Below are 72,089 nucleotides of genomic sequence, written 5' to 3' on the forward strand. Positions count from 1 at the left end.
TGCAAACGACCAGCCAGCTGGGTTTCTCAGACTTTTTTTTTTTTCATGGAAAGGCATTTTATTTTAAACATAGCAGTGCATACATGTCAATCCCCAACTCCCAATCTATCCCTCTCCCCTACCCTTCCCCACTGGTAACTAAAAGTTCATTCTCTAAGTCTCAGACTTGTTTAATTTGGGAAGATCGCAACCCTCCTTTATGGGACTTGAGACCCATTTCAGACTTCTGACCTCGAGAAATGTAAGAGAATAAGTTTGTATTTTAAGTAATTAAGTTTGTGGTAATTTATTATACTGACAATAGGAAACTAATACAGCTAGTAAATAGTAAATAGCAACTTTCTAATAGCTGCTTGAATATCATTTTAGAATGAGCTCAGCATGGGTATGAAGAAAATGGACCCTGTTCTTCGTGGCCTTTTATAGAGGAAGGAGAGGAAGCTACTTTACCAAATGGTTCTTTCAAAAATAGGCTTAGGGGACCGGGGGCAGGGTTTATGCAGGAGGATAGAGAGTAGGTCTCTTGCAATTCCAAAAACATTGAGTTTAGGAAAAGAAGTAGGTTCCACAGAGTTTGCTCCTTTTTTAGAGACAAGAGGGTTAAGAGGCAGACGTGCTGTCTCAACCAGCTGAATTAACCATCTAGAATAAACAAAGCTCTACTCTTGAGCTCTTTAACCACTTTCTATAGAGCATATGTGGCTTACCAGTCCTGTCTTCATCTCCTGCTCTTTTTAATGGAAAAATCACTTCCTGACACCCGGTTGTTAGTAGGGTCTCATGCTTGGAGAAGACTGGGGATTACCATCTATTAAAACTTTTTGGTTGACCTACTGCAGTTTTGTCAGCCTATGAGCATACAAGCTTTGCAAACTGAGATGATCTCACCCACACTACAAATGCCTTTAAAAAAAACACTCAGATCAAGTATCGCTTCTTTTTCAGACTACTCTGTATAGTAGACAATGATAGCTATTGGTTGTGAACTTCCCAACAAGATTTCTTCTCTCATCCTCTTATCAGAGCCTGCCTCCCAAGCACAGGTGTAGGCAGGTGAACCAAGCTTGACTAATCGGTGTCCCTCCCTGCGACTGATATATAGACACTGGAATTGCTGGAAGTGACAATACCAATCTGGGGTTATCTTCCCACCATGTTAGTTGAGACTGTCCTGAGAATAACTCTGTACAGAGACTGGTATAAATGAGAAAAACAGAGCAGAACAACACTGTGACCTATGGCATTGAGTCCCAAGTGTTAATCTCTACATCCCTATCCTATAGATTTCTCTTCAACCTTGTGAGCTCCATGTTCTTTTCAGCTGCATAAGCCAATTCATTCCCTTTTTGCTTCAGTTAGTTTGAATTGTGTTTCTGATTCTTTTGACAACTAAATGAGCACTTCTCATCACATTAGAAAATATGTCAGTGTATAAAGGTTAAATCCTATTTCAGTGAATTCCAGAGAACCTATTTTGTCATTGGAGAACATACTTTGCATAATCCTAATTCTTTTAAAATTTATTAAGACTTGTGTGATGGCCCAGGATGTGGTGCATCTTGCTTAATTCTCCACGTACATTTGAAAAGAATGTGGATTCTGCTGGTGTTGTAGGATGGCTTATTCTATAAATGTCAGTTGGGTCAAACTGGTTAATAGTGTTGTTCAAGTCTTCTAAACTCTTACAGATTTTCTGCCTATTTGCCATATCAATTATTGAGAGAGAGGTATTGGAATCCCGACTATAATTGTGGATTTTCCTATTTCTTCTTACAGTTCTATCGGTTTTCACTTCATCTATGTTTTGCTCTGTTATGAAGGGCATATACATTTAGGATTCTTATGTCTTCCTCTATGAAATTATCCCTTTGCTGTTAAGAAATCTTTCCTTCTATCTTTCATAATATTCCGTGTTCTAAAGTCTACTATGTTGGATATTAATATAGGCCATTGATGCAACTTTCTTTAATTACTATTTGTATGGTCTATCTGTTCCATGCTTTTACTTTTAACCTATATGCATCTTCATATTTAAAATGGGTTTCTTATATGTAGCATATAGTTAGGTCTTGCATTGTGATCCAGTCTGACAATCTCTGCCTTTTAATTGGAATATACTGACCACTTAAATTTAATGTAATATTTTATTTTATTGGATTTAAATATATCACCTTGCTATTTATTTGCTATTTGTCCCATATGTTCTTGGTTACTTTTTTCCTTTTCCTGCCTTCTTTTGGATTAACTGAGTATTAGTCAGGATTGCATCTCCGTTATTACTATTGTCCTTTGTTTTATTTTTTAGTGTTGGCTTCAAGGTGTATAATATACATCTTTAACTTATCACCGTCTATATTCAAGTACCATTATATCACTTCCTGTATAATGTAAGAGCCTCACAATAGTATACTTTCATTTCTATCCTCCTTTCCTTTACACCACTGTTGTCATACATTTGACTTCTATATATCATCAACCCCAAAATATATTTTATTTATTAATTTTGCTTTAAGCACTTATCTTTAAAGGCACTTTAAAATAATAAAAGATTGTCTTTTATAATTACCCACATATTTTCATTTCTCACACTTTTTATTCCTTCATTTTTATATATAGATCCAAATTTCCATGTCATATTAATTTCTTTCCCCCTAGAGAACTTTCTTTAAACTTCTTGTAGCACAGTACTGCTGGCAAAAAGTCTCTTAGCTTCTACTTGTCTGAAAAGTCTTTATTTGTCTTCATTTTGAAAGATATTCATAGTATAGAATTCTAGGTTGATAGCATTTTGTTTTGTTTGTAAAGGTGTTGCTCCACTGTTGTCTAAGTTGCTTTATTTCTGACAGGAAGTCTGCTGCCATACTTATTTTGTTATTCTGAACATACTGTGTCTTTTTTTTTTCTCCTTGCTGCTCTTAGAGTTTTCTCTTTATCACTGGTTTTAAGCAATCTGCTTATAATATGCCCTAGTGTCAATTCCTTCATCTTTCTTCTGCTTGAGTTCATTGACCTTCTTGAATCTGTAAGTTTATACTTTTCATCAAGTTTTGAAAAAATTTAGTCAACATTTTTTCAAATATTCTCCTATTCCTTCTTTCATACCTTTCCTCTGGAACTCTGATTACACATATGTCAAGTTTGTCAATATTTTCCCACAGATCCCTGATGGTATGTTCACTTTTTTCAGGCTTTTAAAAATATTTCTTTCATTTTAGGAGTTTCAATTGCTATGTTTCCAAGTTTACCACAATGTCCAATCTGCTGTTAATCCTATTCACTATAATTTTCATTTCAATTATAGAGTTTTTCATTTTTGGAAGTTCTGTTTAGTTCTTTTTTAGTCTTTCCTTTCTATTCTCATCATGTTCATCTTTTTCATAATATTCTTGACCATATTTACAAGATTCATAAAGCTGTTTTAAGGTCCTTGTCTGCTAATTCCAGCATCTCTGCTGTTTCTGGGTTTGTTTCTATTGATTATTTTCTTCTCATTAGGGGTGTCATATTTTCCTGGATACTTTGCATGCCTGTTAATATTTTTATTGGATACTAAACATTGTGAAATTTACATTATTGGTTGCTAGATTGTGTTGTATTCATTTAGTGTGGGACTTCGTTATGCATGCAGTTAAGTAACTTCATATCAGTTTGATTCTTTCATGGCTTGCTTTTGATAAGCCTGAGAAGCCTTTAGTCTAGGACTAATTTAGCCTCACTACTAGGGAGAGCCCTTTCTGAACTCTGTACCCAATGCCCATTTATTACAGTCTTTTCCCTCTGACAGGTGGGAATGTGACCTATTCCCAGTCCTATGTAAGCTTGGAAGTTTTCAGCTTCTTTTTGGTGGTTCTTTACCAAACTTTTTCTGCCCCCCCAAAAAATCAAGAGACCTCTCTGCACATCTCTGGAGCATTTATATTCTCCTTCTCTCTCTGTCCCTCCCTCCCTCCCTCCCTCTCCTCCAGCGTATGTCCACAAATGTAGCTGCCTTATCCTCCCTGCACTTCATCTCTGGCTTTCTTAACAAGACTGCTGTGTTGTGTTTGGGTTTCCCCAACCTGTGCTATGGCCTGGAAACTGCCTCCAGGTAAAAACTGCAGCAATCATAGGACTCACTCATTTGCTTTCCTCCTCTAGGGGTCATTATCCTGCACTCCCTATTTTTCAGTGTCTGAAAACAGTTGTTTCATATAATTTATCTGCTTTTGCAGTTGTAACAGCAGGTGAGCAAATTCTGTACCAGTTAATCCTTAACAAGAATAAGCAGGTTTTTTTCCCCCTCTATTTTGGTTGTGCTGTTTATTTAGTTTTGCCATTATTGTGATGGTTTTTCTTTTGTATGATATATCACATCACATTCAGATGTACAGCAAAACTGGTCTATAATTGCTCTGATCTCAAGTGCTGAAGAACAGTGGAAGAGAGGGGGGATCAGAGACTAAATTTTAGCCCAGTTTGGATGAATCATTCCATTGCATCAGTTTAAACCGTCTCTTGAATTAGCTCAATTTTTGTTTGGATGAGAAAATAGTATCCAATCTTTCAGAGTTCTGCATCCCCTTAGGGTAACCAATATGTAGTAGTTTGCCTCCAAAGTGTTTCAGTTCTAGCACTAAAAGTCTTGCATCCTGGAAAACCTCTCAGTTCCAGAGAAATTAAAACAATTGGTCACTACATCCCTCCCACTTCTCTCCAAGATGGTATCTGAGTGTTGAGGCAGTGATGTGTTTTTCCTATCCCTGTGGTTGCAGGGGAAAGATTGAGTGTGAGTCAAGTGAGCAGTGGATTTTTACTAGCCACTAGCCAGAACTAGTGAACAGAGATTCAACTGGTTCCACTCCTGGTTATTCTATTGGAGCTGTAGCAACATGTCTAGGGAGCAATGGCTATCTACTCTTATTTTTTTTAATTTTAAATAATTTTTAATTGGAGTATAGTTGATTTACAATGTTGTATTAGTTTCTGCTATAAGCAAAGTGAATCAGTTATACATATGCATATACGTAAACATATATCCACTCTTTTTTAGATACTTCTCCCATATAGGTCATTACAGAGTATTGAGTAGAGTTCCATGTGCTATACAGTAGGTTCTTATTAGTTATCTGTTTTATATATCATAGTGTATATATGTCAATCCCAATCTCCCAATTTATCTCTTTCCCCCTTTCCCCATTGGTAACCGTAAGTTTGTTTTCTACATCTGTGACTCTATTTCTGTTTTGCAAATAAGTTCATCTGTACCATTTTTTTAGGTCCCACATATAAGTGATATCATATATTTGTCTTTCTCTCTCTGACTTACTTCACTCAGTGTGACAACCTCTAGGTCCATGCATGTCGCTGCAAATGGCATTATTTTGTTCTTTTTTATGGCTGAGTAATATTCCATTGTATATATGTACCACATCTTCTTTATCCATTCATCTGTTATCTACTCTTGATGACTAGGATATACTTCAGTCTCAGTGGCCCAAGGAACCCATGTTCCCATGAACTCATGGGCTAGGACTCCCATTCTTCCCCCAGCCCAAACCACCTGCCCCACAGCCTCAAGTATAGGGCCACTGCGTGAAAGCCCACACTGGCAAGCTCTCCAGGTAGCACTCCTAGCTACCTTTGGCCTTTCTCCATAAGGCACGCTGGAAATACTTTATTTTATCCCCAACCTGGGAGTTCCTGTGGAGCTTTTTCTGCCTCACCACACGATCGGAGTTTAGCTTGATGTGGTCACCCTCAGCTTGTTGTGAGGACAGGCAGTGAATGATCACCTTACACAGTCTCAAAAGGAAAGTGGCTCAGTCAAGCTTATCTGTGATCAGCATTTTTCTTAACCTAATATATCTTTCCAACTTGAAACTTGATCCTGGGAAGGGCCGATCTTGACTCATGTCTGACCATTGGTTTCTTTTCTTCCTGGCTCCTTATTTTCTCACCATTCTGGGGGAAGCTGAGAAAGGTGGAATTTTTGACTTTTACTTCTTCTTTATCATGTGCTTCTACTACAGGCCTCAAGTATAAACTAAAACTGACCCACCAGGTATAACTCTTACAGCATAAAAGGTGGAGACTTTAAAAAATCATAATACTTTCCCTACCAATATAGCCTAGCTTTCCAGATGTACATATCACAATTTTAATATTAACTCTCTCTTCTTACACTTTAGCTATAACATTTAAATTCTTCCCTTACCCTCTCCATGCCCAGCCAAAGGCAAATTCAAAAGAAAATTCCTTTTGTATTTTACAATTACATATGATTTTCAAAACTTTACTTTTAACCTTCTTTAGTTTTAAATGTATTTCTTGAGGACAGTATTCTTTTGGATTTTCTTTTTTGAAGTTTTTGTCTTTCTGTGAGTTTTGTCCTTTACATATGGGCATAACTGATATCCTTATCTTACTTCTGTTATTAAGTTTTCTATTTTTTAGGGCTCCTTGCTGTAATTACCTTAAAAACTTTTGTATTATTATGAATTTTTTTGTTGGCTGTGATTTGTAAAGTAGACATCATACTCTTAAACCTGATAGTACAGTGTTTCCTAAGGTTTCATGGGTTGTAAGGGTTTTTATTTATAACTAAAGAATTCTCTCATTAAGTAAGTTTGGGAATTCAGGATGATATAAATTTAAAAATGCTTCTTATTTTAGTTCTTCTTATAATTTTTAGTTTATTAATGAATTTTAGGCTCCAAAGTAGAATACAGGATATACCAAATTTATTTGATCACAGAATCCCTTTTTCAGTGAACCTTTAGTAAAACAATTATTCTATAAAAATTAATTGAGAAATGCTATGCTAGTGATTTCCTAGTATTTAAAAAATTTGCACCTCTATTTATGTGAATATTAATAAATTAGAAGTATCTCTCATCGTTGTCTGTGTGAGATATTCTGTTTCTCCTCAGGTCCATTTTCCATCCTTCTCCAATCTGCTTGAAGGCTCAGAGGCTGTCCTCTATGGACTTCTACTGGGTTCCCCCATCCTCAGGCTCTCAGCTGGGTCAACCAGTGGGAGGCTCTGGCAGAAGATGGGAGGCTGTGAGGAAATAGCCCGTTATTACTCTTCTGGTTCCCTTCCTGTCAGGCTGTGGGTTGACAGTGCTCTTCTCTTGAAGGCAGCAGCTCCTGATGGAAAGCCAATTCTACAGTTACTGCTCCAGCTCCAGCTCTCTCTAGGTTCCAGAAACCATTCCTTTCCCTTATCTCTTCAGGCTTAGGGGTTGGTAACAGGTACCTGCTGTTACCACTGCCAAGGTGTTTCACCATCTATTGCTGGTTCCACATAACCCTGTATAAGGTTTATGATAAATCATTTCTTCATTAATCTCTCCTTGATTTCACCATTTGAGTGAGTTACCTATTTCCTGGTAGTTTCCTGACTCATATAATGTCTGTTTATAGTGTTGAAATTAATTCACACTTTCTCACCCCCTCCCCCTTCCAACCACAATTTTTGTTAGTTAATAGGGAATTTTAGATGGAATTTCAGAGTTTTCAGTTGTTATTATTATCATTTATTTTAAGCTGAGATTTTTGTCTGCAGGAAATATTAGTGACATTTGCATTTCGTTTCTTCAGTCATACTTATTAATATTATTTAGAATAACTTTTGTTTAAACTGTTTGAAGGCTCATTTTTAGTGATTTTATACTGGGTCTCCTCCATTCTTGAATACCTTACTTTGCTTAATCACTCAGTTACCTAGAGTGATTGTCAAAAAGAATATATGAGTTGTATATTTTAAAAGTCATTGCATAGCTTAAAATATCATTGTTTCCTTCTCAAAACAATGCTTTGCCTTGGTATAAAATTCATGAATCACCATCCCTTCAAATCCTCTATATGATTTTTCCAATATCTACTATATTTTAAATAGTGGAGAAGTAATCTGGTGCCAACCCAATTTTTCTTTGAGGCCCAATATGACCAGCCCTCTTCTCATCACTGCCAGCCAAAATTTCAGGGAAGAGTTCCCTGTATTTCAGAAAACTCCCCTTCCTTCCTCCACCTCTCTCTCCTCTCTCTCTCTTTCACACACACACACACACACACACACACACACACACACACACACTTTAAGACCATGAAAATATTCTGCTCTTCAAATTTTCCTATGAGATATATCATTTGGTAATGTTTCTTGCCTGATTCCATCTTTACCATGATGCTTGCAAAATAGTTTTCCAACTTTTACTACTTGGTCTCTGGCACTCAGCTGTAAGCAAGAGTTTTCTTTTCTCCCTGAATTATTTATCCATTTGTTATCAGTACAGATGCATGATTTCCTGTTTTTTCAATGGTTTACATTTCATTATTTTTTTTAATAATGAAATTAAATTACACTTAATTTTTTTCATGTTCAGATTTTCCCAGACCTGTCCAGTGGGAGCCTTTTCAATCTGAGACACCCTCTCTTGACATTCAATTGCTCATTTACAACAAAATTAAGATGCAGAGAATAAGATTCCTAAGCTCAAATCACCAGCCTGTTCTAGAAGCTACTATCATTTTCTCTTTGTATATTTCCCCATGGCCAGAATAGGCATTAGACAGCAATCTACTGAGTTCATTCTATATTTCTTCAAGTCTTTTCTGATGACATATTCTTTTGTATACTGATTGCTACAAGCTTCTGTACATACTCATGTGTATCTAAATTAGAGAAATCTGTACATATGATTCTTTTTTTTTTTTTTTTGGTTAGATCACCATAAAGCAAGATCTGACATTTTGAACATAAGTTCAAACGTGCTTATGCAAAAATCCATCTAAAAATACGAGCCTTATGGCTGCACAGTCTAATGATGTGTGTATATGTGTGTGCACACATGCGAGCATGTCCACTGCTGTTGGAAACCATCCAAGGAAGAGGCTGTCCCTTATTAAAACCATAGTGAAAGTAGCATTGGGTGCAGTTGGTTATCAAAACCAGACTAAGCTTGATGCTTGCAAGTCGTTGCTACTGGGATCAGTGAAGTCCATCAGGACACAGATGAGGGAGGAAGCTGCAATGAGTTAGAACTGAAGTCAAGTCCAGGGTAGAGACTAGATGTCAGGTACAAAGCAGAAGGCTCTGGCCTCTAGGCCAGGGAGAATCAGAGGTGGAAGCAGCCTAGTACCCTGGATAGCTCCTTGTGCAAGACAGCTTTGCTGGGCAAATTGAGGCTTTTCCTCAGAATGACATTTTGATTTCCTGCTCTGTCTGGGATTCTCAGGTACTTCAAAGCTCTTATATCCCCTTTGTGTTCCCATCCTTCCTTTATCCAACCTTGTGACCATTTCCATTCTTGTGATGATTGATTTTGTGTGTCAACTTGACTGGGCCGTGGAGCCCCCAGATAATTGGTCAAGCATTATTCTGGGTGTTTCTGTGAGGATGTTTCTGGATGAAATTTACTTTTGAATCAGTAGACTGAGTAAAGCAGATTGCCCTCCCTGGTTGGGAAAGAGCCTCATCCAGTCAGTAGGGGGCCTGAATAGAACAAAAAGGCTGAATAAGAGGGAACTCCTCTTAACCAGCTGCCTTCAGCTAGCACATCAGAGTTTTTTTGTTTTTTTGGGGGGGGGGGTTTGTTTTTTTACGCACATCAGAGTTTTTTTCTGCCTTCAGACATGAGCTGAAACATCATCTCTTCTTGGGTCTTGAGCCTACCAGCTTTGGGGTTGGAACTTACACCATCAGCTCTCCTGGGTCTCCAGCTTGGGACTTCTCTGTCTCTGTGATTGCATGAGGCAATTCCTTATAATAAATCTATATATTGATAGATAGATATTCTTTTGGTTCCATTTTTCTGGAGAACTCAAATACAATCCTCGTAAGAGCTTCTGCGATTTTTACATTGAGAGGGAGGGTCTCTCATGGAATAGTCATATCTTTAGAGAGATCTACAAAGCCTAGAAGTAAGGACCCTGGGACATAGCATCAAACAAAGAAAATTAATGGCATTTTCCTCTTTACCTCTATGTGAGTATTGCAGCTGAGTGTCATCTCTCAGGATGTCTTCCTGAATGTGCACGCAGCACATGAATGCCTCCAAGGGCTATGAGCTACAGCCCATAAACTCCTATTTTAACCCTCTCCTGCCACTCAGCCTGTGACACGCAGCAATCAGCCTGAGCCGGCACCCAGAGTTCCACGGCTCTCCCTTCCCAGCGAGGCTGCCACATGTCACCAAGAGCTGCAGTTCGCTCTCACACATTTTGCATAATCAGTTTCTATTCTGTCGTGTTCTCTCACACATGGTGCTCAGAGACTTCTGGAAAATAGGGAACATTTTTCAGTTCAGTTGAGTAGCATGATTTTACGTTGTGCTCAGACTTTTTGGTAAATGAAGGCAGTTACTCACATATCTGTCAGATGAAGAGAAAGACACATAGTTGAGTAGAACCTGTTTTTAGATCCACAGACCACTCCTTTTCCTCTCTCCTCCTGAGAAGAGCAGTGATCTACATCATGGTTCTGAGAGTTGTTTGCATTCAGATTTATAACTTAATCTGCTACACGTGTTTCTGCAATAGCTTTTAAATGTTTCCCTCCTTTTAGTACATTCTATTATACATTCTACAGGCCACTCCCAGATCAGACTTCTGAAAGCACAATTTATGCTCAGCTTAGAGACCCCGTTTTACCATTGACTGGCTGCCCAATCTGTTAATGTCGCCCCTTCTCTGAGCCTCACCTTCCTGAAAAGTAACAATAGGATAATAATGTTGTTTCTTCCTTGAAGGGTTGTTAGGAGGATCCACTGAAAGACTGTACATGAAGGGCTTTCTAAAAAGTCCTAGCAGGTGTTCATTATTTCTCAAAATCTTTCTATGACTTTTCATTACCTAAAGTTCAAACTCTACCCTGGCATTTAAACAACTCCAAGACCAAAATCCACCCAAACACCGCTTTGTTGTTTTGACTTTCTCTTACTCCCAGATATGAACCTTCTTTTCCAGCTGGACATGTGTACCCACATTCTCAGTGGGTGTGGCTGGTGTGAAAAAATAAAATCCAGAGAAATTCAGGACATTGAGGAAACGTGGCAGGAACACCAGATGAGTTGGCAAAACTTAGATTTAAATAAACATTTTAGACGTAGATTTTTTTTCTCACTCGACTCCTGATGGTAGAGTGTACCAACTCAGCATCCTTATCTTGGAAAAAATGATCAAGGCTTGGTTTCTGGCTGTCACTATTTTCTAAGTGTGTGACCTTAGGATGCTCACTTTAACTACCTAAGATTTCCTTTCTTTCTCTGTTAAAACTTTGAATGTTACCAGATTGTTGGGAGGAGTTGATGAGGCAATGTATGTTAAAAATAAAGAAAGAAAGTTAAAGGAAAATGTTAAAGGATTATACAAATGCTGGTTTGCCATTAATGGGTCATTGTGAGGACAGGTGAATTCACAGCTCTTGACAGACACCTGCAGAGCAGTTCTTTTGATCAACAAATCCTTGTGTAATCCCCTAGGGTAGATGATTCTGTTATTCCCTCAATAGGTCTGTCCTAAAATTTCATAAGCAGTGCCATTCTAAGGGCAGAGGAAAAGCAGTTAAACAATCTAAAAACACTAATTTTCCCTAAATTTGGAGAGCAGGTATTATCTGTGCAGGTAATTGCCTTGCCTCAGAGCACTCTTGGGTACTTCAAACCTCTTTCCATCTACAGCCAGCTTTCGATTATCTAGGGACTGTTCACTCCATTTGGGGCTTTGTTTTTCTTCCTCTTCCTGCCCACAGCCTCCTTCCTTATCATCCCCTACCCATTAGCACACCTCCCCAAGGGAGGACCAGGAAAGAAGACATTGATTAACTCAAGGAAGTCAGTAAGAGTCCTTTTTAACAATTTAAACTGGTGAAAGAGCAGGTCAACTAAAATGTGGTTCGTGAGCACTCTGTGAATTTCATTCATCTCTGACCATCCTTTCCCCTTCAAGGTAACCACAAGTAACTAGAGGTGGACTGAATTGGAGCCCTTCTCATATAAATTCAGCTTCTTTGGCAAACAGCCACAAAGTGTAAGGGTCCCCCCTTCTCCCTTTTACAAATAATGAAATGCTGCTCAGCTACTTAGAACTGCTCTTTGGAGCTTAAGGACATCAGGCCAGCAAACAGGAGCCACCCAGAGTGGCTGTTTTGGAGCAATAGTCTTCATAACAGAAGCAAGCAGATCCCAAGGGAAAGAGCGAGTATCCTTCAGCCAAATCCAGATAGGGGCCCTGTATTCTTCACCTGAGCTGCATTCAGTAAGCACACTTCCAAGACGCATGGGCTCCCCTGAAAACGAGTCGCTTAAACATCTGTGGGGAGACAAAGGGAAACATGGGGAAGGAACACAGAAATGAATATTTCAGCAGAAATGTGAGAAGAAGTACACTGCAACTTGCAAACAGCCTTCTGTAGCGCATGCCATAAATTAACACAATATAAATTTATACATATTTACACCACATAGTCTCTAACTATATAAATCCTCAATACTCAGACTTGTGGGGTAGGTGTAAGAGAACAGTCCATATGTTTATTCATGTTCTGTGGAGCTCTAGGGAACTCAGTGATTTTACACACACACACACACACACACACACACACACACACTATATAACTAAAGGTGATGCTAAATGTTTAACTCAAATTAATGCCTAACAACAAAACTCTATTTTAGAAAATGTTCCCATTTTTAAAGATATTCACAGCCAAAGAGAATTTTAATTCCATTTAACTGAGCAGTTACCTAGTTGCCTTATGTATGCCAGAACATCAGTAAATAGTTACTGATGTGTACATAAAGATTGTATGGAGGAAGCTTTTTACTGATGGAAAAGGCACTTTAAATGACTTTCTTCTAGGCTCTCCCATTGTATGAAAGAAAGCAGGATTAAAATACAAGACTTCATAATTTCTGCTTGGAAGCTCCTTAGTTGGTAAGAGACACTGTCATATCCAAGTAGCGGGGGAAGTCACTGAAATCAAGAGTCAGAATAGCTGGGTTCTGCTCTTGGCTCTGACATTTGCTGGCATATTCTCCTTGGACAAGTCACTTAACCTCTTGGAGACCATATCCTTGGGAAGATAGTAACAACTGCCCTGAATGCCTCAAAAAATAGCAAGAATCAATGACACAGAGCCGATGTGAAAGTCCTTGGCAACGGCAATGTTTCTGCATGCACTGTCAAGTCATTGTTATGGGTTCTTTCATAATTTGCTGCTAAGCAAACAAAATGCAAACAGTTTCTTTTACAGTTTTCTTGGAAGAAGTCTACAGCTGAGTTGCTGTTGACACTCTTTGTCTCAGAAGAATGCCATCCACAACGGTCCGAGGAGCACATCCCAGCACCAATTGCCAACTTGCCTTTGCCACATGCATGTGTGTGGGCAGGGACTGTCAATGTGTCTTGGACATTGCCCAGTACCCAGTGGGTATTCATTAAATATGGAGTAACAGTAAGTATTTTAGGGGAAAATGGCTGTCTGACACAAACAACACAGCAATTCCGTCACATGTTACTACTTAAAGGTACAGCAGATGTAAAGTGAGCAGAGCCTTTCTGTCCTGGCAGGCACCAAAGAATCACAAGAAAATAGAATTACGCTCATCTTAGCCAAAGTAACAACTGCTACACAATGAAGGGTATAGAAGCTTCATCTCTGCTTTGCTTTACACTGACAGTGAATAGAATCCTCTTCAGATAATACCTTGTCTCTATTTCTGAATAACTTGTTTCTCCCACTTTGTGTTTGAGATTATATTAGTAATACATCATTAGGGGGTTGGAGAGGAGAAACTCTTTCTTCTACTACCTCCTCCACATCCTTACAGGCATGGGAAAGGGCTACACATCACAGAGATGCCCTTAGATGCCATGTAACAGCCAAGACGTCAACTGAGGATCACATAGAATAATTGAGTGATGCTGTGTTCCTAGGGACACCCCTGTCCACTACCACCACCACCATGCATTGTGGAGCAGTGAGGGGTCCAGCAGAATCACCCAGCCCCAAGCTCAGTGAAATCAGTAAGGCCTTCTGAGGAATAGAGTTTGGCATGTGTAAGAAACAACAGCACCAACAGGACACACAGGAACACCATTTGAGAGCAAAGCCCCACTCAGCCTCATCCCTAGGAGTGGAGGAAGGACCATGTGTGAAGGAACGAAGATATTTTAAAAGTTCTCTTTCTCACACTTTTTCTTTTACTCCACCCACAGCCTGCTGGGGGTTAAGATGTGAAGTTGGGAGTGCCCAATCAAGAGTAACATTTTTAATTTTGAGATCATAGATTGCTTTCCTAATCTGATGAAATCTATGGATTCCTTTTCTAAAAAAATGCATGTGACACAAAATTACAAATACAATTTTGGAAGGCTGACCGCCACTTCTAACCCAATTTCAGAGCTCAGCTCTGAAGAATCAAGGGAGGGACAGCAAGGAGTGATGCTTTATTAGGTCTATTTTTTCTATAGGGCTAAAACGGGGAAGGAGTGTGTATTAGTTTTCTATTGCTGCTGTAACAAATCATCACAAACTTGGTGCCTTAAACAACACAAATTAATTGTCTTATAGTTCTGGAGATCAGAAGCCTAGAATTGTTCAGCCAGGCTGTGTTCTTTCTGGAGGCTCTAAGGGAGAATCTTTTTCCTTGACTATTCCAGCTTTTAGAGGCTGCTCAAACTCCTTGTGTCACACCCTGCTCAATCCTACGTCTGCTTTCATCATTATATCTCCTTCTCTGATTCTGACCCCCTCTACTCCCTCTTATGAGGACCTTGGGATTGCAGTGGACCCACCTGGATGATCCATGATCATCTCCTCATCTCAAGATCCTTAACTGAATCACATCTGCAAAATCCCTTTGCCATGGAAGGTAACATGTTCACAGGTTCTGGGATTTAGGAAGTAGACATCCTCGGGGGCCATTATTCAAACTACCACCTGGTGCTTGAAGGGTTTTACTTAGCAGAGGACCATTTGCTAGAATAGACAGGGGTTCAGGGCAGAAGAGCTAGCCAGAAATTGAAAGTGGGCATTTACTTATCACATCCTCCAAGCCTCTATCCTCATGGAAGTTACTGGATGGGAACCAAATCTGGGCAATGGGAAGAAATTATTGTACTGCAGTGCTTGAAAAAGCATGATTCCCTTTTAAACGATGCTTCCAGAAAGACATTTGGTCTCACTCTATCTTGAATGGGACTGTTCCAACTAGATGATTGATAACTTTGAATGGCACCAACACAAAAAGAAAAGGGAGCATTGAGGAGATGATCAAGCTAATTGAGGTTATATGCTTAGTCAAAATAATTTACATCACCCTCCCCTCAGTTTTCTGTATCTTTGAAAGTCATTTTTCCTTAAATTTCCAAAATACCTAGATAATCTCCTCAACTATCCCCTTCATTTTCTCTAGAGAGATAGGATAATATACAAGCTAGGGTCTGAACGTATAGAAAAGGAAAGGAACGTGGGCCATAATATGTTAGGACTTTATGATTACCTGGAGGAACTTTTGCAGATTTCATATAACACTAAGAGTGCTATTCTTAGCAAAATTCGCACTTGGTATGCTCAGTTTCAATATGAATTCAATATTTGAGGAAAAGGAAATTAAATCAGCATTTGGGTGCTTGTTTTCTTTTCTGATCTATACCAGACTGGTGTGTCTGGATCCTGTGATCAAGATAGAATGTCATTATCCTGGTTTTTGTCTGTGACCTGTCAGAATGGACGATTAGGTTTGAACTGAAAGGCAGCACATATGCTCCTGAAATGCTTAATTGTAGCAACAGAGAAACATTGAATAAGCTTCATGTTGAAAATGTTGTCAGTTCTCTTCCTAAGCCCTTCAGTGTTAAAACTGGGCAAAAATAGATGGTAGAGCAAAGGCTGTTGTTTCCCTGATGTTCTCAGAAGCCAGTTCCCAGTTCTTGGCTTAGCCTTACTGCTGAGTTTGAACTGAGGCTGGTGAGCAGATAAATGCCATACAGTCCCCCACAGTGGAAGTCAGATGTAGCCTTTGCATCTTTCTAGAGCATTGCACTAGAGTACTGTTGATGTGGTTCTTTTGCTTTAAATGGAAAACCCTCCAGGGAAGTTTTGTGTACTGTAAGCATGATCTCTGTTGGATCAGATAATAGGATCTATGTGAATGTAATACAAAAGAGAGAGAGAGAAGGGGGGCGGTGCATGATAATGCGGATTAGAAATTATGCAGCTGAGACTTTCATTTACTGGGGCGCATAATATAAAAATGCCACTCTCTCAACTGCCATTTTATTGTGGTTTCTCAAAGTTTTGGGGAAGATTATTTTAAAAACAAAACCAGTGTAACTCTCAAGAAGTCAGGCTGATAAACAAAACTTGGTATGTGTCTCCTACAAATACTCATCTACACTATGTTTTTAAACTGAACATGTTTTGAAGGTAGCACTTGAAATAAACAATAGTGGATATGATTATCACTGATTTCACCTGGATAATCAAGGAGTAATTGATTTGAAAAGGGGTCTTTTATTAAAAGAGGTATAGAAAATGTTCAGATAGCCTAGCTTAATGATTCAAAGGAGACCACGCATATAGTGAGGCTGCTACTTGTAGTACTATGATAACTAGAAGAGACAGTGTCATGAAAGTCCATACATGCCAAGAACGTTCATCTTGACATATGTAAATATGTCAAAAATGTTAGTTCTTGGCATGTTCCCTCCTGTATTAGTCAGGGTTCTCCACAGAAACAGAACCATTAAGAGGCAGGTAGATAGATGACAGATGACAGATAGATAGAGAATAGATTTATTATAAGGAATTGGCTTATGCAATTATGGAGTCTGACAAGTCCCAAGAGCTGCAGTCAGCAAGCAGGAGACACAGAAGAGCCAGTATTGTAGTTCCAGTCTGAGTCTGAGGGCCTGAGAACCAGGAAACCTGATGGCGTAGTTCTAGTCTGAAGATGGGTAGTCTTAAGACCCAGGAAGAGCGAAAGTTTCAGTTCAAGTCTGAAGGCAGAACAAAAACAATGTTCCAGCTCGCAGGCAGTCAGGCTGGAGGATGGAATTCCTTCTTACTCGAGGAGGCTTAGCATTTTTGTTCTATTCAGGCCTTCAACTGACTGGATGAGGCCCACCCACATTAGGTAGAGCAATCTGCTTTACTCGGTCTACTGATTCAAATGTTAATCTCATCCAGAAATATGCCATCCATACAATGGATTCAGCAATCAAAAAGAGTGAAATACAGACACATGCAACAAAACGGAGGTACCTTGAAAACATTATGCTGAGTGAAAGAAGCTGCTCACATTGTTGCATTTATATGCAATGTCCAGAGTAAGCAAATCTATAGCGACAGAACGTGGCTTAGTGGCTCCTTAGGGCTGAAGGGAGGGGGTGGAATGGGAGGGTAGGGGGAATGATAGCTAAAGCGTAGGGGATTTCTTTTTGAGGTGAACAATATGGTCTGAAATTGATAGTGGTGATGGTCGCACATATCCACAAATATACTAAAACCCAGTGAATTGTACTTGGATACTTGCTATGCTAGAAATAAGCACAGGATGCTCTGGGAGCTGATGAGAAAGTTAGGAAAAGCTTTGTGGAGGAGGTGATACTTGAGCTAGATTCTAAAATATTGGTAGAAATTGGCCTGTTGAAGAGAGAGAGAGAGAATAGGGAATGCAAAAGGAGAAAAGGAGGAGGGTATTAACACAAGAGAGAGGATAACGTGAGCAAAGATTTTGGGGAAAGTCGTAGTAATGGAAGTTTGGATTTTTGAGCATGATAGTAGTGGGAATGGAGAGTTTGGGAAAGACTGGAAAAAGAATGTGATACGATATATATGGAAAGTACTGGGACACCACAGACACTGTTGCATGTTTGATCCTTATGTAACATCTAAGTGTGTTTTAACCAAAAATATATGCTAGCACAGAAATGCCTGTAGAAGAAATATTGAACTGACCAGGTCACGAAATATAGCACAGAGCACGAATTGGCTGCATTAAATGTTAAGAGGTGTAGCTCTTATATCCCATGAACACCTTAAATTCATGAATGAGCCATCCTCTTCCACCATTCCCCTCCAGAAATCCTTTTCCTGCTTCTCCTCATGTCTTTCTTATCTAACCTGGAAGCACTAAGTCAGAAAGACAGGCGTTAATTTAGGGGAAAAAAAGAGTTAAGAGGTATAACATAATAGGCTGGTATACACAAAAAATTGCATGTTTACTGAAACATGTAAAACTTTCCCCGTAAGTCTATAGGAGAACCTGGCCAGATACAAAACACTCTTTTTCAAACAAGAACAATGGTGAAGGGCATAGAGAAAGGAGTGCAATAACTGTGGATGAATTTTTAGGTGTTACAAGACATAATTATGCCACTGCTATGTCTGTGCAGTAATTCTTGCTGACTTGCTTTATGTTTTTAAAGTCTTTTAAATGTGCTTCCAAAAAACAGTATCTTAAAATAAGTTTTGAAACACATAAGGGCTGAGAATACTGCTTTCAGTTATGGGGTTTATTAGGATAATTAAGCTAACTGCAGCACCAGACAAATCCCTATATCTCAGAGACTGAATACAATAAAGGTTTGTTGTTTGCTTATATAAAATGTGATATAATTTCCTTTTGAAGATACATCATCTGGAGTGTGCATTGCCCAACAAAAGAGAGGGATAGAAGAGACATTGAGCTGTTAGCAGCCTTACCCCAGAAGTTTCACCTAGAAGTTTCACCTAGAAGTTTCACTTCCGTTCCCAGTCCGTTGGTCAGAACCAGTCATATGGTCCCAGTCTAACTCATAGGAGGCTGGGAATACAGGGGTACACATGGAATATTTAGTGAGCACTGAATGTCCCTGTTACATGTGTGTAATGAAGAACAAGGCTAAAGGCTGGGAGACCTCAGCCCTGAATTGGCAGTAAGCAATTATGTTGGGGGAGCAGGGCACATACGAGATGGGTGAATTGGGGGTGATAAATGGAAGACAGGAAGCAAGAATATCCAAGACGCCTGGCTGACAATTTTAGGTCTAAATATCCATCTTAGGAATTATCCAAGCCATTTAATTTCCTCCTTCTCCTTCTGGCCATCCCCTCCAGTTTACTGGAGAGTAGGCTGAGTAAGATAAAGAGATAAAAGTAGAAAAGGATAGAGACATTTTCTCTTTGTCAGAGGCCCAGTAGAGGAGATAATAACTCCTGATGAAATGAAGGTGGAACTCACTCACCCATACTCTTTCTGTTTTTCACTCTTGCAAATAACTGAATAAGTAAATTCAGGGGTATCTACTTAGGCTTATAGTATAGAAGAATTGGATGACCACAGCGACCACAGTGACATTTATATCTGACACAAGATGACTTTATTGAGGGAACCAGACCATCCCATCCTCCTACAGGACTCCCCCAGATCATCTCACCACCACATTTCCTTCTTCCCCTTCAGAAAGCACAGTATGTCAAAACCAGCAATGATAACCGCATTGGAAAGCCAGGCTGGGAAAGAGAAAAAGGGAAAGTGCAATCACTGCCAGTTCTGCCCCTTTCAGAGCACAGGTTGCCTCAGATAATTCAGCAGGCCCAAAAGTGGTCCTCAGGCCATCATCTCTGCCTAGCCAGTGGCTCAGGCCATCATCTCTGCCTAGCCAGCGGCTAATGCTTAGTGAATAGCCAACAGCTTGTTTCCCGTGGCTTCCATAAGACCCAAGCGAATCAATGGGTTTATCTTCCTGATCACAAACCAGCAGATGCAGCAGGTAGTGGTAATGTGCTTTTCCTTGAGTTTAACTGAAAGTTTATAGTTTCCTTTGAAAGCTTTAAAGCACTCCAGCAACGTGAATGGAGTCATTAGCTAGACTTCAGAACATTTCTCTTCCTACCCAATGGATTGTAGGAGAGACTGTCAGGAGTGACAGGTGGATATGTGGCCCAATGGACCCTTTTCGCAATGGGGACACATACTTCCTAAATCCTGATTTGAAGAAAATAGCTCCCTATTTCTGGTGCTGCAGTTACCTATTTCCCCCATAAGGCTGTGTGTGTGTCTCAAGAAGAAAGATGTCTTATGCAATTTTGCATTTCCAGTATATGTCACTGTCAGAAGCACAGCTAGGGGTGGGTGACAGAACAGATTACACCTTTGATCCCGGGCTTTCAGATACACAGTTAATTTTATTAAATGATTGAATGGGGCTCCCCTGGTGGCTCAGTGGTTGAGAATCTGCCTGCCAATGCAGGGGACACGGGTTCGAGCCCTGGTCTGGGAAGATCCCACATGCCGCGGAGCAACTAGGCCCGTGAGCCACAACTACTGAGCCTGCGCGTCTGGAGCCTGTGCTCCGCAACAAGAGAGGCTGCGATAGTGAGAGGCCCGCGCACCGCGATGAAGAGTGGCCCCCGCTCGCCGCAACTAGAGAAAGCCCTCGCACAGAAACGAAGACCCAACACAGCCATAAATAAATAAATTAATAAATTTTTTAAAAAATTATTAAATGAATGAATGATGTCAGAAGTCTAAGACATAGTCCCTGTGAATAAAGAATGAGAAGGAACCAGCCAAGCCAAGAGCAGGAGTACTTCTGGCAGGGGGAACAGTAAGAGTAAAGGCTCTGAACCAAGAAAGAGGGTAGGATGTTAGAAGAACAAAAAACCAGAAGCCACTGTGGCTAGAGCCTGGTGAATAGGGGAGAGTGGAATTAGGTGAATTGAAGGAGTAGGTGGAGCCAGATCGTTCTCAGCCATCGTCTCTTCCTGGAAGCCACCATCTTAAATATTCACCGTGATCACTACCAGCTCAGTTCAGTGACCTTTTTTGGAGCTTCCACAGTAACCAGAATTTGCATCTCTCACTACTCTTCTGCCACCTTATGACTATCGTTTTGTGTGTTGGTTACCCTCTAGACAATGACCTTTCTGAAAAAAAGAATCCATTCATCTTTTTCTCTCTAGCATGCATGCCAACACGTATAGATGGTCAGTAAATTTTTCTGGTACAAATGGATGAAAAAAATGGTGACGTTGCAGGTCTCCCTGTGACAATGGCTGGAACCAGCATGATGATAGTGGTGTTAGGGAGCAAAGAAGGATTGTGAGAGAGAACTCATCTCCAAAAACACTTTGAGTTTTACCAGTGTGATTTGACCTCCTTTCAAGATGTCCTTTCCTCCTCCCACCCACCCCTCCTTCAGATTCTTTCTAAGGATGACCCACTTCTCACTAAGATTTCTTCCAGATAACAGGTTGTTGGGACCCTTCATTAAAGAAAAAGGTTTCCCCTTCAATGAAAATGACTGGAAACAGTGAAAAGGCACAGTTTGAAGCTGAAGGCCCCCTGCCAATACGGTGACCTAGTTAGGAACCAAAACAAAGAACAGATAAATCAGGGGAATAAAAGTCTCCCCATCACCCCTTTCCATTTCTACTCACTGCGGTGACTTCTATGAAGTTTTAAACTTGAGGAGCTAATTTAATTTTCTAGAATTGGAAAATCCCAACCCCTACCTCAAAAGTTCTTCCCAGAGAAGTGGAGATAGAATTTTATACACTCTAATGATGTGAGAAGGTCAGTTTTATTCTCACCTCTCAGAGGCACGCTTCCCTCCATTATTTCTCGTTCTTCTCTTTCTTCCTGTCCCCACCCCCCAGTATATCTTAGAAAATCCATTTTTGTCTTACTGCTCTCAAAAATCACGACAGCTCAGCAACAGCTCTCCACTTACGAATATTGGGGTGAGTTGGGTGTCGGAAGGTACAACTGAGTGTTGGTAAGGTGGGGAAAAAAAATTACATTCTTTAGGGACATGGCTTTTAAATAGTTCTACTGAATTATCCCCTAATGGCAAAAGAGAGTCAAAGAGTACATCTTAGGGTCTGGGGTCAGAGCATGAAGGAGGCATAGGCAAGCCTGAACATTTTTTAAGTATCTTGTTTTATCTTAAAAATTGCTGCAAAATTTATCGCACACACAAACACCCTTCCATGTTTGTACTAAAATTAAAATAGTCCATCTACCAAATCTTTGAGTAAAATTGATAAGACAAACACCATGACGTTTATCCTGTGCCTTCAGGTACTAATACCTCCCAAGACCATCATTACCCATGAGAGAATGAATACCTCTATTTTAGAGCCTTGTTCCCAGGACATCTGTTCTTGCAAATTCCAGACAAGCATGTGTAGGGGTTGAAGCTACCTGTCATAAGTTCCAATGAGACAGTGGAAGAGCAGATTCCCAACTGGGTTTTAACCCAGTCTCAATTGAGCATATTTAGAAGGCTGTTAGGAAAGATGCTGGAGACAGGAGAGGAGAGAATTGATCATTATGCCACTTTTTATGACCATTGATGGTTATGCGAAAATTTACAGAGATGTTATGGTTATTTCCTTATGATCTGTTGGTAGGTAAGACATGAGGGCAGAACATTTGAAAGGTTGCAGAGGTTGTTCATGGCAGCTTTTATTAGCTCGCTAGGCTTCAGTCTCCTGTGGGCCTCATTCATTTCCTCTATCCTACCGCTTTGTTTATTTTCTCCTTCTTGCCCCCCAGGACTCCAGAATGGGACGTGACTAGTTATTCTTACCTCAACTGAAATTTCTGGGTGTGACAGACCATGAGATAATTGTAGCTTTGGATATTCTTTTTTCCAACTAAAATGTGATTTTGCTTTCCTGTTGCTCTAGCAAATTATCATTTTCATTGCCAAAACGTATTATTCAACAAATATTTGTTACTGTCTTGTCAATGCTTTAAGGAAACAAAAACCTTGTGGCACAGTAGGAATGCACACTGTAGAAAGTGTTTTATAATTTTCATATTTTTTTGCTTTGATTTTCCTTCTATTTCTGGTGCCTAAGACAATGCCTGGAGTATAAGTGCTTTCACTAGTATTGTTGAGTTTGAGTGAATTGTTTAAAAAAAAAAAAAAACTGTAGAGCAGAGTCAATCTACAGAGGATGTAACTCAAATCCCTCGTACTACAGAAGAGAACCAGAGAAGCCAGGTGGATTGTCCATGGATATGCAGGTAGCGAGGCAGAACCAGAGCTAGAAGCAAAGTCTGGTCCATTGCTGTATACCACACAGCCTCAGAATTGAAGCAGGCCCGATGTTACTAAATTGACTCTCTCTTAATGACTTGGTTCTGCTTTTAGAATTATCTAGGATCAGATGTGATTTGTAGACTAGCTTGTTAATGTTGAAGTGGCCCCCACTTAAGCTACTGTGTCAGATAAGATGCTTTTTGGCTGCAAGTGACAGAAAATCTAAGTCAACTGACTTAGTAAAGAATTTCATTGGCTCACTTAATTGGAAGTCTAAAAGTAAGTTAGAATTACTTTGTATGTAACTTGTTATAGCTCCTAATCTGTCTCCTTGTGACCCCCATGGCTCCGCCCTCCTCGCTGTCCTCAAACCGGCAGTGAAAAGGCTTTAATAGTACCAGGACTCCTGTCAGCACTCTACAGGGTTGGAAGAAGTGGAGAGTATCTCTTCCTGTGCACCTCTGTTAGGGCATCATCCAATCCACTGAGGGTCCAAGGAGAACAAAAATGTGGAGGGAGGGCGAATTTGCTCTCTCTGCCTGGGCGAGGATATCCACTTCCCCCTGCCTTCAGGCATGGGCTCTCCCGGCTCTCAGGCCTTTGGACTAAGACTGAATTATACCAGCTCTCCTGGTTCTGCAGCATACAGATGGCCAGCTGTGAGCCAATGTCTTTAATAAGACATTGACTCCTCTCCCTCTCTCTCCCTTTCTCTCTCTGTCTCTCTCTCTCTCTGTCTCTCTGTTTCTCTGCCTGTCTCTCTCTCTTTCTCTCTCTCTCTCTCCCCTCTCCAAGCATACAGACACACACAGCTAATTGGTTCTCTTTCCCTGGAGAGCTCTAATATACCACATTTAAGACAAATGGACATCCATCAGTGAAGAGAGGATTCATTATATCTGAGGAAGCCTAGTTTATGAAAGTAGACCTTGGCCTCGTCTCTTTTTTTTTTTTTAATTTATTTTTGGCTGTGTTGGGTCTTCGTTGCTGCATGCGGACTCTCTCCAGTTGTGGCGATCGGGGGCTACTCTTCGTTGCGGTGTGCGGGCCCCTCATTGCAGGGGCTTCTCTTGTTGCAGAGCACAGGCTGTAGGCGCATGGGCTTCAGTAGTTGTGGCTCACGGGCTCTAGAGCGCAGGCTCAGCAGTTGGGGCACACGGGCTTAGTTGTTCCGCGGCATGTGGGATCCTCCTGGACCAGGGCTCGAACCCGTGTCCCCTGCATTGGCAGGAGGACTCCCAACCACTGGGCCACCAGGGAAGCCCTTGGCCTCGTCTCCTGCCCCTGAATTCCTCCTCGTCCCATAGCACCACCACCAGGACCTCTCACTTCAGACTCTGCCCTGTCTTCACTTCTCAGTCATTGCTTGGGTGGAGACTTCAGTTTTCTGATGAACAGCTGAGTCTTTGGCATCACACCCCCTTTGCCTCGATTTGCCTCTTCTCTCCTGATCCTTGCTCCTGACTTCCTGGTTAGTGAACGCTCCAGCTCTCTACTTGCCCCAGGACTGTGACTCTTTGCTTCTTCCGTTCCCAGCTGTCACCATGGCTGCGACCCCCTCTCGGAAGCTGTGAACCTGTTCCTTCTGATGACCTTCTTCCACTCAGCTTCTTGTCCTGCTTGTCTGAGTCTCCTGCTTTGAATTTTCCACACTGAGCTGGCCAATTAGTGGGATGCTTTGCCATCTCTTTTTGGACTTCCCACTCCCAATTACTTGCCCTGATGGTGAGCCTCAACTTCTAGCCCCACACCCGGCCCCTGCTTGGAGACCCAGTGCTCGTTCCTACTAACTCCTACCAGCTCCAGCACGAAGTTTGTAAGGGTCATGTCCCATTCCTAATATGGTCAACCTATGTATTAGTCAATTATTTCTTAAGACATAGAAATTGTCTTCCTAGTCAGGACAAGGTTTTTGTAGCATCATAGAGCTCAAAAAGACTTTATAAGACGGCTTAGTTCAAACTGCTAAACTCCGATAGTACTTAGTTTTACAAATTTGTAGTCTGGTTTTATATATATCTTCTCTCTCTTATAGCCTAGTGACTGTAAGTTCCAAGAGAATTGGGCTCCATCTATATGCATCTTCTATGCAGAAGGGGGCCTTGAAGGTCCTACTAAATGCTAGTGAACTAAATGAACCAGACGAACAGAGAGAAGTCCAAGGTCACATAGCTGGTGGCAACCAGAACTCAGGTTTTCCAATTCCTTGGGTTTTCTGAATTACAAAAGCAAAAGTATATAATATCGGCTTTAAAATAGTTCTATGTATTTTATCATATTTTCCCTCAAAGCATATAAAAGGATTTTTCAGATAATTTCTCCTTTACCATTCTCATTCCAGTGTGAAGAGAAATTGTTATAGAAAAACACAACACTTCGTAAAGGACTCACTGAGGTGAAAAAACACTGAAGTCCCCTCATCACACAGCTAGTTTCCTACACTCCTCTCATTTGCTTTTCAGACCCATAGTTACATTTCCCTGTTCCCACTCCAAAGCAAAGAAAATGCTGCTAGCTTTGTCAACAGCAAATAAAACACGGGTAACTGCTTTGCAGTCAGTTCATGTATTCATCTCTCAGCGTCTATTATGAATCTATTATGAATCAAGCTATACTTGGCATATCTGTGAAAGAGCGTGTGAAGCTTTCTTGCAGAACAAAAAACAATAACACTCATATTCATGGATTGTGATATTCTGGGAGAGCCATATGTGACTAGTGTGTCTTCAAAATATTTTATTCTGTTGATACATAAAAGGTTTGAAAATGTTGTTTTCTCGGCCTCTGATGTTCAGGGAGGCTAAAGAGCTGGCAGCCTGGGGTTTTTTCTTATTCAGATGCAAAGGTTATATCGAAAACACCCTTCTGACCTAACAAGTTAATCGTGTCTTCAAGAGTGAAAACGGGTGCCCTGCTTTTTTAGTGTGTTACTAAATTATACACCAAACAGAGCTTTGCCAGTGCCCGGTTAGTGAATGTTTTTTGTTTGTTTTTATTGAAGTATAGTTGATTTACAATGTTATATTAGTTTTAGGTGTACGACATAGTGATTCAATATTTTTATAGACTATACTCAATTAAAAGTTATTACAAAATATTGGCTCTATTCCCTGTGCTGTACATTACATCCTTGTGTCTTCTTTATTTTATACCCAGTAGTTTGTACCTCTTAATCCCCTTTCCCTATGTTGCCCCACCCCATCCCTCTCCCCATTAGTGTTTACAAATTAGTAACTAATTTGTTCTCCAGATCTATGGGTCCACTTCTGTTTTATTACATTCACTCCTTTTTTTTTTTTTTTTTTTTTAGATTCCACATATAAGTGAAAACATATAGTATTTGTCTTTCTCTGTCTGACTTACTTCACTAAGCTTAAAACTCAGCAGGTCCATCCATGTTGTTGCAGATGGCAACATTTCATCCTTTCGTATGGCCAAGTAATATTCCTTTGTATATATACCACATCTTCGTCCATTAGTTAGTGAATATTTTGAAAGGCACCGTGGAATTGAATAGGGTTCTCCTGCCTCTGAACTAGGTCTAGCATATCAACATGAGGACATCTTGTGTCATAGGAAGAAAGAAAATATATAGTTATATTTTATTTATTAATACCTCATCTAGTTACAGAAGGGATTTAAAGCAGCTTCCATAGAGACTTATAGTATAAGAAGAAGACAAATAAAACAGAAGAAATGAGTGAGAAAAGTGAAGCCAGAGGAGAATGAGGGCAGTGTATAAAGTTTATATAAAATTTAAGATGCAAAGACTTAAGTCAATGCTAGAGTAGTTCACCTAAGAAATATGCATAACTATGTGTTACTTTTGGAGAACTAAACATACACAAATCCAGACTTTTAAGCCAGAGAACTTAGACTAATTTTTACATTTCAGAAGTATTTTTTATTTTGCAAAACAATTCAGCACTATATTCCTTTAAATAATGAGGCATTTGCATTTAAAATACATTCATGTTGTTGCAGACAAAACTTCAATGTATCTATATATGGCGTTTTAAATCTTTTCTGCTAAGACAGGCATAAATAAATCATACCTTATTGTATAGGATGTGAGTGCACAACAACCTTTATAGGGTACAGTATTGACAACTACCTTGGAAATATTTAATCAAAAGTATGAATGAAGAGGCATGAAACCAGTTGGACAACAGCAAAGACATAGGTCTTTCCAGTTAAGCCAGGATTCCACTTCAAAGGTCTATGCTGCCTTGCTAGGGAGGGAATCATACATCTATAAGTTCTCATCCTAGCTCCTTCCTCTTCATCCTCTAAAAAATGCTTACTGTGATATTTGCCAGATTGTAACCTCCTTGAGAACAGGCTTATTTCATCTGTTGGCACTCAGGTCAGCACCTCAAATACAGTAGGCACCCAAAATATTTCCCGAATTTTGCAAGGAGAATAGAGGGAAAAATATTCCCTATTGATTTCTGAATCCATAGTTCTTACAGGTCAAAATAAGATTCAGATTCCTTCATGCATTTTAACCCAGCAGTAAATTCATTTCAGGGTCCCACTATGATGCTGCAGGACTGAGAACCTGGGCAGCTCAGCAGTGACTTATAAGAGCGGGGTTACCTTGACAGCAGGGAAATGGGCCAAGAGGAAGAGGCAGTTGCTGGGTCTGAAAGAAGAGACACAATTGGTCCTGAAATCAAAAAGATATGAGAGTCAGGGCTTCCTTCCCTGGTGGTGCAGTGGTTAAGAATCCATCTACAAGTGCAGAGGACATGGGTTCGAGCCCTGGTCCGGGAAGATCCCACATGCTGCGGAGCAGCTAAGCCCGTGAGCTACAACTACTGAGCCTGTGCTTTACAGCCTGCAAGCCACAACTACTGAGCCCATGTGCCAAAACTACTGAAGCCCGCACACCTAGAGCCTGTGCTCCACAACAAGAGAAGCCACCGCAATGAGAAGCCCGCACACCGCAACGAACAGTAGCCCCCGCTCGCCACAACTAGAGAAAGCCCACGCGCAGCAATGAAGACCCAATGCAGCCAAAAATAAATAAATAAATTTATTTTTTAAAAAAAGATATGAGGGTCAGATACCCACGATAAACCATAGTCACCACAATGGATGGTCTCAAGGCAAACAGGAGGAGCTGCCCTTTGACCTTTCCATATTTATATCTCAAGAAGCAATACTCTGTGGATTTTTTTCCCCTTCAAGATTGCCTTTGACATTCATTCCAGTTATAAATGTCACAGTTGTTGCCAAAGAGTGATTAAGCAACCCCATACTCATACTCAGAAGTTCCCAGGATAGCACTGGATACTAAAACCTCCTAAGGGCAGTCTTGCTATATATTCTCTTTCTGCTATTTTCCACCATCTTATTTGCCAGTCATTTCTTTGGCTGTGTGTGTGTGTGTGTGTGTGTGTGTGTGTGTGTGTGTGTGTGTGTGTGTGTGTGTGTGTGTGTAGGGAAAGATAACGCATTTCAACTAAAAGAAAGCTTCCTTTTTGAGTTTTTACAATGTCAAAATGAATTCTGAATTTGAGAGTTATATCTTTAAGAATGCTCTGGGCTATTCTTCAAAGGTAGTTCTTCTAATTTATTGAAAATAATGTGGTCAAGTTAAAAGAAAAGTACTAAAGTTTTGCTTTTAAAATAACCGGTGTGGTATTGATCCACTGCTTAGTTTTCCCATAAAATTGTGGAACAGCTAAATTCAAAAAAATTCTGTGCCTTTAAATTTTTTTCTGCTTAGAGTTTGTTTTTTTGTAAATTATTTTTGCATTTATTGTTGGATAATGATGTACTACAGAAATATATAAAACACAAGCTGTCTCTTATTTTGTTTGGTGCTGAAATGCTCAATTAAAAACAGGTTATGTTGCATGCCCTTGGCATCCTGAGCTGATATTGTATTGTTCAGAATAGTACATGTCACCCTAAATAATTTCACATGCATCTGTTTTATTAGTAGGTGCTAATTAAACATGCATCTTGTGCCGTGACTTCACATGAGAACATTTTGCAGTTTCCTGTATTATTTATGTAACACGTTGGGATCTATAGGTCACATATCCTACTATAAACTTTTCCTCTTAAAATTGTTAATGGAAAGTGAAGTCCTTCTCTAATAGGGTTTTTTCCAGACATACTCGGAAAAATATTCCCGTGAAAATTTTAAAACAAACAAAAAATGTATTACTAGTATACACTGGGTTACTATTTCCCAGATTTAGAAGCTACCACAAATGCTCATTTTTAGAGAGTAGTGCCCTCTTTTAATTGGAGGTCCACACACTGCCCCGGGAAATCCATCTAGTCCTATTCTTTTTTTTAAACTTATTTTATTGAAGTATAGTTGATTTTCAATGTTGTGTTAATTTCTGCCATACAGCAAAGTGATTCAGTTATACATATATATACATTGTTTTTCATATTCTTTTCCATTATGTTTTATCACAGGGTATTGAATGTAGTTCCCTGTGCTATACAGTAGGACCTTGTTGTTTATCCATCCTATATGTAACAGTTTGCATCTGTTAAGCCCAAACTCCCATCCATCCTTCCCCCACCTCTCCTCCCCCGTGGCAACCACAAGTCTGTTCTCTATGTCTGTAGATAAATTCATTTGTGTCATATTTTAGATTCCACATATAAGTGATATCATATGGTCTTTGTCCTCTTTCTGACTTACTTCACTTAGTATGATAATCTCTAGGTCCATCGATGTTGCTGCAAATGGCATTCCTTCATTCTTTTTTTACAGCTGAGTAGTATTCCATTGTATATATGTGCCACATCTTCTTTTTCCATTCATCTGTCAATACATCTAGTTCTATTCTTGAGGCCAAAATATCCATGCAGATTATAGTCAATATGAAGATAGCTGATGGTGAGTTTCTCTGGGAGCTGAGAGCTGTGGCCTTGTCCCAGGGCTCTGCATGGCCCAATAGATCACACGCACTCACCCAGTCTGGTCGGCACAGGACTGCTTTCTCTGTTCCTATGCCTCTTCTCCAAATACATCTCAAAAACTCAAATCTATAACCTATAAGTGTTTCAGAAATGGCCACCTCCCTTTCTTTCTCCACTTTTCATGCAGTGTTATACCACCGTTGTGGTCCATCATTCAAGTAAATCATCCTAGAGCTATTTGTATGTAGGTAGTTTCGTAACTTTAGGCAAAGCCCTCGACCACTCTATATCTTGCTTTCTTTTCTGAAAAGAAAATAGGTGAATATTTCTTAGAACACTATGTCCATGAAATGAAAAATAGTCTCAGTGAAATAAGCTTGTGACCCTCTCGATTCATAATGCATATTAGTATACGAAAGTGTCTAAGAAGTTCTACAGCGAAGAAACTGGTTTAGCTTTGCTTAACTTGATGTCCCTCAAATTATATGATCTCAGAACCTTCCTCCTGGTGACATGCTGCTATCATTCAGAACCAGCAGGAAATCATTTTGAGATGCTACGCTAGACAATCTTTAAAAGACTGTTCTAATTGTAATGGGCACTCTATAACTCCTTTCTGCCATTCTACTCTTCCTCTCACAAAGGATTTAATGCTTAGATCTCAGCACAGTTAATCTAACTAAATGACTATATATAGTCAATAGTAAAAAAAAAAAAATTTTTTTTTTAATTGCTTGAGCTTGGATCTGGGAATTGGATCTGCCCACCAGTCATATAGTTCATGGCATTTAACACACACAGCAGAGTACAGTACGCTAAATCCTTTCAAGAGTGACTAATACTCTACTGTGATAGGACAGACGCTTGGGGTTTTAGCCAAATCTTGTAAATTTAGCAAAGAATATCAGAGCAACTCCTTCTGTTACCCTAAATGTCAGGGACTCTTACATTTTCATGAAGAACATGCAGGTCTTGGTTTTTAAAGGTCTTACATGAGCATTTTCATTGAATATAATAAAATTTGTCTACATTGAGAAGATGAATGCTCTAGTTAGACGTATGTGAAAAATTGACCTGGAAGTTGCAGCAGGCATTTGATATTCCCGGGGTGTTGATTAGATCAAATCTCAGCACTCTGAGAGCTTAGCATGTTTCAGGACCAATAAAACCACTTTTCCCCACAACCAACTTTTAAATATAATATATCACATATTTTCTTGCTCTACTATCTGGAATTGAGCTAAGTAAACTATGAGCTAGTGGAGACCCCAAAAGCACATTAAATATGAAGATTAGCCCTTATGTTTTGCCCCATATACTTCACTTCACCAGCATAATCTTACCTCCTCTCCTAAGTAATCACTCCCTATTTCTGAGTCTAGCCTATACAATTGTTGCCATAGTAGTTTTATTCCACCACAAAGTCCATAGGACTGTCCGTGGAAGGCAAATTTAGCCTTGAGGTGTCCTATTTGTCCAGTATCTTATGTTTACATGATTGCTGACACCCTGATTCACCTAGTTCCTGTTTATTTGCTGAGTTTTATTCTCTTGCCTTTGTTTTGATTTCTATGTTGTGCTCCTGACAGCTCAGCTGTTTTCAGAGAAATGACCTCTATGTTAACCTTTCCATTATTGTTTCTACCTTGCCTTGGTTCACCTAGACTTTGCTTTCCAACCTGAATCCAGCTACAATCACAGCACAATATTATATTAACAGGTCCATTTAGGTGTGCTGGAGCATAGAGGAATAACAAAGAATGTTGAGTACACACAAACTAAGGATGTAGAAGTTGGGCTGAGTCGTTTTGCAGTTAAATGGCTACATTTGAGTAACACTTGTATCAAACACTCAGGAATAGTTTCATGGACTTGATTTCTGTATGAACTCCAGCCACCATGGATGGCTCAACTCAAATCTCATCTTGGAGAAGCTATCCCTGATTGCCTGAGCCCAAAGAGTCTCTTTTTCTGAATTTATATAGCTCTGATTGTCTGTACCAAGTGCCAGAAATTTACCATTGTCTGGCATTGAATTCCTTGATTATCTTGTTGGCTCTGTTTTTACACAGGGATAGTCTTCCTAACTAGATGAGGACTGTGTCTAACAAATTTTTATATCCCCCACAGTATGTCAGAACATAAAGTAACAAGGAGATAGTCTCATAGATTCCATCAATTAGACAATGTGATATGGGGCAATGAGTTATCTATTGGAGTGAACTGGAAATTGAGACAGAACATGACTATTGAGTGGGATTGATGGAAAGGGAAGAAGAAGGTGTTTGGAGGCAGGGTGAGGAAGATAAACAAGGGAAGTTCAACTTGCCGTTCTGAGAGCTTGGTTTAAACTAAACACTACCATTTCCTTTGTCCCACAAGGTTTTCAGAATCACCTTCCTCGTTACATGATTACCTACACTAGGCAAATGAGACAAGAGTCTTCCAAGAATTCCTAATGCCCCGATAAAACAGCCACAACAAAGATCCCAGGAATTAAGATTGAGAGCCCCTCCTTATAAGCCTCTTCACCCCTCTGTCAGCTCATAATAATGCTCAACTAAAGTGAGAAGAAAGCTCTGCCAGAAAATTCCTTCCTCCCTCCGCCAACTCAACGCGAGCCTCAACAGCCTCTGGGAAACTGAGATTCATATTCCAAAGAGCATGGCACCCGGCTTAGAATGGTTGTAACTCTTCTCATGATCACAAACAGTAATTGTGCTTCTCCTTTGAAATCATTTATGCCTAGGAGGGATCAGTTTGCCCTCTTTGCATATTCATAGCTTTTTGTTAATTTATTATATGTAGCTATCTTTACCAGTTTAAAAAATCATTTTCAGAAGGGTAAGCAGTGGCTTCTTAATGGTGATATTTGATTAACCCCAATAAATGATTCAGCAGATGGTTCGCTTTTAAAGATGTAATTGTAAATGTGGGAGTGAGTTTTCTTTCCACGATAAATGCAGTGGTGCCCAGGTGACTTCGTAAGCCAAACTACTCCGGAACACTTAGGCTCAGCCTTCACTTTCGGAATCTGACTGTAGACTAATAAAGAACACATCATCTTACTTTTAGACTGATAGCTGTAAGTTGTCTAATTGCAAATGAGTAGCTGCAAATGTCCAGTTCCTCAGAGGCTGAGACAATTTCCTTTCATCTGTAATTATAAACAAGGGCAAATGAATGTCCATCCAGTACAATTTTAAAACAGAGTCCAGAAAAAGAATTGGTAGCATGATGAACTCTATCTTGAAAACATATCAGAAAGGTAGGCCTACAAGTGGATCCATGGGGAGATCCATAAGGTTTTATAGTTACCTACAGCTACAGAAATTATAGAAATCCGGACGAGAGGATGCCAGGGAAATAAGAAACATTTATTTCTGTTAACCATTGATCTGCTGTGTTCTTACATCCACCTTTGCATGATACAGTCCACTGGAATCAGAAGACCAGTGTTGTATGCCTGGCTCTGCCTTAGGCTTGCTGTATGGAAATTTTACATCATCTATGAGTTCTAGGTCCTCTTCTGAAAAATGAGTGTGTTCACTGTCCTCCCAAGAGGGTAGTCATGAAGATAACATGTGATAATCTTGGAACTGGCTCGGTGTCCTTAAGAGTTCTCTGCCCGCCTTTGACAAGTCAAGTCCAGTGGAGACTTCCCCAGAGCCTCGCTCCCTCTATCCACAGAGGTTGTGGTAGATTTTTGTCCATCTCTCCATTCCACTAGCTGTGTGTCACCCAACCCCAGCTACAGACTTTTCTTCTTAGGCGTCATTGCCACTCTTTTCAACACAATCTTTTCCAAAGTACTTTGGAACTTCCCAAGATGGCCTTCATCCAAAATGCAGTGTTCAGCCCCCCCTCTTTTTGTAATAAATTTATTTATTTTTTATATTTGGCTGTGTTGGGTCTTCGTTGCTGCGCCCGGGCTTTCTGTAGTTGCGGCGAGCAGGCTCAGTAGTTGTGGCTCGTGGGCTCTAGAGCGCAGGCTCAGTAGTTGCGGCGCACGGGCTTAGTTGCTCCGCGGCATGGGGGATCTTCCCGGACCAGGGCTCGAACCCGTGTCCCCTGCATTGGCAGGCGGATTCTTAACCACTGCACCACCAGGGAAGCCCAGTCAGCCCCTTTTTGATCCATACCCAGGAGCCCTAAACAAGACCAGTTCAACATGGCTCAACCCCTTCTCCTAAAACTCTGCCTGGGCCAAAGCCTCAGGCTTCAGCTTGCCTGGAAGGGATTTAAGACAAGAAGATACGTGGAGGTGCTCTAAACTGTATAATAATTCTATTGTATTCTATTGTAAAGTAGCCACTGCAAAGGTCGTTTTAGTGAATTATCCATCGGGTCTTTAAATTTCCTTCAGGGCTTGTGCAGTAGTAGTGTATTTACTGAACATTCTGAGGCAATCCATTCCATCTCTGGATAGCTTTGACGGCTGAACTGGAATCTGGGTCCATGTCACTCTTCTCAGTGTGGTCCAAGTGCTACTCATCAATGCCACATAGAAGTCTAATCACCCTTCCACATCATAATTATATATATATACACACACACATATGTATATATTTAATTTTCTTTTTGGCCAAAAAATCTGATTTTATCTATCTGGTTTTTTTTTCTGTTGTTTCTTATAGATATATTGCCAAATCCTTCATTGCCCTGTTTTCTTCTCTCTAAACATCTCCCGTGTTATTTGTAATAACTCGTAATAATGACTATAATATTCGCTAATGTTTTGCCAACCCCTTGACAAGATTATTGTGAGTGATTTTGTGACTTTCTTGATGAAGGTCCAAATAAAGACTAAGAATGCAGGTCCAGGTCTAGCTGATTTCCTTATCTGCAAGCCTGATACACTGCCTGTGAAAGAAATGAATTTTGTTTGACAGGATTTGTTCTTAGTGAATCAGTGCTAGTTCCTCTTGGTCACTGCTTCTTCTCATAAATAATCCATTCTAGCATCTTAACCAGAAGTCACTTTCATTCTCTTTCTGGAAATCAGAATGACATCTCAGTTTTTGAACCTTCCTTTTTCTCTATATTTCCTCACCGGTGAATGACAATGATTCAGCAATCTCTTTAACAACATTTCTCATTTTATCTTTTCATAAGAGATGAAGGGAGGAAAACCATTTCGGTCGAAGAATAAAGGCATCTAACTCTGTGTGTCTGGTGTGGACAGCCCTTTCTGTATAAACCTGCTATTTCTGAGGTCCCAGAATTCTCTCTCTCTCTTTTTTTTAATTGAATGAAATATCTTTAAATTCTGTTGTGCTTTACAATTTTCAAAAGTTTCACACACATGATTTCATGTAATCCCATAGTAACCCTTTTTTTCATTCCCTACCCATGCATTGTCCCTCCCCCTTCCCCTCTCCCCACTGGTAACAACTAGTTTTTTCTTATCTGTGAATCTGCTTCTTTTTTGTTTTATTCACTAGTTTGTTGTATTTTTTAGATTCCACATATAAGTAATATCATACAGTGTTTGTCTTTCTCTGTCTGACTTATTTCACTTAGCATAATGCCCTTCAAATCTGTCCAAGTTGCTGCAAATGGCAAAATTTCATTCTTTTTTATGGCTGAGTAATATTCCATTGTATATATGTTCCACATCTTCTTTATCTATGCATCTGTTGATGGACACTTAAGTCATTTTCATTCCTTGGCAATTGTAAATAATGCTGTTATAAACACTGGGGTGCATGTGTCTTTTTAAATTAGTGCTTTTGTTTTTTTCGGATGTATACTCAGGACTGGAATTGCTGGGTCATATGTTAGTTCTAATTTTCGTTTTTTGAGAAACCTCTGTACTGTCCTCCATAGTGGCTGCACCAATTTCCATTCCCACCAACAGTGTAGGAGGGTTCCCTTTTCTCTGCATCCTCCTGTGTTTTAAAACTTCCTAATGTGCATCACCCCTAGAAAAAAGAGAGAACTATATTTGTCTCCATATTTCTCCACTTTGGTTGGGCATAATCCACGGTATCTCTTCTCTGGGGGAGAAGATGAGTATCTGCTGGTCTGGATTAAGACACATTAACAGGGGAAGCATGTGGCCATTTACACAGGGCTTGTTCCCTCACTGCACCAGGGTTAACAAATTAATGAAAAGGAAACATGTTACATCAATGCTGAACCTTATTAAGCATGAGATCATCACTCCCAGAGATCTTTATTTTACAAGAATCTAAATGAAAGAAGTTCAACTCTCATTTCCATACATACACACCAAAAACCAACCTTCTAATAGCTGATCGTACTTTTGAGGACACACCACAGCAGTTTTTAACTGTAAGATTGTAAGGATAGATTCTGTTCTAAAAGAGTTTTATTGAGATGGTATTGGAAGAAACTGGTATTTATTTAAATACCGCATTGCATTTTCCTTTGTTCTTTCAACAGGTTAGTAATTACAGAAGTAGTAATTAGCCTTGACAGAGAGTACACAAAACGATACATGGAGAGTGTGTTCAGTAGAGCGGCTCTATGAAGCAAGCTTATTATCTTCAGTCGGAGCTAATTATCCTTATTATACCTCATGACTCTTTTTTTCCTGAATTATGAGTGGAGAAGTGCTGAATAGAAATTTTTTTCCAAAGTGCCCTAAACTGTGGAGGGAAATGAAAATCACAAACAATGAAAAGCTTGTTAGACCATGAGTTCAGTCCTCTATAAAGGCATTCTGAAGGAGCTTGCCTTTCCCTGCACTATAGCAATGTAACAGACTTACCCGAAAATGATCTGGGTTGGTTTTGTTTTGCCACATGGATGATCGGAGAGAAAGAGCTAGCTAGACTCAGCCTCAGTCTCAAGTAAACCAGAAGGAGGAAAGATGGAAAGTCTTGAGTCCTTGCACGAGTAAAGTATGGGGAGGGGGATGTGTTTAGACACAGGGGCACAAGACATTGGAGGGAACCTATTCATGCAATTAAGTCCCCATGGGGCAGAGCTCTTGGGGTGAGGAAAGGTATTTGGGATCCTGCCTGGCCCAAACGCCCCCTATGAACTGATCTGAAAAGAGAGACTTCGGTTTTAAAGCCAGTTATTGTGCAATCCTTTATCGCTCTCTTTTTCCCCCCTGTCTATTGTCCCCCCCCCCATTATAGCGATGCATATGAGCAAAATTCCACAAATGGTGCATGCTTTTATGAGCTCAGTCCTGAAATTTGGTTTGAAATTTCCCCAGTGTCCTCTGAGCTTCTGTCTTTGCAACAGATGCACTTAAATGTTAGCAATTTATTTGCAGCCTGAGCTACAACCAGAGCTAAAGAGGGGAGAGAGAGGACTGTCATGTCATGATCACAACTGCTGCAGGAGCGGGTGGGGGGAGAGCTTGGTTTCTGCAGGCACAGCTAGTAAGCTACATAAAAATCAATTTTGTCTACCTCTCCAGTTCAAGTCTGTTCTATGAACAAGACGTTTAATCCAATTATTCTCGAGGAAGTTCTTTGCTTTCTTTAGACTATCTTGCTTAGTATTCCCACGTGACAGCATCTCATTTCGGTTGTTACCACTTAGCAGGCCTCTGGATTTCTGAGGAACAGGATTGTAGAAATTCGTGAGAGTTCGGGAAGAGGCAGATTCTTTTTAAGGACACCTGAGCTCTGGAAGGTGATACCATCTGAGAATACATCACTGGTTCCAGAGTAATGTGTGTCAACCCTTTTGTTTAGTATGTCAACAGTTATATGCTCATTTAGCTGCACTAAAATATTCTTGAACTGAAAGTTATGGGCTTTCTGTGTGGGTTTAGAAATGTCAGCCCAGATAAGCAGGCAATTAACAAAAGCACAATGTTATCTTCCTCTGAAGCAAACATCACACATGAGATTAGGAGATGATGGGTGATTTCTCAAATAGGGGCATGCACTAATAAAATTAACTAAGGCTGGTAACACACTAGAGAAGCAACTTCAGTTGTCTAAATGGGATAAAACAGACTGTCATACAGAGTGAAGTAAGTCAGAAAGAGAAAAACAAATACCGTATATTAACGCATGTATGTGGAATCTAGAAAAATGGTACAGATGAACCGGTTTGCAAGGCAGAAATAGAGACACAGATTTGGAGAACAAACGTATGGACACCAAGGGGGGAAAGTGGGGGGAGGGTGGGGGTGGTGGGATGAATTGGGAGATTGGGATTGACATATACACACTAATATGTATAAAATAGATTACTAAGAAGAACCTGCTGTATAAAAAATAAATAAATAAAATAAAATTTAAAAATTCAGCAACAAAAAAATCCCATGTAGGCTTGTGGTATTATTACATAGGTCAGCTCTGCCACGGGCTGAATTGTCCAGATGCCATCCTCAGTTCAATGGTACTGGGGAATTATTTTTCCATCCTTGATACAAAGCTAATTTTGAACCTTCTTAACGGTTTTAGATGACTTTTTCCACAAGACTCTTCAATAAAATGAAGATATCCCAATGTCACTAAGTTTTCTATTCTCATTATTCCTAATTAATTTGTCCGAATTTGAAGTTCCTTTAACAGCCAGCACTGCAATTCTTTTTTTTAAAAATTTTTTTTATTTATTATTTATTTATTATGTTTATTTTTGGCTGTGTTGGGTCTTCGTTTTTGTGTGAGGGCTTTCTCCAGTTGCGGCGAGTGGGGGCCACTCTTCATCACGGTGCGCGGGCCTGTCACTATCGCGGCCTCTCTTGTTGCGGAGCAGAGGCTCCAGACGCTCAGGCTCAGTAGTTGTGGCTCACGGGCCCAGTTGCTCCGCGGCATGTGGGATCTTCCCAGACCAGGGCTCGAACCCGTGTCCCCTGCATTGGCAGGCAGATTCTCAACCACTGCGCCACCAGGGAAGCCCCAGCACTGCAATTCTGACCCTGCTGTTTGCTTCCTGTATGACCTTATTATTTCTCAAATAATAATAACAATTATTACTGTTTTATATGCACTAGGGTCATTTAAAACATGACAGCATGTATTACACAATAATGCCAATAGTATACTCCCGTGTTATACAAAGGTAGTAATGCATCCAGCTGCAGTCATCATTTGCAAAATATTAAGTAGAGAGTCTCAATATGAAATCAGCTCCAAATGGAGAATGATGTTTCGTAAATTCAGATCTGATCATATCACGGATCTGCTTAAACCCATCAACGGCCCCCATTGCTGTTACGATCAAGCCCAAATCTCACAAGACTTTGCAAAGCCCTATGTGACTGATCGTGTCTTGCCTGCTTTTTCGTGGGGTCTCACCACTGACATCTAAACCTAGCCTCACCTCTGTCTGCAGTATTCTTCCTCCCACTCCCCCAATCCCATCGCTGCCGCCTACACATGCTTCAGGGTCCCACTTCCATAGTACTCCTCCCAGAAGTCTTCCCAGTTTCTGCGTGCCTGAGTCGGGTGCCCCTCTGGTCTGATCCTACCGCATCTTGGAGGAATTTTTTTTCTATCAAAGAGTTCTTTCTCTTTTCTTCTCTCTCCCTGGCTTGGGAGCTCTATGAAGGATTGCCAGTGTTGAATTCACCACTGTTGCATAGGGCATTGTGTCCCCATGATTCATTACGTAACACATTTTATTGAGTCTCTAAATACGCAGTGCTCAGTCTTCCATCCCCCGTAATGTGAGCTGCGTAGCTCAGATAGATTAGTCATTGAAAATTAGATTTAGCCTAATACACATGCATACCGTACTCCTCAGACTGGCTTATTCTATTACTGAATGTCATTAGGAAATTCTAGGTGGAGGTCAAGGTTTGGGACATCTGCCAATAAATTTATACAAGTCAGGTTTTTTTGTTTTTGTTGTTTTTTACTATTAACCACGCAATGTCTTTGTGGGTAGAACTAAAGAGAGACAATCTGGTGAGAGGGGGTAGGAGACTTATCCTAATGCTACATTTGCACAGCAAGCTCACTTCTCTATTCGTTTGGGGTGGTCTGGGAGAACAGAGCCCTCCCACGAAGCTGTCCTGGTGCCCCTACCAGGCTGTGTTTCTGCCACGGCCCTCTCTGCCCCTGTGAAATCTTTGGCTGGCTTTGAGGTTTGGCGATGTCAGCTTTAAGGTTCCACGCTGGCCTCCTAGATTTCCACCTGCCCTTCTCAAAGAAGTGTGGGAAGCCAGCTTCCTGGAAATTGTAGAACACAGGGACAAAGAGAGCTAGACCTCCGTACCTGTTTTGCAAGGCTGTTCATCCGCGGAAGGTAGGTTGTCAGGCAACCCTGGCAGATGGAGCAGTGCTACCCCCGCCCCGCCCCGCTAAACTTCAACACCTGAAACGCAGATTTTCTGATTAAGGGGATACGGCTTTGTGTTAGTTGTTACAGTTATGAACTATAATCATGTTTATTTATTTATTTATTTTAAAAACATCTTTATTGGAGTATAATTGCTTTACAGTGGTGTGTTAGTTGCTGCTGTGTAACAAAGTGAATCAGCTATACATATACCTATATCCCCATATCCCCTCCCTCTTGTTTATAATCATGTTTAAATCTCCCTGCAAACTGTATCTATTATACCAGAGTCACCCTGCTTAGGTTTACAGCCTGCTCAGAAGAGTAACTCCTGGTGTTATTAGATTTTTAAGCAGCTGCAAGGTAGTGCTCAGGGATTTATGTCCATGGAAATTTATAGATTTTGTTAAGTATATTCCTCAACTATAAAACTGTAAGGGACCAATTTTGTTTATGCTCTCAGTTTATTGTTTGCTTGGCTAAAAGTCAGGTTGCCAACAACCAAGGGGATAAAACATGAGTCAATGGCTAAGAAAACTTTAAAAGGCTTAGATATAGCTGCTTTTAGCTTTCCAAATCACTGGTGCCCACTTAAAATAACAGATGTGCTAAGATTTCCCTGGTGTTACAGAAATGCTAAGGGCAGTGGAAAGCTGACCTTCTCATACTTCTTAACAGTTTTTGTTCAATTATGACCCTACCCTGCAAATGCTAAGATCTGCCGGCGGCTTTTTGCTGTAATTATTTTGCTACCGTGGTCGAAGGTGGCATGAAATCAGTGAATGGAAGAAGCAGGCACTCCTTCTCTAAGACTCTAAGGAGCCTGTTAATTTCTCCAATAGGACTGATTAGTTATAGTAATGTATCAACATAATTATGATAAGGATATGAATGTATAGGAGTAAAACGTATTTGCCTAAGTACTGGTGAATTCTGTCCTAGGGAGAGAGAGGTCTGGTGTCTATGTTTTCTAATTTTTTATCTCCAATCTGTCAGAGGCAAAAATCATATTCTTACAGTTAAAATGCTGTTCACCTTCAGACAGACAAGCACAGAAGCCAGGTACATCCCAGAATACTTCCATCAGGGAGCACCCATGTTGGCAAAAAAGGTCAAGGAGATAGTGTTGAGGTCATTAGCAGAGTTACAAGGACAGCTTCTCCAGATCTTCGTTATTATCTTACTCTTCCTCCTGCCCAATCAGTGCCCCATCCTGGGGCCACCACACAGGACTTGAAGAGTGTCCCTAGACTGTAAAGTTGGCCATTTCTAGGTAGTAACGCAGGATGCCCTTTCACTTGCCAGGCATTATAAACAAAGGCAAGCAAAGGTCTGCGTGCCGGAGGAGCACACCTATCACCTTGGTGACTCCAGCTCTCTGAACTAAAATTCAGGAATGGCCCAGTGGCATGCACTACCTGCCTTGGACCTTCTTCCTTACGTCCACAAAGAGGTGTTTTATATTCCTTTAATTATCTTCCTGACATTTTTACTATTCGTTCTGCTTTCCTCTTCTTTTTCTAAATTTAAATTTTAACTTATACAACATAATGGTTCAATATTTGTATATATTGCAAAACGATCACTGCAATAAGCCTAGTTAACGTCTGTCACCGTACATAGTTACAAAAATATTTTTGTTCCTTGTGATGAGGACTTTTAAGATTTACTCTCTTAGCAACTTTCAAATATGCAATACAGTATTGTTAACTGTAATCACCATGCTGTATATGACTTATTTATTTTAAACTGGAACTTTGCACCTTTTGACCCCTTTCATCCATTTCATCCAAATTATCTTTTAAAAGTGTACTTTTTCTAGAGTATGAGTAAAATGTTTGCTATTACAAAATAATCCCAGTTGAAAAAATAGATTAAGTAAATGAGATACTGTTTATCTTAAAATAATACTAACATAGTACTTATGCATATTTTAAGCACTGAGTAAAATAATCTTATGATCTCTCATCATCACAAAACACCAGCTGAGTCCCTGAGGGAGAGGTTATTATAATTTCCTCCCCCATGTGTTGCATCCTTGGACATTAGCCTGGAAGGCACCTCTAAAGGTACTTAGCACTAATTAGCATTGTCTATAAAGATCCTCATTTGTGGAATTACTTACAGGGAGTCAGGCATCTCTTAAAAGTGTGCTGAGTATTCTTTAGTAGCTCACAGAGAAATTTTGGCAGCCTTTTAAAGATAAGTGCCCTTAAACAAGGAAAAACAAGAGTGGGGACATTTATGAAAATTTCTGAGAAATAAGTGTACTTTCCAGAAAATTCATTGTGTAAGTTTATTAATAGCAGTAACCAGAGAACTCTACTCAGATCCAAAAGACCGATGCTCCGGTCTTTGTTCCACTGGGAACTAGTTGTAACACGTGGGCCCAAATCGCAATATATTGAGCCTTGTTCTCTTTACCTGGAAAATGGGATGACATCTTCCCTATGTGGTGGGGTTATTGTGAGGATAAAAATGAAAGGACTAACATGAAGCACTTTGAAAAGCTGGAATCACTGAGTAAATGTGACATCTTATTATAGAAATAATCCTGAAATGTCTGAGCTCATTGAAAAAGAAACATTTGATTATTTGTAAAAATAATATGCCTTAAAAAGTCAGGCAATAAGTTCTATGGCTGTGCATGTTCTTTTTAAAATATATTCTCTATCTGTCATTTTTTGATAGTGGAGCACCTCTCCAATTCCCCCGTGACCTCTTGAAGAAAAAAGTTCGGTGTATCTGGGGTTAATTTTAGTCAACTCCTTAAGTCATATAAGCCTAAAAACTGAAATACAGTCTTTTTCTAGGAATTCAGCTTAATGAGACAGTTTCCTATCCTAGAACAGTTTTCTAGTCTTGACTTTTCTTCCTTTTTAAATTTTTGTCAAATTACATAAGCAACATATGATTATTTCAGAAATTTGAAAAATAGAGAAAAGCAGAGAAAAAGAAAATAAAATTACCCATACTCTCATCATGTCTTTAAAAAGTTACCGAAGCCAATAAGTAAAAGACCCCCCTCTTCATGCCACCAGTCCCAATCCCAGAGACAATCACTGTTTTCCCCGGGAGTGTATGTATCCTTTCATTCTCATCCAAACATTGCCAACCCATCAACAGAACATGCATATATGAACAGCAATAATTAAATCCAATTGCTTGATAGTCTTCCAACTTTCTATCATACAAAACCATAGCTTTACACATATTTTTTCGATTTTGTCCATCTGAAGCTGTATTTTAGTTAACAGCTTATTAATTTGATTTACAACTTTTATGTGTTTCCGCAGATGGTAAGTGGCCTGCATTTGTGCTCTGGCCCCAGGCTCCACAAATGTTCAGGGCGGGGCTGCACCAGGGAAGCTGCTGCAGCCTGTGCTTCCTGGTCCCCTGGCTCCAGCCAGCCCTGCAGAATCCCCTGCTGCCATCTTGCGCTCCCTGTTAACCCCTGGTCCAGGTCCTTCCTGGAAGTAACTGATGTGAGGGAGGAGAGAGGCAGTGAGCGGAAGACTCAAAGGAGGTCGAGCAAAGGGGAGAAAGTGAAGAAGAGGGAGACAGATCCATCAGTACATTTTATCCCTGTCCTAATAAAGGTGTCCTATGACACCTTTTTTACTTACCCACTCCTGCATGAGATTATGAGCTTTTGAGGGCATCAGCTGAGTCATGTTACAGGTACGGAATAGGCACTCAGACAATAGCTGTTCAAGGGACTGGACAAACAAATGAGAGTGTTGAGATCCTAAAGTGGAAAATCCGGAATTACTTATGGATTTCATGAACTGACAATACTGAAAGCAGACCGCTAAAAAGCGATGAGTTAGATGCCTTTGGCCACCTCATTTCAGATGCATATCTTCCAGTATGTTTGTGAAGATATCAGTATCCTTAGCCCGTAGTTGAATGATGTTTTCGCCCTCAATATGATGACCAACATGGAGAGCTCTAGTGCAAGTTGTAACTGCTTTTTAAAATTAATACCTCCATGCATATTGCTAAGATAAAACTTTTTGGTTTTTTGGACACTGTGGGTGTATTATGAAATTCATTGTTTGCTTTTGAGTTTGATAACATATCAGCTAGAATTGTGATTTTTGACCCTGTGGAGTACCAATGCACTAAGGAATCGAAAGACAGCAAGTTGAAGGTAAGGAAGGGTCTGTTCATGCATTTTAAAGGCAGGTAAAAAAAGTTGGGTCAGCCAAATTCAGAGTAAAGTTACTAGTGTTGATAAAATGGCAGCCAAAATCTAGGAAAGCTTTCTGCTGGCAGACCTAGGATGACCATTTTTATCTCTAGGATCAATGTTTACACAGTATAAAGGAATCAAAATGAAAAACAAGCATCTCTGAAATAAGTGGGTTAATTTCTCATCTTGTCTGTTTTCTAATCACAGTATCAGCCATGCTGCTGGACTTGGATTTCCATACCTATAATCTGGCAATCCCACATCTAAGGAATTTATCCTGAGGAAATAATCAGCAAGGTGCACAGATATTTATATACAAAGATGCTCATCACAGCATTGTTTATATTAGTGAGACACTGAAAACAATCTTAATGGCCTGCTCTAGGAGATGGGATAGGAAAGTGCAGTGCATCTGTAGGACAAAATATTATGCAACCAGTAAACATCGCAGTGTAGAAGGACATAAAATCATGTGGGGAAAATAAGCACAGTATATTTCACAGCATATTGTTAAAGGAAAAGAACAGTTTGTAAAACAGTATACAATACAATTCCACTAGATATGCATAGAGAAGTAACTAGAATGACATTCAGAGACATTTTACAGTGTTTTTCACCGGGTGACATTAGGAGTGATTTTTACTTTCGTCTTTGTGCCTTTCTCTATTTTATACATTTCCTGCAATGAACTTGCATTCAAAAAAAAATGTTTATAAAAGGATAACCCTATACCGGCATTTTAATTTGTGACATTGAAGATGATCACATTCTACACTCAACTCCCATTTTACAGAGTTCCCTACCCAATGTTCTCTTAGCTACTTTGTATTATTTGGGTCTCTGCCTTACTCAGTGGATCATATGCTCTTTTGATGGCTGAGTCTGTGTCTAATACATTTTCGTATTCCCAACAGGAAATAAATAAAAACCCATGAAGCGATCCCAGGTTTTCTCAAAAATGCATACAAAATTAACCCAGAGAAATCCTGAATTCCATGCCACCACCAACACCTCCCTCAACCTCTCACCTGTTGTGGGCACAAAGCAGTCACGTACGTTAAAACATTACAGTAAATAAAAGGTGATGGCCTCCAACTATATCTTTTAATTTACATACCCTTTTATAAGCATTTTTATAGGCATATCACCCAGGTGTAAATAAATAGTTGATTAAAGATGGTAATGGTGGTCATTTCAACAAAACACTGAGTGTTAGTTCCTTGTTCAGAACATAATCCTCACCATTACTTATTTCAAAGAGAAAATCAGATAATTTATATCTTTTTCCAGGAAAGTTTGCCACTCAGTAAGTGAGAGAATTGCTCTCAGATGGGGGATTCCCGTGTTCTTCTCTGGGGGTGGGATGAGGGTGGGAAAGCTCACCTTTCCCCCCCCCCCCCCCCCGGAGCCCTCAAGTGGCCCTGGTCGTAAAGATGCCATTGACATACGCCTTAGGTGATTTATGAGACTCAGTGGGAGTCATGGTGACCAAGGGCGTTTCCCTGGAGTGTCTGCTGTAGCCTTAGACACCAGTGCACATAACCGTCTGACAGGTAATTAGGGACAATGCAACTAGTCTAGACTTTGGGATTTTTCTGGTTCTAGCACACCTAGCCAATCAGTGTGCATTAATCATTACATACGTATGTGAGCAGGATTCAGTCTCAGTGACTCATCGGCATCACACACAGGGCAGTCTGTTGTGACTCAAGACGGGCAAAAGAGTTAAAGGAACTAAGAAACATTTTATGGCTAAAGGTACAGAATATGCCAGCAATGAGTGATGAGAGCCCAGTGGTGAGGTAGACAGCAAAAACAAACCAATAAGGAATTTTGTGCAGCGTGTGGAAGGCTCCTTCCTAGCATTGTGTGCATGGCTCAGTTAGCGCTCAGCATATGCTGCTTAGCATTGTAATTATTTGTCATTTATAGATGCCTTATCCTTCCAACTTTGCTCTGTGCTCCAGAAGGGTAGGGGCCACACGGCTCACATCCAGGTCTCCAGCACCTAACACTAGCCTCAGGGAGAATAGCCACTCAGCAAAAATGGCGGATGAGAGTTGTGTCTTGGTGATTGTGGTGGGGCTCCTGGGAAAATCTGTTGTGCTGACCAGATAAAGGTAGAACTTTTAGAGGTGCTGTCAAGCTTGATTGCCCAGGGAAACTTCTTTGGCCTGCTAATCACTGAAAAACAGGCTCTCTCACTCATATGAGATTTCCCCTCCTTCCTGTTCTCAGCTAGAAATACCATGAGAACAGACTGTCTCACAGTGTTTTCAGATTTCCACTTCGAGTCCCTGCCAAAAGCAGGAAGTGCAGAAGTGGGCGATAATTCTTTTTTTCTTTTTAGAACACTTTATTAAAGAGTTTTGGTTGTTACTTGTTTTTCCCCCTGAACCTCATTAGAATTAATTTGAGCAATACGTTGAATTTGCATAATGATTTTCTTACCAGGCACCCAAAGTGTTTTATTTACCAATGCCATTTCCCAGTAAGGTAAGGTAGAAAGAGGTACAGAGGTACAGAATAGCAGAGATTGAGGGCACCTTGGGGATTTTCTACTTCAGCATTTTTCATTTTTTATTTTTTTGTACTGATGAGAAAATTGAGACCCAGAGTTATCACCTGGGGTATTTCTTGCTCTGTGCTAGCACCTACCACTCCATTTTCACACCGTCATTCCTCTTTCCTCCCTGCCGTGGGGTAACGCAGTAGTTTCTCGGGTCTTACACCAACACCACCCTCCCATCTATTCAGCCCTCTCTGCCTCCCTGCTCCTTACCCGTAAGTCAACCCTTTCATTTTGGGATAATCAAAAGCAGATAACCATCCCTAAGAGGGCCAAGAACCACTGTTTGACTGTATACTATTAAAAATGGAGAGAGAAAGGAAGAAAAGGAAAACGGGAAGGAAGGAAGGAAGAAAAAAGAGGAATAAAATATGAAAGAGAAAAAGCAGGAAAGGGAAGGAAACACAGCTTCATCAGGGGCCAAGGAAATCATTTCTCTGTGACATGCCTGGTCCCTCCTTTCAACACTCTGCTGGGAAAGTTGCTCTGTGCAGGGCGCCATTTGATTCTACTTCCTGGAGGTAATTACTCTACCCCCACCCTGCTCTAATATTATCCTCAGGTCTGATGAGTGTATTGAAGCCTAAAGAGGTGAGTCCTCAAATGAGAGCCAGAGAGGAAGCCAGAGAAGTCGGCCCAATAAGTGCTATGGACTGAATTGTATCCCCGGCAAAATCCATACACTGAAGCCCACAGACCCCCAATGTGACTGTATTTGGAAATAGGGTTTTTAAGAGGTAATTAAGGTTACATGAGGTCACAAGGGTGGGGCCCTAATCCAATAGGACTGGTGGCCTCATAGAAAAGGACAAGATTCTCCCTCCCTCCCTCCCCTTCTCCGTCTCTCTCTCTCTCTCTCTCTCTCTCTCTCTCTCTCTCTCTCTCTCTCTCTCTCCCCCTCTCCCCCTCTCCCCCTCTCTCTCCCTCTCTCTCTCTCCCTCTCTCTCCCTCCCCCACCTCCCTGGGAATTCACAGAAGAAAGGACATGTGAGGACACAATGAGAAGGGGCCCATCTATAAGCCAGAAGGGTGGCTCTCACCAGAGATCAAATTGTCTGGTACCTTGATCTCAGACTTCCCAGCTTCCAGAACTGTGAGAAGTAAATTTCTGTTGTTTGAGCCACCCATTCTGTAGTATTTTGTTATGGTGGCCCCAACAGATGGATACATAGGTTATTGATAAAAGCCACATTATGAATTTTTCCCATGACACTGTCTCATAGCTATCCATCCCACACCATCTGGACATACTTTGTGGGTATGATGGTTTCTCATCATTAGTCAGCATCTCAAGTAACAGACCTAAATTGAATTGTCATAGGACCAAAACGAGGTGCCAGCACCATACAAGGTCACAGAAAGGCAGGTGATCATTCATTAGCAGTTCTCAGGACCCGGTTCTGTTCCTCAGACAAGGGCAGATTTACTGTGATGCTCACAAAGCTTTAGTTTCAGGGCACCACACCTGCATGGGCTCCTTCCTCAGCCCTGAACCAGATTCTGTATTTGTATATTAAAAAAATTTTTGAATTAGAGCCCCCCTCCCAAGTTACACATGCCTCATACCCCCATGTCTCACACCTGCATATGATAGGTATTTATTATGCAGGCCTCATGCAAGGCACTGAGAATAGAACAGGGACCAAAACGAGGCCATCACAGCACAGGTGAATGAGTTTCAGAGTAAATGGATTGATTTAGGTGAAAACAATCAAAATATGTAATAGTAGAGACGGGAGAAGAGTTTATGACCACTTTACAAGGACTCAGTAGATGCAGCCTGGATCTAGTTTGCCCCTTCCTGGCCCCAAAGATGGTGCCCACTTTTCAGCTGGAGGAGAACATGTTTATGGAGAGCCTGCTGTGTGCCAGGTAAAGTACCCAGTATTTGAGAAGTTAAATAACCCGCCCCACAGTGGAGCTCACTTTATATTCAGGCCCACCTGACTCTAAAGCATACGAAGCTTCCAGTTTGCCAAACCTTCTACTGATACCTCCCCCAACCCCCAGCTGAGGCTGGGCTGAGAGTAAGGGAGGAGATGATGGAGAAAGAGGGGGGACAGGGAATTCAAGCCTTCCCAATGATCATTGCACAATTCTCCAAATGGCATTCTTTTCACATTGCTTTTACTCACAAAGGGCCCAACTGCCTAGTGCCATGCGTGGTGGCAGCAAATGAGCACAAGCTTCAGGCATCACCATGCCTTTGAGTGCTGAGTTCAGAGCTTTTTCTACTCTTGCTAGGGCTTTGAGCTCTGTACAATTTGGGTTTTTAAATTCACGACCCCCCTGCCTATTGATTCAGACTTTGGACATCTAATTCTATGAGAAAAGGAAATCATTCAAATTTTGAAAATGTTGGCACTGAATTAATCATGCTTGACTCTAAAATCTTCATCCTGCGTAGCCCTTAGGTAAGCTCCTTGATGGAGGTTTCCCTGTGCAGACAGAAAAAAAAAAAAAGTGTCAAATGATGGTAAACCACTCTCTCCTTTGGCTGTGAGTATAACAAGAAGTACTAGTATGGCATGTAGTTTTTCTCCTTTTATCTTAAAAGACCAACCAGAAATCCAATGTGAAAAAAGCTAATGTGATACTAAGTTTGCAAATTTAAACTAAGAGTTCTGCAGTCAAGACATGTAAAAGTTTCCATAGCAACATTAGCTCTCATCTTTAGGATTTTCATTTCTATTAAAGCCATTAAAATCATACTTTTATATATACAAGGGTATATACACGATGTGATCGGGTTTAGGGTTGAGGTTTATTTTCCATATTTTAATTATAAATGATTCCTGGTACGGCTTTGTATGCCCATTTCGTAAATGGACCTTTTGTAAATGGATAGTACTAAGCAGCTGGTTGATTTCTTTTGCTCTTCCCCCAGTTTTTTCCCCTTTTATATTCCATTCCCTCAATACCCTGGATGCTGAAAGGAGGGAAGATAACAGGACCAGACTGCTGTAGACCTCACAAGGGACCCACCTACCTATCATTGTGGTGCCACTTCCATGCATAACGCAAAACAACTTCCTTAGCGAGGCAAGATGGGGAAGGGCAGGGGCTAAGCACACATTCTCCCTGATTGGCACAGACTGACCTACTCACATAGGCTGCCCCCCACAGTGGGCTTCCTTATTATTCCTAAAGCTAGAAAGGAAGCTGGCTTTGCCAGCGGCCACAGAGTCCGCCAATTCCCAGAGGGGTGAAAATGTCTCTTCAAACTAAGTCTGAGCAGAGAATCTAGTAAAATCCTATGTCAGCTGGAAAGGGTAGTTGTACTCAATATTTCATGAGCTGTCCATAGAAAATCAGACATGTAATGAACATTTCCTTGAGAAAAAAAAAACCCTAATAATTGATTCTTGCTTGCAACGTGGATGGTGTTTATTTTTCCAAAAATGAGTGAAGCAGATGGGGATGGCAAGGATGCCGGAAGATTCCCGTGAGTTCTCCTAATAGCAAACAGTGTTGGAGAGTTGGGGACATCTGGAGTGAACATGGGGGAGGGAAAGAAAACATTTCTTCAATGCACTTTTCAGCTGAAATAGTATCACAGTGTCATAGACTTGCAGAAACCCTGAATGAAATAGACAAATGAATGTGGCAGAAGGCTTAAAGTGAAACCAGCCTGCAATGATCAGAGCTATTTTTAGTTTTCTAATGAAGAAGGCAGCTGTATTCAGAAAGGCTGTCACTGGCTGCTTGTGAGACCAATTTGTTCTCTTCTGGGGTTCCAGCATTTATCACCAGTGAACCTCCCCTGGGATCCTCAGAAAGAGGCCCCAAACAGCTATTACCATGGGTTTGGGGGCTTTTTTTTTTAAAGGAATTTGGAGAAGATTCTTAAGAATTTTGGTTTATACATCTATTAGAACCAGAGAATAATAAGCTAAATAATAACCTATTCCTGTGCTCTCCTGGTACAAACCTGGTCCCATACAAATCAACTGCAAAGCCTTAAGGAGCAAAGGACAAAATTCCAGCTTACTCTTTCAATGACATAAGTGGCTAGTCTCTGTCTATTTCATTCTTTTTGGCCGGAGCTGCTAAACAAGAGGATAGAAGACAATAGACGTTTCCCAGAAACTGAACGGCAAGCACTGAAGATGACCCACTTTTAGAAACAAGAACCAGCAAGAGAGTGATTTACTGTTCTATGAAAGAGATATTGAAGGGGTTGAGGTATCATAAGTGAGAAGGTTGTTATCTGAGCTCTTGACGAAGTCTGTTTTCAGCACCAATCCTGCCATCCTCTCTGGGGGTGACAGCACCCTATGTACTCAATTCTCCCTATGTGATGACATTTACACATCAACTATACACAGGATTCTAACACATTGGACCCCACATGTGACCTTCATTAAAACTGCTCTTATTGGGCAGTAGAGTATGTCTTCTTATTGCTAAATATTTAACTTGCTGGCAGAAATCACCCATTACGTTACTAGGAACTCGAGAAAATGCATCAGCCCTGAAAATATGGGTTATAAATCAGACCCACAGGTCTAAACCCTTCTCTGTCTCAGAGAAATGGGAAGGAGGATGGGAATCAGGGAATGGACAGAGATCCTCCCATAGGCAGTTCTAAGGTGGGGACTTAGCTCCTCATCCTGTGTACCCAGTGGCACTGTCATATGTAAAGATTCCTGCAGTCAGCCTAGGAGAAGATAACCATGGCCCCTCAGAACTGGATGGGGCTTTGGAATCATCAGCACATACGCCTAAGTTCAGTCCAGACAGAAGTGAGTTTAAAAAAATCTCTTCTAGGTAAAGAAAGAAAAAGTGGGAGGGAGATATCGAGGATGTAAGCAAATAAACAAGCAAACAAAATCATTTATAAACACCGAATAGTAATACCCAATACTGGCCTTCCATCATTTGTGAAACAAGATGGAAGACTCCATGATATTGAAAGTTTCCTTCCAGTTCTTAAATTTGGACACAAGAGATGATGAACCCCCCCACCCCCCCAATCAAAGTTTTCATTTTAATGTGGAAGTCCTCTCACTTTAGGGAAATTCCTCCTCTAGCTCAGTGGCTTCCAGCCTTGGCTACACATTAGAATCACCTGGGGAGCTTTTCAAAACTCCTAATGCCCGGGCCCAACCCCAGACCGGTGAAGTCAGAATCTTAAAAGTGGTGGTACCCAGGCCTCCATATTTGTATAGCTGCCTTCACCTGCCCAGCTTAAGTTCCTTCTTGTTTCTTCCTCATGGATACACCTCCTAGCAGCCTCATTTAGGGTCTGGACCCGCACTGTCCATTACATTGCCACTTAGCCACATGTGACCACTGAACCCAGGAAACGTGGTTTGTCCAAATTGAAATGCTTGACTGTAAAATACACACTGGGTTTCTAAGACTTAGTATGAAGAACATAAAATAGCTCATTAAAATAATTTTGTATTGATTACATATTGAAATGATAACATTTAGATATATTGGCTTAAATAAAATATATTATTCAAATTGTTTTTACCTATTTCCTTTTACATTGTTTAATGTGGCTACTAGGAAATTTAAAATTACTCATGCAGCTCACATATATTTCTATTGGATGTATTTTAAGTTACTGTTAATTTTTCTTCTCTAACATTCTCTTCCCCACCTTGCAGAGTCCCAACTCTTTTCACTTTTTCTCCTAAATTATTTTTCCAGTACAGAGGGCTTTTTTTTGCTATTCTCTGAATTTTCATGGTGGAACTTAGAGTACGTATAATACATTTGCACTTAGAATTTGCTCAACTCATGTCCAGTGTGGGGAGCTGTTGGAAAACCTTCTAAGCCAGAAGTACCTCCTCCAATTCCATTAGATCATTACAAACATTCCTTTGGGTTAAAGTACTAGTTCCCCAAAAGCCTTCACCAAATGTTCTCATAAGAATTTAATCCACTAACATTCATCATATTTGCAAAGAATAGCAGACTGAGGGAAAGAGATACAGAACAGGCAGCTTTTCCCATAAGAGTGTACAGATCAGAAGGGGCCTATCTGGGGTGGGAGTAGTGAGGGTGAGTAAGAATAAAACTGATTGGAGTCCTGACGAATAGGCAGGAAGATGTGGATCTAGAGTTTCCCTCAGGAAGCTAGAGAAAGTGGGAAAGTACTCAAGGAAGATTTTGTCCACTGAACAATGATGCTGAAGGACTGTACCACTCTTCAAAATTTTTTTTTTTGTTTCAGTCTTTAGAAACCAGTAAAATAGGAGGTGATTATTCATTTTGCCAGATAAAGATTTGCTATCTTTTGCCCTTAAATAGCAACTGCCCAGACATATTTTTGAAAAGATTCTATTTACAAAAATTCTACTTAACCACATCCACAGCATAGTAGGAAGCACCTTGGATCCCAGAAAGGGTCAGCAAATTGTGGAAAAGTAATGACAGGATTGCTTTGTGAGCCACTCTCATCTCTCTCCACTCATCTGCATGCGTCTCAGAATTGTGCTTAGTTTCTCACCACTTGGTGAGCACCAGCCACATCCTCAGTGGTCTCAATATCCACCTCTCAGGCCACTTCTTCCCTCAGCCCTGGGCACTTGGCAGGGTTTCGTTTGTTTCTTTTTTTTTCCAACTGAAGTACAGTTGGCTTACAATATTGTGTTAGTTTTAGATGTACAGCAAAGTGATTCAGTTATGCATATGCATATGTATATATATATATTTTCAATTCTTTTCCATTATAATTTATTATAAGATATTGAATATAGTTCCTTATGTTCTACAGTAAATCCTTTTTGTTTATCTATTTTCTACGTGGTAGTTAATCCCATACTCCCAATTTATCCCTCCCTGCCCTTCCTCTTTGGTAACTGTAAGTTTGTTTTCTATGTTTATGAGTCTGTTTTGTAAATAAGTTCATTTGTACTATTTTTTAGATTCTGCATATAAGTGATATCTTATAATATTTGTCTTTCTCTTTCTGACTTACTTCACTCCATATGATAATCTCTAGGTCCATCCAGGTTGCTGCAAATGGCATTATTTCATTCTTTTTTATGGCTGAATAGTGTTCCATTATGTGTGTGTATATATACTGCATCTTCTTTATCTATTCATCTGTTGATGGGCACTTAGGTTGCTTCCATGTCTTGGCTATTGTGAATAATGCTGCTGTGAACATTGGGGGTGCATGTACCTTTTTGAATTCGACTTTTGTTTTATTCAGATATATGCCCAGGAGTGGGATTGCTGGATCATGTGGTAACTCTATTTTTAGTTTTTAAAGGAACCTCCATACTATTTTCCATGGTTTTGTTTGTTTCCAACATCCCCTTCAACTGACCAAGGCAAAGCTGGGGTCCACCCTGAGGGTCGTCTTCCCGGGGCGGGGGGGGGCACCAGCTGCAGGGTTCCCAAGCACTATCTCCGTTTTCTCAAGCAAGTCACCATGGAAAATGCAGAGCAGCCTAGGGTGAAACCACATGGTGGGGACAGGCCCTCAGCAAACTTAGGGCGATTCCAGCCTATGCTTCTAAGCTCTCCCCATACCCAAGAGAAGCTCCTATTGGTGGTGAGCACTCCCTCTGCAGTCAGCTCTCCCCTCTTCCACGTCCTAACCCAGCTCTGGGGGTGGGTGTGCCCCCCTAACCTGAGGTCCATCCACTCATTTCACATATAGCATCTGAAGCCCCCCCATTCTCACTTAACACTTTATATTCTCTTTGAAACCCCTTCCAAGGAACGGACTTTCTCTGACCCCGCACAGCACACTGCTGGGAGAGAATAACTCTGTCTCTTGTACGTACTTGCTGTTGTTCCTATATAAATAAATCAACCTTGTATTGCCAAGCACTCATGATTAGGAACATGCAAGCCCAGGTCCCACGAAAATGGAGGACCTGCTAACCCCAACCAGGGCCTAGAGTTCAACTGCACCTTCCCACCCTGATAAACCACTATATCTGGCACATGTTTCTATTTTTGCACCCATCACACTGAACTGGGCTTCCTATTGCAAGCCTATCTCCCCTCCTACTCCTTGAGGGAAGGGAATATGTCTCATTTCTCTCCTTGTCTTTAAATCTAGGATAGTGCTACTCACATAGCACATCAATAAATGTTTGGCAAATAGGTGAATGAATTAAGTATGTTAATCAGCTCTTCTCTGCAAATGGACTAAAAAAGAGATATCTCTCAGACCAGAATCAGAAATCTAGTTAGTGAGCCATTAGGAATGTGAATGTTTCAAGCAGAAATGACCTGTTTCTTAGGCTGGTCTCCGTAAGAAAGTATATTGAAGGCAAAAAAGGCCTAGCAGCTGGCCAGTGAATATTTTCAACACACAGTACAGGGCGAGGAGGAGCAATGGGGCAGGGCCGAGAGACTGGCATGCCCCCTGCACCAGGGGCACCAAGTCACGGAGAGGTGAAGGGAGGCATGGCTTAGCTTTTGGCAGGATGGCATACAGCCCAAGGAAAGACTCTCTGGGGTCAGAGGGAGGGCCTTGGACACACAGCGACCCGGATGTCAGAAGAATGGCAGGGTCCTGGGGTCATGGGGATAAGATGAAGGGTAGTGCTGAGACCAAAGTCCAGGAAGAAGGTGCTGAAGGAGACAGAGAATCATCTGGTCCAGCACTTCCTGTCTGTCAACTTGCAGGAGACACGTGGTTAGGTCTTCACACTGGTCAGAGTTCCTAGGTCACTGACCAGGGAATGACTGGATCATTTTGAAGTGGGCCAGGGAATCACTGACTCACCTCCAAGCCAATCTCTCTTTTACTAACGCACCCATAAAAGCGTTTCCCGGCACCAGTGGTTCCCACAGTGGGTCCCACATGTACAGCATCAGCATCCCCTCACCTGGGAACTGGTTGTACGTGCAAATCCTTGGGTCCACCCAGACCTCCGGATCAGAAACTCTAGGGAGGCCCAGCAATCTGCTCTTTAACCAACACTCCAGGGGATGCAGGTTAGTCTTAAACACCCCCCTCAGAGATCCTATTCTAATTGCCCTGAAAGCTTAGTCCCCAGATGATACTAATTCATAGCCACAGCTTACGGCATCTACGTGTTTTTTGTGCCTTGAAGCCAGTTTCTTCCTCTGACTGGGCTTGTTACCTTTTCTGTGAAATGGGGATAAACCTATCTTATTTATCTCAATGCAAGGTACTGAATTAGATGATTTCTTGAGGTCCCTTTCATCTCTAGAGAAAATGAGTCCTTGAAACAGAAAAAAAAAGAGAGAGAGAGAAAAGGAAAGAATCAGAAGAGGCTGGTGTGATGAAGAGCCAGCTAGCTAATGCTCCAAAAGACAAAGTAAGGCTTCTAGAGGTGGCTGTGGAATATTTTTAGCAGAATCAAATATGTGGGACAAGCAGCACTTGGTATCTCTCCATTGGTGACTGAAACAAGCTTTCTTAAGATCTCAGAGGAAGATGTAAATGGATTTTGATGAAAGGACCATTTCAAAAGACTTTTATTTCAAAATAAAAGACTCTGTAGCTGTCTGCAGGTTCCATGACAAAAATTATGTTAAGGGCCAGATCAGCACTTGACAAGGTAGACTGGCATGGGACAGGCTTGGGTCTTTGGGGGATAACTTCAGTGTTTCCTTCTCCTTTTCTCTGTCCTCCTCCTCTATTTTCTAAATAGGGGAGAATTCTGGGAACCTTTTTCCTGTTTCCAGACATACCAGGGACAAAGAGGGACTAGGCAGACAGGAAAGCCTGGGGTAGGGGGTTAAGGGCATGGCTGGAAATAAAAACATAAGCAATAGATTCCTTGATGACCCAGAGTTCTGGCTGGGAGCCAGGGCTACACCAAGAAGTCACTAGGCATTGCCAGGAACAGAGCTAGTGTCCAAATTTCTGTCTTCAGAATGGGGCAAACCTAGGAGAGCAGTGGCTTGTATGGATGGACCTTCAGGAAGCAGACTGTGCCAGACTGGGCTGATAACTAGAGTGGCTAAAAAAGGACTCACTTTGAGGACTGAGTACAGATCACAGCTAGGGAGGGAAGGCAGGAAGCCAGGGTTCAGTGCCAGAGAAGAAATGTCAGTCATCAAGTCCATACACATAGATCAAAATAGGAATGGAGGGCTTCCCTGGTGGCGCAGTGGCTGAGAATCTGCCTGCCAATGCAGGGGACACCGGTTCGAGCCCTGGTCTGGGAAGATCCCACATGCCGCAGAGCAACTAGACCCGTGAGCCACAACTACTGAGCCTGCGCGTCTGGAGCCTGTGCTCCACAACAAGAGAGGCCACGATAGTGAGAGGCCAGCGCACCGCGATGAAGAGTGGCCCCCGCTTGCCGCAACTAGAGAAAACCCTAGCACAGAAACGAAGACCCAACATAGCAATCAATCAATCAATCAATCAATCAATAAATCTTTAAAAAAAAAAAAAAGGAATGGAACCCTCTTTAGTTGTGCAGTGCTCGAACTGAACAACTGTACATGGCAGCACTGCATTATAGTTGTGATATCAGAAGATGTAATTGGGGGTGGCCCCATATTTCTTCCAAATAATGTCTTTTTTTCAGGGATTGATATAAAATGACTGTTATATTAAAGACACCACACAAGGGGCATGAATTTATTCTACTAATTCTCTTTTCCCTCCTGCTTTTTTCCCTTACCTCCTTATTCACTAGTTCCTTGGTTTCTCAAAGGCTGACTGGGTAACTGGGATGAGAAATAGGGCTAAGCAAGAGCCCTTTGAGATTTATTTATATAACCCTTTCCAAAATATGTTAACTTTGAATCAGTTTGCCACAAATTTAAAACAGAGAGCTCCAATCTCTTCTACCTGTTAATTTGATTATTTTGAGCTACAGAAAGAAAAGCAGAGGACTAGATCATTATGTTTTGCAAATCTCTTTTCAAAGAGGTTATGCAAGAGCCCCAAAGTGTGTCCCAAATAAAATCCTGGAGATAAATGAAATCTATATTTTCACTGTGATAGTTACCATTGAACGCCGAGAGAATAAAGTCATTTCAGGAAAGAGAGAAACATGAGCCAAAGGGTGGCTTGGAATGTGTCTTGGCATGAGATGGCCAAGATACAAAGAAAAAGAAAAACATACCTGGCGTCTTGGCCACCTTCCCTCCTTAGAACAGAACTTCATTTTATGGAAGACATAATTATCTCCTAACTTCTCCAGTGCTGGCTGTTGAGCTAATTCTATAGAGACAGGCTATTTAAATGTTCTAGGAATGCCTGCTGGTATTGCTTGCATATGATATGCATGGCCTCCCAAAGATTTTATAGGGCAGCGGGAACTGCGGTGCATAATTCTATGGAGGGAATAGCTTGTCAGACCTAAAAGTAGGTACCTTTTACTTTTTTGTAATTCTATGCATGTTTTAGAGATTGCATACATTTGCTTGTTATACTTATGGTTCTATCAGGGTTAAGACAGAACTCAGGGGGGAAAGCAGGGGTGGGTAGGGGCGGTGGTGGTGGGATGAACTGGGAGATTAGGATTGATATATATACATTAATATGTATAAAATAAATAACTAATAAGGACCTGCTGTATAAAAAATAAATAAAATAAAATGCAAAAATACAGAAAAAAAAGAACTCGGGCTGATGTCTGAAATAAGGCATAACTTAGAAAGCTCATCTGGTGAGTGTCCCATTATATGGACCTATAGCACAGGACCTGGTACAAGAGGTATTGGGTGGAAATACCGATTTTAGAAGGTACGTATGGAGCTATGGCTGTGTAAACTCCCACAACAGGGGAAGGCCTACATGGGGGTGGCTCTGATTTCCCACATCAGTCAAGGCTCCATCCCACTTTCCAATTGCTCCAGTGCGTGGGAGACCCAGAAAGGATCATCTACACGTTCTTATGGCAACTTACATTTCTACAGGGTCCTATGAATGGTACCAGTGGTTCTTTATGGACAACCACAGACCACAGAAACTTACCAAACTGTCATCAACTAATGTCATCTTCAGAAAGAAAGTTTGAATAACCTGGGGGTACGCCTTCATGATAATTCTGAAGATATATAAAGAACATAGACTTCTCAACTCTGTTATGTATGCTTCCTGAGTTCAGTAAACTACTGTCCCCTACTCAGACATGGGAGTGTGATTTTTGTGGTCCCAGTGTTATGTATCAAGAACCCCAAGGGCGGCCTCCACGTTTTAGAAAGAACCTTGTTGGGGGAGGGGCAAGGATATCCTGGGGCTGGGGAGAAGGAATGCAGGGGATGTCAGGGGAAAAGGAAGAGCCTGCCAGCGAGGGTCTTGGGAATCCCCAAGAAAGTGACACAGGAATAAACTACAGAAGGGCTCCTTGCTCCTCGCTGTTTTTCCTCTTTCTGACAAAATGAATCAATGCTTCTATTTTTTTTTTTTTTCACTGAATTTCAAAGCATCCTCCACGGATCAGCATTAGCAGAGGCATTAGACACATCCGCATCTGAGAAGCACTTTAATTACAGTGAAGCCCAGAGCCCATCCTCCTCTAATCAGAGAATGTGTCTGAGTATAGAAAGCAAGAGGAGAGGCTCATCTTCTCCTGGATGAGGATTTTCTTAGGGCTAAAAATAGGCCTCACAATCACCAGGCCAGCACTGTCCTGCCACTTCCGGGGTTGGCGGTGAGGTGGGAATTTCCTCCTCTTCTCCAACCCACTTGGGCATGACCCCCAGCCCTCTGCATGTCCTCATGTAGAGTAACGGAGGCGAGTGCATGCCGGGTTGCCACTGTTTAAACTCAGCTCTGCTCCTTCCAGCCCTGAACTTCAGCTGAGTCATTTAACCAGTCCTCATCTGTAAAATGGGGATAATGGCTGTGCTTCCTGCATAGAGTTGTCGCAAGAACTAATTGTTAACATATGCGCAGTGCTTAGAACAACCGGCTGGCAAGTAACAAACACTCAGGAAATGTTGGTTACTCTTATTACATAATTTTACATTTTTCTCAGCATTGCTGAGCCCTCTATGATGACCATTTTTCTTCACAGGAAGCAATTGTGATAGTAAAGAACCCTCATGGATAACCAGTTTGGGGTTAAATACATGTTCTATCCAAAAGAAAAAAAATGCAGGCTTGACAAATAAATGCTATCCTAGGACAATAGGTAGCAAACTTTTTCTGTAAAGAGCTGGATGGTTAATGTTTGAGACTCTGCAGGCTCTGCAGCCTCTGTCACAAGTACTCGACTCTGCTGTCATAGGGTAAAATCAGCCACAGGCAATGTGTAAATGGATAAGCATGACTGTGTTCCAATAAAACTTTATTTACAAAACCAGGCAGCAGGCCAGATTTGGTCCACAGCTAGAGCTCCCCAACCCCAGTGCGGTCCCAGGCTATAGACTCCACAAGAGAAGGACCAAACCCATCACGTTCACCTTGACATCCTGCCGCTCAGCAGCGTGTCTGGCACACACTTGCTGCTCACATTCTGATGAATTTCTGAGTGAATGAATAAAAACTCCAGAGGGAAGGGTTTTTCATTCCTGTAAACGTTGGACTTTGGCACACCTATTCAGACTGTGAAATGCGCAATTCGAAGTTCTGCCAGGAGACATGACAAAAGAGTTCCTGGGAATGATACACCGTGTACATCCAAGGGTTTCAGGCTCTCTGGAAAATAAGTGTTATTAAAAAAAAAAACAAAAAAGATAGTGCCAGAGACTCCAACAGTCACAGCGCTGCCTTTTTAAAGCTTTGTCTCTTCTCCATTATGGACTCAGACGTGTCAACAATGGCCAGCCGTCTCCTATTGCTGGGCCACCCAAGTCGGAGGAGCACGAGACCTGAAACTTCTGCCACATTGTTCCTGCCCCCCCGGGCTGGGCTCTCGGGAGAGGTGGTTCAGTTATGAGTGGCCTCTGGAGTCAGACAAGCTCCTGGGCTCCGTGAGCTTCATTAAGCACATGACTTCCTCGCCTTATGCTGTGGGTTCCTTGTCTATCCAACGGGAACTAGTAATATTCCCGACTTCCATGGTTGATGTGAAGACGAAACGGGACGATGCGCTGCATGTTGTCCCTTTAACAAGCACTCAACGAAAACTAGCTTTATGATTTCTGGACCAGCGCCTAGCACCTGTCGAAGTGACTGCTGAGGGCAGCCTTGCCCTGGTCCTGAATGGCCAGTTGATGCCTGGGAAGGAAGCAGCCTGAAAGGCAGTGCTCCCTGCTTCCCTCCCACCTTTACTTAACCCCTTCCTTCTCTTCCCCGCTCCTCCTTGGTGGTTTCCACATCTGCAGGAGATGATAGTGTTCTGAATACTTTGGGAAGCCGGGCATCCTCTGGAAGCTAGAAAACATACCCCCAAGGGTTCAAACCAGAGAGAAGAGGCACACGCTGAAGCTTACTTCAACAGGCATTTAGGACTGGGGGAATGGGGGGAGCGCTTTTCAAAACGAGGTGGAATACGAGAGGCAAGGATTCTGTTCCTAGCTCATAATGAGCAGATTTGGAGGCATGAAGCCAGTGAGAGAGAGGTGATCACTGTGCCTCGTTCTCCCTATTGGAGAACAGGAAATAATCATTTTAGGACTGTCTCGGGTGTCATTAAAATGAGGGTTAAAGCACTTGGCAAAAATAAAACATGATCTCTGAAGGGGTGGCGTTTAACTGTAATGATTATGCAGATAGCAGGATAACACTATAAGCCACCACAGGTCTAAAATAGTTTTAGGAACAGCTCTGCCTGGAGGCTAAATGACCTCAAAGCACCTTCTAACTGATGCTCTCTGACTACCGGACAATCTCATCAATTTCAGAATAACGGGGCAGGAGCCCACCTGAATTAGTGAAGAGCTGGACTTATTTGCAATCAGTCCATCAAATCCAGCCCTTATAGAAATTAAAAAGTGGGCCTAAAATAACCCAATGTTCCTATGAGATGCTTGCTTAGAAACAGATAAAAATTACATGCAGTTGCTTGTACCTGAGTAGGTGTTTATAGAGAGTTCCAGGGTACTCGAAAACTGTTTATTCTCATAATTAACCTAAACTTTAGTCTGCAGTCTCTGACCCCAATCTTGGGGGTATAGTTGTTGATCTGTTTTTAGCTAGGTATAAAAAGAATTCCATAAAGGAATTCCTTTAATTTGCTATGCAAACCCTATCTTCCCAGATGCTGCAAATGTAAACTTCAGGTCTGTCTCAGTTACACAATTTCTAATTTATGGAATCTGCATTCCTAAGGGCCGTGGGCCCCCAAACTGCAATTAAAATCCACAGGATTTGGTTTGTGGCCTTTCGGGAGGGAGTGTGGGTAAGTATGTAGGAACCCCTCACTTGTCACTCCTTCACTCTGACCACAGGGCAGTTGACAGCTGGGCTGCAGAAAAATGCCTGCAGTCTCTGGCTGATCAGCTAAATAAGATTGACAGGCTTACTAGCCTGTGTTTGGGTCGAGGTCCATAAGAACTTTAGTCGAGGTCCAGACCTTTCTTTCCTGGGTTGAAAGCCAGGGACCTGTGAGCAAGCTCACGTAGTTTATCGGGTCAGTTGAGGTTGCCCCTCAGTGACTCCTGTGTTGACTGGACCAGGGTTTGTACGGAGCAAGGGCAAGTTCAGGGCAGAAGTGCAAATTCCACCCAGCAACTCCCACTGTCCCAGGGATGTGTGCTGGGGAAGAGGAACATGGAGGGGGTTGGCCAATGCACACTGCCGGGAAGTTCAGCCGAGTCAGAATAGGAAAGGTGCCCGGCTAGTGACAACAGAGATGATCCAGGCTCTGCCAGCAATTTGCTTCCCATCACCAGCCTATATCCCTAGCTCCAAGCCCAGGTCCTGTCACATAGTAGGCCCTCAATAAAGTGAGTGAACGAATGAATGACTGAATATTTGTTTCTCTGTTGAATGAATGGAAGTTTCCAGACCACACAAGGTCATGGGTTGGCAAGTCTGGGGCAAAGCACATTTACAAGGGTGGTAGCTGAAGAAATTAGTCAGTGTGTGTCCTTTCTAAAATTGCTTGCTTTGGAGCCCAGGTTCCAAATGTCCAGAGTCCACCCCTTGTTCAAAAGAGAGCCCACCACGTTGCCTCTTCTGAGACACAACCCTGTGATCTTTTTTTTCTTTAATCTATGTGTTCTTTTTTTTTTTTTAACATCTTTATTGGAGTATAATTGCTTTACAATGTTGTGTTAGTTTCTGCTGTATAACAAAGTGAATCAGCTATACGTATACTTATATCCCTATATCCACTCCCTCTTGTGTCTCCCTCCCACCCTCCCTATCCACCCCTCTAGGTGGTCACAGAGCACCGAGCTGATCTCCCTGTGCTATGCAGCTGCTTCCCACTAGCTATCTATTTTACATTTGGTAGTGTATATATGTCCATGCCACTCTCTCACTTCGTCCCAGCTTCCTCTTCCCCCTCCCCGTGTCCTCAAGTCCATTCTCTATGTCTGCGTCTTTATTCCTGTCCTGCCCCTAGGTTCTTCAGAGCCATTTTTTTTTTTTAGATTCCATATGTATATGTGTAAGCATACGGTATTTTTTTTTCTCTTTCTGACTTACTTCACTCTGTATGACAGACTCTAGGTCCATCCACCTCACTACAAATAACTCAATTTCGTTCCTTTTTTATGGCTGAGTAATATTCCATTGTATATACGTACCACATCTTCTTTATCCATTCGTCTGTGATCTTTATTAGGGTTACTTATCTTGCGAGTGGAAATTATCATTTTTAAGTTGATGATGCACTGGGGGCAGTTGAGGTTTGCTGTAAATCTTCTGCTTTTCAGAATTAGCCAAATATGAGCTTGCATCCAGTAGATGCCACTTTGACAACGAAGGTCCCTGAACTCCTTGATAACAGCTTTTTAAATTCATCTCAACTTTTAAAATAAGAAGAATCAAGCCACAGCCCCTAACGGTGGTTGTGGATGGGCAGGGTTTGGCTGTAAATAACACCATAATTCTCCAAAGGCCCCTAATTTCAGCCTGAGGTTCAGGCAGAGGAAACATTTCCTGTGAAAATCTAAGGCAGGTGTAGTCATTCCAAGCCCTGAAAAATCCTGAAAGAAATAAGGTTACAGGGCCTTCCCTGGTGCTACAATGTTTACGTTCGGTGATTTCTTTCTCTCCTACTAAAATACAATCTGGAAGCAAGCTTACCATCTGGAAGGACTCTTAAGTGGATTCCAGATGGATCTCCCTTTGATCCAATTGATACGGACAGGAGAACACCAAGAACAAACTCTATCCCATATTCCGAGTTGGCTACTAGAACATAAATATTTCAGAACATGAGCTAAAAACAAGCCCTGTACGGATAGGTGAGGAGCAGCTTCTTCAAGAAGAAAGGGCAAGCCAAGGGAAAGAGAAACACCAAGAGACTTGCAACACCATAGGTCACTGCCTGGGAGGACGGTGTCATCATTTCCGGTTTTACTTTGCCTTAACGAAAAGGTCACCGTCTATTTCCATCATCTGGCACATTTGAGAGGAGTGGAAGAAAAAAGTTAAAGATTAGCTCAACTTTTTCACGCTGGGCTATGCCAAGTGGCTGTGTGCACAACACTACAGAGTAGAGGAGATAAAGCCAAGTGCAAGGTGCCTGGTGTTTTCCCAATAACCCCAGCAGCCCCAGAGCCAAGATTTGAGGACTGAGACGGGATTACCAGGATCGGAAGGCAAAGAAAGGCTTGGGCCCTGTGGGTGACAGTTAAGCTCTGTCCTTACACGTGTGTAACAGTTCTTACCTCCTGGGGTGGTTGTGTGCGACAAACATAGGCAAAGCACCTGGTACAATGCCTGGCACTTAGTAGACGTTCAATAATTAGTGTAGGGTTGGTTTTCCTTTTCTTTTTTTTTTTAAGTTAAGTAATGACTTCCATACTTTACAAAGTACATTTAGAACATTCATATATTTGAGTGTCACAATAACTTTGTGAGACAGGAGCAAACTCTTAATACTGTATTGCTATTGAGGAAAATGGTGCTCAGAGAGTTTTAATGAATTGTCCAAAGCCATGTGTTGGATAAATGGAGATCTTGGACTTGAAAGTGACATGATTGGATTCTAGCTTCAAGTGGTCTTTCTGCTGTGCCAACTGCATCATCTTTTGTATAACTTCAATGCTTTTGTTCCTTTCTTCCGGAATTTCCTATCATTTTGCATCTATGAGACTAGAAAAGTGGCAAAAAATACTGAGCCTTTGTAGTCTTTTTTCAGGTGTACTTCATTTCAGGTTGTTCCTAATAGTTATATATCATACTGAGTAAACAGTTCTGATAATTTGGAAATAAGGTGATCTGTGTGTGAGTGGATATGTTTCTACCCTGGGCTAAAATAGCGAAAGTAGCAGGAGACACATAACCCTGATGTTATTAAAAAAGACAATCCTTGCTCTAATTCTATGCTACACATACAATGTATTCTACTATACATTTGGTAAATTGCGTATAAAATAAAATACTTATAGCATTTAGTATAGATAGATAATGGTGTTATGTAATCCAAATTAGAAAATGATAAAAGAAAATTCCACAAAGGGGGAAAAAAAGGTATCTTTTTCATGTTTTATGATTTTCCAGTGTTAGGGTATATGGTCCTAATTTGTTCCTGTACTTTCACTAAAGCCTTCTGGAAATTCTCCTCATAAGACTCTATTTTTATGGAGAGCTAAAAAAAAAAATTAAAAAGTGAACCCTTTTCAAGGGAGAATTTTCTGTGTGCTTGGTCATAGTCTAATTTTTGCCCCGAGGATGGCTTTTTTCCAGGCCTGTTTAGTAGTTGGAACAAACCTGGATGCCTCAGCCACAGACATTTATTCTGTCTAATAAAAACACTGTGGAATTTGCATAACATATTTCAATAGCCAGGAGGTTTATCATTTCTTTCCACTTATTTATTTATTTAATCCTATTTTTGAAAAAAAAAAAAAATGTAATAAAAGCCAGAAGCTAGCACCAGGGAGGCCTAGGTTGGAATCATTTTGTCTAGTGGCCTTTGGTACATGTGCCGAGGAACAAATGTACCCGGTCCTTCTTGGCATCTGATGCACCACGAGCTCTTTTGCAAAGTTAAGAGACTCAGGGATCTGTGGTTCCTGGTGGGAAAAATATGATTTGGCTCCCATAGCTTTTCCTTCCCTGGGAGCAGTGGTTTAATTAACGATGTTGGAAAACTGAGCTAAACACAGACACCATTGCAGTAGGAGGTAGGAACAGCGTAAAGGCCCAACCTCGAGTTGCGGGCCTTGGGCCAGTAGGAATTCAAGAGAAAAACGGTGCCACCTGCCCATCTTCTTCAGGAACTGCCGCGGCCAGGAGACTGACTGTTGGGTATTGGTGCTTCCGCTTCTCTCGTGTGTTAAGACTGGTTACGAGTGCTTCTCCTCCACCTTTTGTCCCATCACAAAACATTGCAAACAGTATTTGTATAAGGACATCAGGGAGCCTGGGTGCAGTCCTTAGACCACAGGTGCTGGTTCAAAGAGCTCAGTGCCCTCCCTCTCCATTCACATCGGCCAAGGAGGTCAATTTTCTTGGTTCTTCTATAACCTATTCATGGTACACTGGGAATCAGCTACCAATTTGGGTCCCGGCGAGGAAGGAAGAGAGAACAGCAGAATATATACACTTCTACCTAAAATGCAAGTGGATATTGGAAATACTATCAATAAGCGCCCCCCCCTTGTTACCATTTTTTTTTAATGATTCCTTTCAACTTAAAATATAGTACTAACCTAGGGTTGAAGTTAGAGAAGGGAGACACAAAACTACCACTGAGTACCCAATCAGTGGAAATATCCTATAGTAACAAGGACATTCTAAAGTCTGGTCTTCAACTTTGCAGATCTGGACATTTGAGTTGTTTCAGCGTACACAGATTCAGGAGGTCTGGTTCTCATTAACCAACCTCATAAGAGACTGATGCATAAACAGTAATATCAATTTAAAAGTTTGTAATAGAAGCTCTTCCTTTCTTATGGCTAAAAATTTAAAGTTTATGGTCTAGATCACCTTCTCAGTATCAGAAAAGTCCATTTGGAACCAGAAAGTTGTTTGGGGAGCACAGAGTCAGAACCAAAGAGGGTGGCTGGATATCCTTTAGAGAACTTTATTTAGGCTGTGGGAAAGCCTGGTGGATGAACCATCCGTGCCTTACCTTAGAGTACCCCTCTCTAGCGATCATGATGCTTGTGAATCCCAGATCCAGTGGTTTGGTCCTCGGATGATACTGGATAAACACAATTCTTACCCTCTAATCTTCCCTTTTAGAGACTCTAAGCAGGCCATCCTCTATGGTATTATACAACTTATCAGCTTAGTAAAATCACATTCTACTCACATGTCCCTGAAATTATAACCAATGTACTTCAAATAGTCTTGATGGTTTTTCAGATATTCTTTCCTAGGTGACTCCTACAGTTGTCTCACCAGTTATGTATGAACTCTTAGTGTTGCCAAGCTGATATTTTCAAGTTCAGGGGATGCTTTACTTCACTTTACTTTACCAGCATCCTCTGATGATAAGTGGTAAGAAAAGATAAGATCCATGTTCACCTTAACATATGTGGGTCAGTGCTTTCTAATAAAAATTGAAGAAGTTAAAAAAAAATCAGCTACAACTATAGATCCTTAATTCAGCTTAACTAGGGAAAAGACTGATTTGAATTAGCAAAAGTCTTAATCACAGCTTTTGTTTTTTAAAGCTCTGATTTAATGAAAAGTACTCTGAATTGGAATGAGATCTCTATTGTTTCCCTCCCCCATTCACATTGGCCAAGATCATTAACCTCTTCAGGTCTCAGTTTCCTCATCTGTAAGATAAGAGTATTGAGCCAACTTGCCTCTAGGGACGCTACCAGCTCAGTATTTACTTTCTTTAATGTGTCTATCTGTGGCCCTCAAGCAAAAGAATTGCCATTTGCAGGCAAGTAAGCGTAGCTTGCACTAGTTAGATGGTCCTGCCCCAGTGAAACACAATTTTCAGTCCCTGAAACTCCTAGTAGCTTAATGATGACAACAACAACAATAAGCATTAGATTCCAAAATTAGATCCGTGTTTACCTTCAAGAATATACAGTGTCTCACACTGGGCTTGAATGAATGCCGATTATTCAAAAAGCTTTACTTAGTACATACTATTTACTTGAGTCTGGGAGGTAAAGGGCAGTTACTAAGATAAAAACCAGTGTGGTCCCTGCCTTCAGAGCTCAGATCCAGCAGGGGATACAGAACATGTACATCTGCTCTATAATATGGTACCAAGTGGTTTATCCTATGTGAAGCCCACTGAGAAAGCACAAAAGGTAGAGCAGTTAATCCTGCCTAAAAAGGAAAGGGGGAGGAGGAGGAGGTGACATCTGAACCAGGCCTTGTAGGATGAAGTAAAGAAAGATGGTGGAGCTGGAGTGTGAGGCAGGGTGATCTGGAAAGCAGGGGATTGGGAGGACGGTGAGTCGGAAAGGGGAAGAATTGCCACAAGATGCGTCTGGAAAATGTGAATAAGAGTGTGAGTGGGCTTTGAATGATATGCAAAAGCATTTGGGCTTCATCTTCAATCAGGAGAGTTCCATGATCAGATTAGCACTGGGGGGAGGCCAGAATGTTCTGGAGAGAGGTTTTGAACAGGGAAAATCTGGAGGCCAGAAGAATGGCCTGGAGACTGTTACAGCAGGCCAGGTAGCAAGTGATAAGGGTCTGTATTAGGATGGTACTGGGGGGATGGATTTGAGAGACATTCCAGAGGAAGAAGAACCCACACGAATTTGGCGGCCAATCAGATATGGGAAGTGACAGGGAGAGGGGGGCATGAGAAAAAAGACTCAGGTTTTGGTTAGAACAGTGGGACCCAAGGGGCACTGGTTTCTTTTATGCTTACAGACACTGGTAACCTGTGCTATACAAAAAGTGGTGCTTAGGAAAGGTGAGTGAACGTCAGAAGGGCTCGATAAATAAAACCCACAAACAAAAAGATTCGTAATGTCTTTAGACTTTGCATGGCAGTGAGAAATTAATGACATGAGAATAATAAAATGATCCAAAGAAACCATGAGCTTTTAAGAAAAAGTGGTTTTGAGAGAGTTTGCAGTTATTGTTTGCTTAGGGTTTTGTTTGCTTTTTGTTTTGTTTTGGTTTAGTAATTTTTGTATACTTGTTTGCATAAAATATTGTCATTAACCTTAGAATGGAAATGATGCAATAATAACACAGCAGAGTTTGAGTTTGATCTCTGGATTAGCATTCCAACTCTGAAAGAACCATCATTTCTCCACCACACTATTCATGGTTTCAGGTGGAAGGTATGTACCTTCAGACCTCTGACATCTTTTGTCTGACAAGTCTTCAGGACTGAGTTTTCCCATAAGTAGAAGACAAAGCATATCCTTGACCATAAAATGAGATGGAGAAGCAACTAAAGCTGGCAAGCCAGCTAAAACAGCTAATACTGCCCTCCTGCCCCCAACCCCAACCCCAGAAAAATTACCACAGGGCAAGTACATTGTAGCATGTATTAAAATATTTTACATTTTTGTACCCAAACAAGATGCAAAATAGATTATTTTAAAATTAATCTTGCCAGGGATTTCCCTGACGGTCCAGTTGTTAAGACTCCATGCTTCCAAGGCAGGGGGCACGGGTTCGATCCCTGGTCAGGGAACTAAGATCCCACAAGCTGCATGGCGTGGCCTAAATAAATAAATAAATAAATAAATAAATAATTCTGGGACAACTAAGTGTCCATATGAAAAAATATGAAATCAAATTCCTCCCAGTTTACACTAATACAGCAGTACATTCCATGTGAGTTATAGACCTTAATGTGAAAAATATTAAATTAAATTAATTTTGCCAATGAAATATGATAAATGCTTGAATAAGTGATTGTTCTAATACTCTTTATTATCCTGTCAAATCCTCACGACAATAAGGATTATTGTCTCTATTTAACAGGTGAGAAAACTGAGGCATAGAGAGAGAAATAATTTGCCTAAGATCATGTAAGTGGAAGAACTAGGGTTTGAGCCAGGCAATCTAATCGCAGAATTTATTACCTTAACCTCTCTGCTATGTTACCCCCAATTAAGTAAGCGAACTAAATAATGATATGCTCATATGACCAAATATTTTGCAGTGTTTGCAACTAATAAACAATTAAAAGTAAGAACAGCTGCTGACATGGGGAAATATGTAACACATTGTTTTGTGGGTAAATAAGCTTATAAAACTATGGATAGCATAGCATAGTTCTATTAAAAGGTATTTTACATATATTAAGTACATACACATTATAGGCATTGAAAGTGTATTACATATACAATTTAACAGTGATTATCTCTGGGTAGTGGAAGTATTGGTGATTTTTATATTCTACTTAAGAATTTTCTGTATTTTTCAGATTTTCTAAAATCTTAAAACTTAAAAACTTTAAAAGTTGTATTTGAACTTCCAGTTTCCAGTCCTACCTGTAAAGAGCTTGGAAGTTCTCACTTCTGTCCTCACAATAAGAAAAAAGCTGCACAAACTAAAATTCAATGCTTCTTCTTAGATCCATCAGAGAACGGAGATCACAGAGCAAACTGCTGACCCCAAACTGGAGAGACAGACAGGCAGATACAGAGAATCACAGCTTATATGAAGCAGAAGCCCATGACTGGAGCCAATATCTATAGGAACACTTAAAACTGTAATTTATAAATTATCGGAGGCTCAGTCTATTGTAGCTCTAGAGTTAAAAACTCCTGGCAGCCTAGCTTTAGGGGCCCGCACACTTTCCTGAGTTTTACCTTCAAGAGCTCAACCAGGTTCCCACTGTGAAAATGGGAGAAAAATCCCCTCAGGCTTCTAGCAGGGGCAGGGGGAAAGTAAACATTCTGAAATAAGCCCAGAGCATCCTGTTCCCTCAGTAAAGCCTGCTCTCAAGGGACACTGTTTAACTAAGTGTAACTCACTGGGGTTTTACCAGATTGTAACCAACCCAGGGGAAGGGAAATACCCAACTCCAGTCCGGTCTAGCCTTTGACATGAGGGAAGGGAAATACCCCACTCAGGCTCACTGGAAGACTGAGATCTAATGATAGGACTATAAAATGTGTTCCCTCCCCTCATACCTTACCACCACATCAGTTAGGGCTCCTGTAAAATAACAAGTATTACAGGGAAAAGAACTGCAAACTTCAGACACTATTTAAGTAGTCTCTAGGAAAACCCAAAGATAACAGGAGAGACAAAAATAAGGACATTAGAGGAAACTTCAGCCTCTGACACCACAGCTATAACAAAGAGTAAACACAGCCTAACTCCTAGCCAGATAAACATAAAACCTCATGTTAAAGTCCTATCTACCTCCATTTCTTTTTCAGCATACATCATGTCTAGCTCTCAACAAAAAGTACAAGCTATAGTAGAAAGCAAAAAACATGGTCTGAAGAGACCAAGCAAACATCAGAACCAGACTCAAGATATGACAGAGATTTGAGAATGGTCAGACCAGGAATTTAAAAATAACTTTGATTAATATGCTAAGGGCTCTAATGGAAAAAGTAGACAACACACAAGAACAGATGGGTAATGTAAGCAGCTAAAAAAGAATCAAAAGGAAATGCTAGAAATCAAAAATACCCTAACAAGGGGACTTCCCTGGTGGTCTAGTGGTTAAGACTCAGTGCTCCCAATGCAGAGGGCACGGGTTCGATCCCTGGTCAGGGAACTAAGATCCCGCATGCTGCACGGCGTGGCCAAAAGAAAAATACCCTAACAAAAATGAAGAATGTCTTTGATGGGCTCATCAGTAAATTAGACATGGTCGTGGAAATAATCAGTGAGCTAGAAGATATGTCAGTAAACACTTCCAAAGCTGAATCGAAAAGAGGAAAAAAGAAATGAAAAAGACAGAACAGACTATCCAAGAACTGTGGAACAATTACAAGAAGTATAACATACATATAAAGGGAATGCCAGGAGGAGAAGAAAGAGAGAAAATAACTGGAGAAATATTTGAAGTAGTAATGGCTGAGAATTTTCCAAAATTAATAAGAGATACGAAACCACAGATCCAGGAAGCTTGGAAAACACCAGGCAAGATAAATACCCCCAAATATCATATTCAAACTGCAGAAAACCAAACACAAAGAGAAACTCTTGAAAGAAGCTGGAGATGAAAACAAAACAAAACAAAAACCAAAAATCACCTTACCTACAGAGAAACAGGACAAGAATTACATCAGACTTCTCTTCAAAAACCATGCTAGCAAGAAAAGAATGGAGAGAAATATGTAAAGTGTTGATAGAAAAATCCA

This window comes from Balaenoptera acutorostrata, chromosome 10 (genome assembly GCF_949987535.1).
Source record: "Balaenoptera acutorostrata chromosome 10, mBalAcu1.1, whole genome shotgun sequence".
Lineage (NCBI taxonomy): Eukaryota > Metazoa > Chordata > Mammalia > Artiodactyla > Balaenopteridae > Balaenoptera > Balaenoptera acutorostrata.